The sequence below is a fragment of the Rhipicephalus microplus genome, chromosome 4, assembly GCF_043290135.1.
Source record: "Rhipicephalus microplus isolate Deutch F79 chromosome 4, USDA_Rmic, whole genome shotgun sequence".
In the NCBI taxonomy this organism is placed as follows: domain Eukaryota; kingdom Metazoa; phylum Arthropoda; class Arachnida; order Ixodida; family Ixodidae; genus Rhipicephalus; species Rhipicephalus microplus.
The window spans coordinates 37,573,312-37,645,400 of record NC_134703.1 but is presented as its reverse complement, the minus strand read 5'-3'; the positions used below and the strand labels follow the sequence as shown (position 1 = coordinate 37,645,400).

The 72,089-nt window shown below is 42.9% G+C and overlaps 1 protein-coding gene across 1 annotated transcript; it reads left to right on the top strand.

The window, feature by feature from the left end:
- The first annotated feature begins 17,552 nt into the window (after window positions 1–17,552).
- Window positions 17,553–47,926, top strand: LOC142814340 (ATP-binding cassette subfamily G member 4-like). Its single transcript, XM_075893024.1, has 13 exons — window positions 17,553–17,574; window positions 20,573–20,752; window positions 23,136–23,295; window positions 28,660–28,849; window positions 29,445–29,590; window positions 30,135–30,288; window positions 36,811–36,925; window positions 38,408–38,649; window positions 39,675–39,752; window positions 40,381–40,549; window positions 45,285–45,385; window positions 45,990–46,145; window positions 47,410–47,926. The coding sequence occupies exons 1-13, from the start codon at window positions 17,553–17,555 to the stop codon at window positions 47,761–47,763; spliced, it is 2,067 nt and encodes a 688-aa protein (XP_075749139.1). The 3' UTR covers window positions 47,764–47,926.
- The last annotated feature ends 24,163 nt before the right edge of the window (window positions 47,927–72,089 follow it).

Sequence of the window (72,089 nt, the reverse complement as noted above, 5' to 3'; positions counted from 1 at the left end):
CCATGTCGTTTTAGCAAAGTGTTGGAAACACTTGCCTTTTTGAGCATCGCGTTGCATTGTCAGCGCATCGTGATAAACGCTATGGTCCTTAGAATTACTTATGTATGCCTTTTCTAGTATAAAGCCAAACATACAGAATATTGACGTGTTGTTATGATGCCTCAGATATGCGCAATAATTACTATTTCATTGACAATCGCACAAGTATGAACGCTGAACCTTGAGCAGTATTTGTGGGTGCTGTGGATTGGGTTGGCCGTGTAGGGTATCGTTTGGGGCTGTTTGGGTTATCGTAAGAACGGACAAACAGACAATTGTACAGACAGACAGACAGACAGACAGACAGACAGACAGACAGACAGACAGACAGACAGACAGACAGACAGACAGACAGACCATCATGTTCACGTTGAAGGAGGAGGAGGAAGCAACAAAAAGGGAGAAGGCAGGGAGGTTAACCAGAAAGACATCCGGTTGGCTACCCTACACTGGGGGATAAAGGAAGGGGACAAGAAAGACGAGAAACAGGGAAAAGAAGGAAAAAAAGGGGTGGGAGAGAGACTGACAGTAATTTCACTGCAGCGTGTAGAACTCTACCGCATGTCAGAGGCGTTCACACAAGCCTGTCTTTCTCAGGAAACGCAGCAGGGCTTTCACTGCCTTGTGGGCTGTCGAGGCATGTGTGCGTTGCTGTAACTGGATGATCGGCCTCTTTCTGTGCAGCTGCTATTCACGTTGAAGTACTCCAAGAAAACCAATCGTCCTTAAAAAGAAAATGTGCAGTGTCAAAAACTTCGTCATGAACCACCGCGCGCTCTCCACGTCCTCTTCCGTAACGAACGTCGTTGTCTTCACCTTTTGCCTCGCTCCCCAAACACAATCGCCGATTTCTCTGACACAGAATGCAATAGCTCTGATAGGTGAAGTGATGAGGGCTGAGAACAAGAAAAATAAAATAGAGAAAAAGATAATTTTTGGGGCGGACGGGCTGGACGTTTTTGCCAGGCGAGAGTCGAACCCGCGTACAGAGCATCAAAGAGCGAATGGCTGGCGAAGCAAAACTTGCAAGGGGTGAGAAATGGTGGTGATCTTGATGGGGACATATGTGAAAGAGAGAAGGAGAAAAAAAAGAAAGTCGAGTAAACATATCATAGAAAAAAAGCGAAAAAGAAACAAAAAGAACGAAAGAAAGAAGATAAAAAGAGAGAATCAAGGAAAACGAGAGGAAAATATAGAGAGCGAGAGAAAGAAAAAGAAAGAGGAAGCCAAAAATACACACATGGAGGAAATAAATACTAGATAGAAAAAGAAAAATAGAAGGACAGAGAAAGAAAAAGAAAGCGAGTGAGAAAGAGACAGGAAGGTGAGGATGAGGAGGCAGGAAACACCCCTACTATATAGCTCCGCATATACCTCAGTCTCGGCCCCGATAGTGTGGAGCTGCCTTACTTCTTAACAACCTTAGTTACTAAATTTGGTATGAGTCACGGTGATTATGCAAATGATGGTTATTCGTGATCTTATTTCAATGAATGTAAATCTAATCCAGAAGTGCGTAAAAATGCCCTTTCATAAAATTCAACACGTAACGGGTTTCCTTGCGGTGTACTGCTTTAGATGTTTAAAAGCCGGAAGTTATATAAATATGTACACAGATGCCTGTGTGCTTTCACCTCTCATCTTCGTTTATACGAACAGCACTGAGAGACGAAATGCGGGACAAAACACACCTTAAAAGAAAGGAAAGAGAAGTATGGTGCGGTTCCTTTCAAAGTATTCTCTATTTTGCATCTTTTCTTTATTTTACATTTACTTATTCATTTCTCTCTTCCTAAGACTCGCTAATTAGGCTTATCTGAGCTAAAGTTTAGACAACTACTTTCTTTCCACGAGTTAGACAGTCAAACAAAATACCTGCTTCAGACTTACTGGGCACACAGTGCGAGAGCGTGCTGAGGTTGTGATTCTGGCTTGCAACCTCATCGCGACACCTGTCACGCTGTTGTCACGTCGTTTCGTCTTTCTCACACTCAGACTGACCGCAGGTGGTGGCCGTGAGAGCACGCGACGCAACCAGCCAGCCGCTAGCGTAGGCAGCATAGCGTGAACGAACCAAGCTTGCCCAGACAGCATCCAGACAAAATCCTAATGTGCTAGTTCTTTCGTGACAGGTCCTTCTAATGCTTTACCCACGCACCATGTGAATGTAAACCACCAAAAACGCAGAAACGTGAGCTGCTCCAGTGCATATCGTTATCTCTGCTGAAGTAAATTTAAATGCTCGTTTTGTTTCTCTTATACTGTTCTTTGGTCAGTGGAACGTTAATGCCGGTTGGTAAGCCGGCTCACAGAGCAGGAAGACACGTGGACAAAACAAGGTACGAGGACGCGGACTGCACTGACATCCAAGTAAGGGAAGTTGGTGCTGTCCGTACCTTTGATTTTTTTACTTCTCGTGTAGGCTCGCGCTATCACCATCGTTTTGACTCCACAAAATTTTATTATTTTGTGTAGGCCATGTGAAGACCGAGAACACCGATCTTGTATATAAGCTTTAAACGTGGACTCCAACTGAAGAGTTCCTTTGGTTAGCCTCGGACTTTCCTGACTTTTCTCTCTCTCTCTCGCAGCCTTGATTAATGCACAAGAGTAATGCGACAAGTTTGAGAATCCTCGTCACAATCAGCGCACAAAAAGGACAAAAAACACACAAAAGTGCTCGACACAAGTGCTGTGTCGTGCACTTGTGTTTTTGTCCTTTTTGTGCGCTGATCTAGATGAATATGTTCTATCTAGCCCAATTTGCTACTTCACTCAAGTGTGAAAATATGCTACGGTTCTATGCGATAGGTGACAATCTGTACACTCACGCTAGTGCTAAAGTATTGCAGTTCTGAGAAAACTCTCACGAACTGGTCAACTACTCATCGGGCTTGTCATTTTTGCTTCTCTGATCAGACAAGCTGGAGGATGCTGCGAGATTTCTGAGTAGCTCGTAGGGTCTTAAGACGTAGAAGTGACGCAAGGCGTATGATAATGGCAGCGTGTTCTGGAAATCAAATTTATAGAAATAAGGTTAAACCACACGTGCCTTGGAAAGTCACAGATCCCACCCGCTGTGCAGTCCTTACTATAAGGCCATCTGAATTCACTCTTTCTAAATCTGTCGGCTGGAATGGGTTCGAAAGTAAAAATGGTTTTGAAACAGAAAAAATCATGTAAACCACAAAGAAGCCAGACAAGAAAAGATATGTGGAGGACACGGAGAAAAGGGATCTCCGATGTGGCCAGCTCGTTGATTTCGGTGCGACGCTCTAGTCGGCCACTTTGCTCTGGAGTTCCCGACTCCTCGCGGCGTCGGGCCCCGTCGGACGCGACAACTGGCTGCTCCCACGAGACAGCTAGCGGGACAGGCTACGTCGCGCCGAATGTCTTGACAGCGGGCTCGCGCCGGGAGGCTGCCGCTGTGATTGCGCAGAGTGCTGATGGCGCCGCGCAAAGTTTTGCTCCCGCTTCTGCTTGTTGTCTGGAGCGCGTCGTCTGCAGACCCAAGGGCAGGCCCTGGGTCTCATGCCCCTTTCGCGCATGTTCGAAGTGCTAGCAGAAAGCGAGAACGCCCTGGTGGCATCGTGCTTTCAATGCAGCGCGAGCTGAAGAGAAACAAAGACTTCGGAAGATCTTTCCGTTCTCCGGGGACGTTTTTTGTTTCGTCGCGCGCCGTTTGCTTTGCATAAAAACGCGTAGGAGCTCTGAGAGTGAAAAAGCTTGAAATGGTGCAGCGTATTTTTTTTTCAGCAGAAAGTTTTTTTGTCGTTTTAATGGTTTGCTCCTTCCTTCTTCCAAACAGAATTGTTCAAGTTTTGAAGGCCCACTCTAAGAAACAAAACAACGCAAATAAATTTGAAAAAAGTTAAAACGGTGCAGTAATCAGTCACAAAGATAGTTAACGTAAGCGAATTCGCCAGATGGTTAGAAACCACCATCCCGAGGGGTCAAGCGTGACGTGAATTTTCGCTAACATCACCAATGTTTAATATACATTATGTGGCGGAAACTGCAAATCTATTTTCCGGCGTCGGCATCGTTAATTGGGAGCGAAAAATCATCTTATGTGTGACCGAAAATTCAAGAGTGATGTAAATAAAATAAATATATGATAAAAAATCCTGGAGCAGTGTGGGGACCGAACCAGGGTTGTTTGGCACCGAGTTGGGATCAACTTTAAGCCGGGTTGTTTGAGTGGCTACAGAATGTGCTGCCACACGGCCACGCCCCTGCTTGCAAAAACAGTGAAAATAACTTCATCCGCTTCAAATGCAGTGAAAGTAGCTTTTACGCATCACAAACACTAGCACCCTGTATACATGCTTCACAATGCGATATGAAATACTGCAGTGCTAATGCGTGGTACAAGCGTCTATTGCCAACGGGCGTCAGAATATGCAATTATCTTAAAGGTTTCATGGTTGAAAGCCGGTACCCCACTACAAAAGGCACACATGCAACTGCGCCTATTCTCTTAAGGCCCCGTCGTGAGTGCACAGCAAATTCGAAAAGGTTTCATGCAACAGTTGTTTGAAGTACACACTACGAACAAGTTGTCGCTATTGCGTTCAACTCCTACAGGCGAAGCATTAGGGTCCCCTATTTTTTCTGTTAACTGACAGCGCCTTGAAGATTTTTGTGTGTGTTTGAGTTAATCGCAATTATACTGTTCACAAAGTACTAGGAAGTGGCTGGGTAACTATGAAGGTGTACTGAAAATGTGCCATATTTAGGTGCCTTAATACAGCTAATGATGGTATAATATGACGGCAGTCTAATGACGATGTCTACAATTGGTGCACTTAAATACGGCGAAGACATCTAAGTTCGAAATAACAAGTCCCTGCGCACCATGTCAGCATATATAGACAGCATAGATATGACCGGTACATAGACAGCTGGCCACACCATTCAAGTAGTGTGATCAAGGTCAATGTTATGCGGTAAGCTTATAGGAACTATTCTAAACGGACAGTACCAAAACTGTCCTTTCAGATGCAAGTGCAGGCTTTAACTGCCGTTGAAAGATGCTGATCACTGCCTCTGAACTAAACCAACACCTAATGTATGCCGAAGGTAAATGTACTTTATGGTAATCCCGATGAACGAACTTTAAAGCTTACCCACACAAAGCAGCGTACTTGTGGCTTTAAATATACATGCGCACGGATAAAAGGGGTGCTCCGTCAAGCCTTATCGCAAGGTGGACGAAAGTTCAGACTGCATGTAAATCGAAGAGAAATACGCAGGAAACGAGGGAGTTTGCGATATTCTGACCGTCACCATCACAGATAAAGTGAACAGGCGAGCATTCGATATCACGCCTGAAAACAGCTCAAAGGCGTGCCACTACCGAAGCCAGAAGTTGCGCTATTTTTAGTTTTCCTGTTCCAGAAACCACATATACTCGCATACAAGGCGCCTAAGCAATGAAAAAAAGACCCTCGAGGAGAAATGCCATGAAATATAGAAGCACGGCTATTCGCGCCATTGGAGCCGCATCACGTCACAAGATGAATGCCAGAGATGCACGAAAGAGCTTTTTTCGCCAGACCCATTTCCCCTCATTCATAGTAAGTGAATGGAAACTTATCACGGGGGAATTTCAATAGTAGAGCTAGCTCATCTGCACTTGGTAGATGCGATATATTGGCACAGAAAAAGTGATCTCTGCGTCCATCATATTTCTCTATCAGAGTAGCCGCACTCTTTCGGTGCCCGAGTTTCGCACTTGTGTTTGCTGGTTTGATGGCTGAATAACGCCGGCTGTCGGGTGCTGAGCTAGTCACACGGAAAAAGTTTTATACCCGATAACATGGGGAGTGTAGTATATATAGGCTTGCTATAATTTAGTGATTATTGCGAGTAAACAACTACACTGAATGCTCCTCGTTCTCGACCTGTCCGCACTCACTGCGCCGGGCAGCAAGGTCTTTTTTTTTTCAAAGGCTATGGTAAGCTGCTTGCTTAAAGAAAGAGTGTACATACATCGATAGTTGAAGATAGAACTAGTACATAAACTGCGCGAAGCATAGGCCAGTGGAACAAGAGCAAAGTCAGTGCATTTTCGTTTGGGTATGCGTGTTATTCTTTCTCAATATTTTAGTTGTTTTTTAGAAACGTGTTTCTCTTATTGCGTTTTGTTTTTCATATAGGTGCTCATTCACTTTATAGTATTTTATGTTTGCCACTCTATGATATGAAAGGTGATTATTGTTGCTCTAGGTTACGTAAACGCAATCTTATAGCTGCTTTCAGATTGGTAACTAAATGATCAAACGAGATGTCGTCAGGTTAATTCAAAATAATTTTGTCTCGTATTGTCTTTAATTCTGGCGCGTTGTACCGAGCAACAATTCTGGCGCGTTGTACCGAGCAACAAGTTTAACACATCAGTTCTTTCTTCATTTTGCGTTTCTCCTGTAACAGACGTGTCACAGGTAATGTTTATACGTAATATTGGCTACGGCCTATCAGTTACGTGGGACATGACAAATGACAAGAAAACTGGTGTGCCTAATTGTATAGCGAGTTGAACAACACGTTTAAATAGCTTACCTTATCGCTCAAAAATCTGAGTGAAATTAGGAAGCATAAATCTATCGACTGAACTGAGTACTGTTCTATCATAGTACATTGAGTGACCGTACATACAGCAGAGCGGCAAATGCTATCTAAGAAGCCTGAAATTCGTATTAAGTGAATATGAAGCAAAACAAAACGTTCTTTGTCCTTCGTATTGGAAAACACTAAAAAACGTGACTTGAAAACACTAAAACGCACTGATTACTGCCGTGAGTTGTTCGCTTGTCTTTTGTACCTACGTTACCTAACCATAGACAGGAACGAAGCCAGAAATTTGGGGGGGGGGGGGCACCTTTTTAATTTGGGGGGAAGCAACGCCTTGAAATGAAAAATTTTCGCTATCTATGCTATATGGCGAAAAAATATTTTGGAGGAAGCACGGGGCCGCTGTGCCTTTTTTTTTTTTGGCCACACCCCTGGGCATAAGACGTCGCATTCTGACAAACAAGGAAGTCTTAAGTATTTTCCAAATAAAAAACACCTAAAAATCTCAGCAACGTTGAAAACCACAGCACCTTGCAGCGTTGTTAAGTGCATGGGGGATACGTCGTAGCGTTATCTTTCTGTTGCTTGCTTGCGCTTTTTCAGATATGTCAGCGAAATATGGACCTTCACATGATCTACAATTGACATTATATATCTCTTGCCATTATAATGTTAAATGTACATTGTCCTATTGCCATACCTTTGTGTCCGACCCGTATTCATAATCTGAGGTCTGCTGTGCAATGTTTGCAAAACACGTGCGCAGCCCCTGCTACAATAATTAAGGTCTATGCCGCAATTCCACGGAAACATACGCAATCGGTCGTTTATTGAACGTAACACTCGTGCGCCGTCGTCTCCTTTTTGCTTTCCCATAACATCGAGCTCTATTAAAGGACCACAACTTACTTGTGAGCTGTCAGGAAAGCCTTTACCCGAAGCGCCCGCTTTTTTTTCCATACAACCGTAACCGAAAAAGGCGGACGGCATAGGACAAGCCGTTTACTTGAACCCCAAAGGCCGTCGCGTTAAGTGAGCAGACACGGATTAATTTTACCGTAGGCGGGCGAAAGTTCGAAAGAGGCGACCAGGAAGCAATCGCAGCAAGCGGGCAAGAATAGAGTAACGGGCCGTATAGCGCCTGCCCAGCGTTTACTTTAGGATCTCACCGTCTTCACATGACGCTCGGTTGTAAACGGGCAGCCAGCGAGAAGAGGCAATAGCGAACGTTTCCGCCCTCGTTTCTGTCGTTTATTAAACGAGCCTGCAGCCTACCCATAACGGTGCATCTCCCTGGGGTCAAACCCTGACGGGAACCTCCGGCTGCGGGCTGCAGTACGAGCCCACAAATTTTGCCGCTCTTTTTCTTTGCCACCGTCCTTTTCTATTTACCTCTCTGTCCACCTGCTCCATCTTTTTGTTTTTGCTCTGCCAGCACCTGCTGACAATCTACAAGGCCGTCGTTGCATCCTGTAGCTCACTGAGCTTGACAGGTGCGCGCACAGAGGTCTTTGATACAGCGTGCTATATATTGAAGGGGCTCCTATCTATGTAAAAAGTGCTTATAAACGTTTTGCTAGCTTTCCTACTCTTTTCTTCGTAATTTCGGTGATTTATCCTCTTTATCGTGCATACTCACTTTTACAGGAACACTGCCCCCATAGAGTGATGGAGCAATGAGGCTGTGTTTTAGTGCAAGGACAATAAAAGACCGGATGCGGAATGACTGAGGGTATAGTAGGCAGCAAATGCCACCCACGACTAAGTCAACTGAGTGTTGAGTGACGGCGAGGGAGCAGCGGGCTACGCTACGCGATGGAAAGAGCGTGGTCGTTAACCTAAACCTTCGGTCCCCTGCTTTCGTGTAGGCCATTTTTACGACTTGTGCCCGTCGTTGCCGCGTCTGTCTATGGGATTTTCCGGCGCATTTCACGGTAATCCTATGTTCGCGGTCTGCACGTGCGGCAATGGCCAGCTGGCTGCATGGCTCGGTTTATTATGTTAGTTGTGTTACAGCTGGTTCGTTTAATGTTTTCTGGGCAACACCGCTTCGAGTAAAGTGACCAAACTGCGCTGAGTCTGCACAGGCGCACGTGCGACCTTCATGGTGGGGTGTTGCTTCTCCACGAAAGCTGGACGAGGTTATTCATCGAATAAGGACGATTCGTAGTGCTTGAAGTTGGCGCGAACATTTCTCATACAACCAATACGCTCACGGTACTGCTCGATAATCAGGCATTCTGCTTTAAGTTACATACATCGAAAAGTGTATTGCACTTGTTTTGCAATAAATTGATCAAAAGCGTTTATTGCCACTTTTCCTGGCTATAAATCGTAAGCTTATTGACGAAGAGCCTCTAGAAATTACAAATAGTTCATACAGAGCCCTTTAGACATGTGAGAAGATACGGAACAGTATTTGGGTGCTTAGCTACTTGGAAACACTCAGCATTTGTTAAACATTTGTTCATTTAAAGCACTTTGCCATCTTCCACCCTGCACACATATCTACATGGACTAACGCACGCCGGTACACAAGCTATACATTACGTTCATGTTTTCGTTTTCATCGTAAAGCTGACTTCACAGATACATTTCAGCTGTCAATAAAGATTAAAAAAAACGTTTTTTTCTGGCCCCCAATAATTGTAAGTATGGCACCACACTATCAAGCAGGACTATGATATGTATTGGCCCATTAATAATTACATACCTCATCTATGTCGTGAGGGTACCAGAAAAATTTGTCATGGTAGTTTATTTTAATTAGTTTACCCGTTTCTGTGAAGCTTGTAAGCGCCACGCTTTACATATTAAGATGCCAGGTACTGCAATGAAAGCTCATTTCTCAAGTTTAAAGGTCACCAAAATAATCATAAGAAAATTGTTATTAAAAATTGTGTTGGTGTTAAGAAACGTGTGAGAGATGCTGATGAGACGGTGCTCATTTACGAGCTGTAATTTGTAATAATGGCTTCACAAAGAGATCCACTTAGAAAATAAAGACAAAGAAAGTTATGAGATTCTGCGAGTAATTTTGAGCTTGAACCGGGAAATGCAATTATATATATATATATATATATATATATATATATATATATATATATTTATATATATATATATATAAATTGGTTGGTGGGCGCCCCAAAATAAAGGAAAGCTGTTTCATTTTCCGCACAATGAGAAATTCGTTTCCTTTATAAATTACAGTGCCACTATATTTCTCGTGCTTCGGCGACGATTACATGGTTAGAAAGTTGAATCAGAAGCTTCGAAGGACAGGCTCGTACAGAGCCAAGGGCGGGAAAAATGCGAAAAAAGAAATATTACCGCCATGTAGTTTGCCGGGGGGCTAACAAAAGACAGGATTACTTATGTGGCGTAACATCCGGAAGCACTTAAGAGTTTTTTTTCATTTACTCTGCCGCTTTTTATTTGTGGTCCTTCACGATACTCGAAGCTCGCTTGTGTTTTATCTTATTCATCCCACGTCGACCTCTTTCCTTCTCTCTTTCTCTCTGATCCCCACGTGACCAACAGAGCCATTGGCCCCCTCCCTAAATTACTGTCTTTGCGGTCCTCGCTGGGGCGCTCCATCCTTAGGCTGTAAGCACCCGAATGGTCACGCTTCGTACACGGCGCATAAATTGACGTAATATTTTATTCGCCTCCCAGAACGATAGGAAGTTCAGAACTCGTTGCTGCTTTTCTTTCTTTCCTGCGTATTCGAAAGTATAAGTCTTCTAATGCATTCCCCGCTAGTGCTGTATCTCATGTGTATGTTGGCTTGCCTTCCTTTCGTCCCACAGTGTTATTTCGTAAAGATGGGGATTATTGGGGTCAAACGGAAAGCGGTGATTAATGGGTGGCATTTTCCTACTGGAAAGCTGCCATAATCATCTTTCGTACGAATGAATCAACCGCTTTGAGTAAGGGCCGTTCGCTTTGTGCCTGCCAAATGACTCCCGAATCCCTTCACTGCAGTCTCTAAAAAGTTTTTTTTTTTCACTTTTCAAGAGGATGTTAGCAAGCAGCACTACTTACACTTGTATTTGATGAAGAAAGTAAAAAAGAATATAGGAAAGTCTTGAAAACTCGTTTTTAATAACAGACTGCCATTTATAACCTGTAAAAAAAGAGTGAAAAGGCTTCAAAGATGATCTCACAGTCAGCGTTGGTTTCTGTATATATAGATTTTGATTAGGCGCTGACAAATTTAGAGCCCAGTTATACTCGCCAATTATAGTGAAAACTATATTTGTCGAGTATAACTGATAATAATTTACGATCCTATATAGGCTGCGGCACTGAAAATAAGGCTCGTAAAATGAATGCAGCGTAGTTAATCTTATTTCCGTCTAATGCTTCGCGGGGGTACTCACAGTTTTGGAAATATGTGTGTTGTGTAGCAAGGACATACTACTCTGAAACGATCTGATTTCTGATATCGCTTATGAAGCGCTAGCCACCACCAGAAATGTACTGACTACGACTCCAGACGCCGTGTTTACTCTGTCACACGTGTAGTCGTAATTATCTTGATCTGTACTATACCACGGCTTGACTAGAAACGCGACAAAACGCTCACGTGCCTTACCAGTACGGCCATGCTGATGCTGATGCTGATGCTGATGGCCTCAGATAGATGGCGCTCACCCACAGAGAAGGATGGGCCATGAACCGGGCGGCAGGATACATAAATGAAACTAAAATCAATTTAAAGCCAATCTGAAAAATTAGTTTTGAGATAAAACTGCCAATAACCAAATATGGTTACTGAGCAAGCGGTCAAACCATCTCTTGTTCCTGACAGACATAGCTACGAATGATAAACTAAAAATCTGAAAATGTTAGGGTTCAGTAGCACGGTAATATTTTAGTTGCATTGATGTAGTCAAACACAGTGGAGCATATATCCCTGTGGCAGTAATCAAATGAAGTGTCGCCAAGGGATAAATGTACTGGTAGAATTACTTGTATTCCTAACTTCTGTGATAGGGCTTCTATCTTTTTCTCTGATAAGAGTAACGACCACAGAATAAAAAGAAATGTTCAATTGTTTCAATTTTGTTGAAAATAAAATGCACAGCGGTGACGCCTTGAGTCGAGTTTTGTTAAGGTAATAACTTAGTTGTGGAACTGCACAGCACAACCTGGTATAAGTGACTTCTAACTGGTTAGATACACACCGCTGTTTATTCCAGCAATACCTGGTATAAGTGACTTCTAACTCGTGAGATACACACCACTGTTTATTCCAGCAATACCTTAAATTATCGAAATCTTTAAATTTATCCAAATTACCTGTTTCCCATTGCAAACAAGCACTTCTGAACCTTAGCGCTGTCACGTAAGCCGTATCTGGCAAAACTGGGATGATGGGCCCACTCAGGGATACTGCTGCTAAAGAGTCCGCCATTTCGTTCAAATATAATTCGCGATGGCCTGGTACCCATAGCAAATGCAGTGTTTTTTACGTTTTTCGGTATTAAATGACGAAACGTATTCATCAACTCTGCATTTGCTGCCGCATAAAGTGCATTACATACTTATAACGAATCTGTAATGATCACTGCTGATGATTCGCTTGAGGGCAATTTGCGTAGGGCAAGAACAATAGCCAGTAATTCTGCAATGCGTACAGGGGTATAATCTGGAAGTTGAGTCAAAAACGACCAGTCAAAAGAAGGAGAGAAGATGCCAACTCCAGCCTTTTATTTTGACTCAAATGCATCAGTCGAAATGATATTGCTTATCTCCAGGTGAAACAGACAATCTGCTAACTGTTCATTTAAGCACCTATGTGCCGATTGTTTTGCGGCATAAGGAAATATATTATTAAATTGTATGCTAGGCATTGACTTTAAGTTGTCTATTAGACCAATACATTTAATTTTTACATTCAGTTGCTGTAGCATCGCTTGTGCAAATATGATTTGCTGGGTGTGTAGTCGCGACCAATGTGTTTCGAAGAATAAAGTTGGTTCTTGAATGAAAACGTAAAATGAGCGTCTTTGGTGTGAACTGTATATCATTAAAAATGTTTGCACAGTAAGAATTTAAGCGTATTTAGCAGAGGAGGTAGGTGAGCTTCCATATACGACACGTTGTTTGCAACACACTTTGGCAGACCTAGACACAAACGCAACGCTTATCTTTCTAGCACTATTAGAGGTCTCATATTATAAGCTGCACTGCCAGAAAACAATACGCATCCGAATTCTATGATAGGCCGCACGTAAAGTTTATATATCATTATTAGCACATCTCTTCTTAAACCCGCTTTACGGTTTGCGAGCTTCCGTAGCCACCTTATGGCGCCAGTTGCCTTGGAGTACACATCATCAATGTGGCTTCTCTAATTTAATGTGTCATTATATGGGATGCCCAAATATTTAAGCGAATTTGCCTGCGGAATGAGCTTATTACTATATATTAAAAAGATGTTGATAGGCTGCAGAAAAGATGATGCAAGAAGCGCACTTTTCTTGACGTTCAGCGTCATATGAATGTTTTTGAGCCATCCTTCTATCATACTGAGATAGTTTTGTACACTCTGGTATAGGGATTGAAGATCGGTATTACTTGCAAAGAAAGCAATATCGTCCGCTTACACATATAACTGAATATCCTTAGTTGATGAAATGGAGCTTAAGAAAATGCTAAATAAAACTGGTGACAAGACAGCCCCCTGTGGTACGCCACGTGTCTCCTTAAAACTATTCGATGAGTACCTATCTTCAAAGCAGTAATATTCTCTCCCTCTTAAAAACACAGAAACCCACGCAGTGATGTAGTGGGGAAAGTGGTGATATTCCATCTATTTTAATAAAATTGAATGCTCAACCCTAACGTACATTCTAGCCAAATCTAGAGTAACTAATGCACAGTATTGGCACCGACGCCTATCTAGTTGTATTCGGCTCTCTAAATCATCATGAGCACACCATATTGAGCAATCAGATCTAAAACCAATTTGACTGGGGTTTAAGATTGCGTTATTATGAATATATTTTATTACCCGGGCATTCAAAACTCTTTCAATTAGCTTTACCAGATTAGACGTGAGTGATATCAGCCTTACATTGTCTGAGGCAAGTCCTGTTTTCTGATTTTTAAGAAGTAGAATCACTTTATACAGTTTCCATTCCGCAGGTATCCAAGGTTTTGTCAAAGAAAAATTCACCAGATTAAGTACTTTAGTTGTAAAAATCTCAAATATTACTTTTATAGTTGCAGTAGTTACTCCGTCTGGTCCAGGAGCTGAAAGAGATAAGTGCCTTATTACCCCTGCCAGCTCATCTAAAGTAACCAACTCCGAATCCTCGCCTGAAATTGGGTTCACAATGTGCAGTGGTATAGTTGACGTAAATCTATCTTGGAACCCTTTCGCAATATGTTCTACTAAATCAGAGAGTTGATGGGGGGAAAGAACGGAAGAGGCAATATTTTCAGCGGGTGGTAACATCTTTTGCGATATTAGAAATCTGAAGAGAGTTTTTTTTGTTTTTAGTCCTAGAAAGATAATCATATAGTTTCATATTATAGCCATATTTTGCTGTAATAATTGTGCGTTCGAAGTCTGCTGCTGCAGCGAATTTATAATCGCAACAATTTTTCGAACATTGGTTGACCAGCAGTTGTTTCCCTGCAGCTTCACGTTTTCTATAGCTCCTCATGCATTCTTCATATCATCATGGACTAAAAGAACCTCTTGTGGCCGAGTTTAATTTAAAAGTTGCTTCTTTTACGGATTGTTTTAACACTGCACACAGACTTATAGCCCCTATGTCACGTTGCATGTCCTTGTGGCAATTAAAAGTAGCCCTCAAGTCTTTTTTCTAATTTTCTATAGTTGAGGAATAAGCCGACCTTTCCGGCGACAAGTATTCTCGGAAAGTTGAGGACGAAACTAATAGGTAAGTGGCCACTGTTAGTAGCACAATCTAAAGTCAAGTTTGCCACGAACCTATATTTAGAAACGAGCTTGAAAATGTCAAGTCTATTACAGATTTAGACAGACCTTGGACAAAAGTAGCAGAGTACGAATTTAAACAAGATAAATTCTCGTCGATAGCCCATTCCCACGAACATTTTCGGTTTAAATCTTTTTTGAAACCCCAAGCCACATGATGTGAATTGAAGTCCCCAGTAATTATTATATCATTTCTGCAGGCAGAGTACATATCGTCTAGACTTCGTGAATTTTGCACCCGGCTGGGAAATACCAATTTACAAACGAGAAGGTAGAACCGTCGGGTAATATTATGTCTACTATCAAAATTTCACAATCTGAAGTCATACACCAATAAGAGATCTTAGCTTTGTGACTAAACTTAGTTGCTATCAAGACATCAAGTCCACCACCTCTGCTAGGCTGGTCCAGTCGAAATAAATGATATTTTTTTAGGTAAAACTTGTGGCCGGTTCCAAGCCAGGTTTCTTGCAGTGTTATAATATCCAGGTAAAGTTGTGAAGAAAGGTATGATAGGTTTGTGGCTGCAGAAACAAGAGATCTGCAATTCCACTGTATTATGGTTAGTGAACCTATTTTGATGACAGAACCGTAGCAAAAACTGATTAGCCCAAAATGTCCTTTCACAAAAAGTCTTTCTTAGACATGTTATCAAAGAATTCTTTCTTGGACAGACACTTTTTTTTATTTCGCATTATGCAAAGAACTTTCTGATGAAGGAAATCGAGTTCACTTCAGAGCTTTATTGAGAGTCCGTATCCATATCTGCACACGCTTCCGAATCATCCGTTAGATCATTATCTTCTGTTGTTTTGGAAGTCCCTGCCTCAGGAAAAAAGTAATCGCTGACGTGCTATCGCACTGTCTATCTCCGTACGCTGCGATACCACTGATGTTTGAGGATTCCGATCGTTCGTATATGCTACACCAAGAATTTGGGACAGTTATTTTGGAACCAATTGTGCCAAGCTTTCAAAAAGATTGTTTGCGATGTGTTCCGTAGCCTTTTCCGTAGCCTTCTTTATGGTCTTTGCGATAGACGTTGCGAGAGATACATCCATGGCGGTGGTATTACGTGCTGCAACACCTGCATATCCTTTGGATCTCTCCTGCATTTCTGCAATGGCTTTTCTCCGAGAGCACCACTTGCGTTCTACAATAGCCAATATAGCAAGCTCCCTTTCTTTTGCTGCACAGTCTGCAGAGTCTGAAGGGTGCCCCCCATTACATAAGCAGCACCACTCTTTCTCAAAGCTGCACTTGCGGCTGTCATGGTTTTCTCCACACCGACGGCACCTAAGAGCTGATCGGAACCCTCTCACGCTATGTCCATAGCGCCAACATTTTAAACACTACAGGGGTTTGGGGGAAAGGGGCTCTACCTTATAGATCAGTGGCCATGCCTCAATTTCGGAAGGTCGGATTGTTCCTAAAAAAGTCACTTTCACCGATTCCGTTGGGGATTTTCTGTTGTCAATTGTACGGCTGCACTTGTACGCTGAAATAACACTCGCCGCCGAAAACAAATCGAGCACTTCTGCAGGTGTCAGGCTTGTGTCTACACTGTGGACTAATCCTTTTGAGCATGCGAGATGTTCTGGAATAAACGGGCTTACCGGATGCACTGCGAATTCGGAACATTGCAGGAGCTCAAGAATGCATTCCTGATCTGCAAAACAGCACAGGATGCCTCCGCGACCAAACTGGTGGACCTCGCTGATCTCCTGGAAGTGTGTAGTGGCTTTTCAAAGCTCCACTCGAATCGCCTTTGGGTTCTTCATCGGCATAGTGCCCCCACCGGTAGGTACCAGAGCCACAGGGACACTGCTCGCCCCACTGCGTAACAAATAGTCAGTGGGCCAATCCTTGGCGGGAGTGGAAGCTAACCAAGGGAAGTGCCCTTGACCGGGAGATGAAAATGACATCAAGATCTAATGACTCGCTTCATCTGAGAATGAACGATACAGTTACCGGAAATAACGAGCTCTCAAGGAGCAATAAGGATACTGCCACCCGATCCTGCACCTGGGCAGCTTCTTCACAGTCGAGCCTCTGATGCTGATGCTGCTGCTGATGATGATGCTGCTGCTGATGACGATGATGATCCTTTAGCTTTGCTGGCACTCGCCCACAAAGGAGAATCGGCCAAGAACCAGGCAGCAGGATCATCAAGTGAGTTAGTTATGAGTCAGGCATTCAGGTAGTCTCGTAGCCGGAAATAATAATAACAATAGACTAACAAGGTAATCTTTTTGTTGCCATTATCTGCTACTTGCCAACGACCGCTAGCTCCTTCCACGCGCCTGCACCTTGTTTTCCAACCGGCCGTGACCGACCGTGACCACATATTGCTGTCGACTTCAACTTTCTCCGAGTAGAATAACATGTTTTGTACCTACCGGGGAATACCGAAAGCCTCTCCTGGTGAGTACATCATACGTCAAACCTGTGATAAGTATAACTATATGGGTGTGATGAGTAAAGACCCAGAAAGACCTAAACATCTGCTTTTTTCCCCTAAATAGATGCTGAAATCACCCTACAAAGCAAAAAAAAATTTCTGGTGATTTGTATTCTTCTACGAAGTAAATTATTTAACTAGTCGTGATGGTCTTTCATATGTTACAATGAGTTTCATGTAAAGCTTCCCATTTTGCTGATGCTGATGCTGATGATCTCAGATGGATGGCTCTCACCCACAGAGGGGGATGGGCCGAGAACCGGGCGCTTACTATTATTAGTATACTAGTATTAGTAGTAGTAGTAGTAGCAGTAGTAGTTCTAGGCACTTAGTGGTAAGAAGAGGCAAATTGCGAGTTTAGACGACAGTTTCTAAAACCATTTGTTGGCCAGTTGGAAGCTCATGCCAGCGGTTCAGAAAGAAGAAAGCGAAAACAGTTGAAGATGACAGTGCGCGAGGCGCGCGTGCCGAATTGGCACCACGCCCAGCAAAAGCGCCAAGATGGCAAGCGCTAACACGTCAGGTGAGCCTTTATCACACCTGTTCTTAGTCGCCGTAGGCTTAGCTTTCTGCCAGTTACTAACAGGGGTGGTTAACTAGGCATGTGAGAACGTAGCGGTCAGTGAAAGTGTACCGTGTTATATGGTATTCCGTGATTCACGATCTCTAAGAAATTATTCAAATCGACCACCAATTGTAAAAGCCTGCTACAAGGGCTGATAGTCACAATAAGTTTGTCTTCTTAAGCACAGTGGCTTTGCACTGGTTCAGTTGCGCCAATTTTGTTGTTCTATTAATTGATGATGTAACTCTTTCTATAGCTAGTACTTCAACGTATCGCTATAACGATGTCAGTTGCGTTTATTCACGCATCTATAATGTATTATAGCCATACTTAAGCACATGCGCATGCGCACTGCGATGCAATCGTGACCCGAACATTGCACGTAAACTTTGGCTCAATGGTTTTTTACTCATGATTGATTGATTGTGGAGTTTAACGTCCTAAAACCACCATATCATTATGAAAGACGCCGTAGTAGAGGGCTCCAGAAATTTCGACCACCTGAGGTTCCTTAACGTGCACCTAAATCTGAGCACACGGGACTATACAACATTTCTACCTCCATCGGAAATGCAGCCGCCGCAGCCAGGATTCAATCCCGCAACCTGCGGGTCAGCAGCCGAGTACCTCAGCCATTAGACCACTACGGCGGGGCAGTTTTCTACTCATCAAATAATATTTAAAAATTGCTGCCGCATTCAAAGACTGCAAAACAACTCGCGATGTGCTCACTTTTCACTGTAGCGTTATCGTAACGCTACGTTAGTATGAGTTTTATTGCGTGTTTTACAAGTCAGCATATTAATTAGAATAATTTGTTTAGCTGCTACTTAGAAATATAACTACTAGCAATATCATGAAAATGTTTGTTTTATTCTTGCATTTTGCTCATAAGTGAATATATGCTCTGTGCACCAGTGCGACAAGCTTAAAAGCTTTTTGCTCACTTTCATACAAATCCGATTAATATCATTGCGATACATGTGTTGTGTGGTTTGGTACATTAATTTTATTTTTGTACTGCAGAAAAAGAAACAACGCCGTCTCCAAGAAATGACCAGCAAAGTGAGTACACATTCAAGTACCGGATTAGGTTAATTCATTTTTTTTCCAGATTCATATTCACTTCTCGTAGTTATCGAAAACTGCATATTGAGAGTCAATCGTCACTCAGATTTGCGTTTTTATGAGGAACCAAATTTCGAATACTGATCTGCTGAGCAAAAGCAGGCAACACGCACCACTGCTCTTAAAGAAATGTAAGGACGATGAATCTGGCTTTTTCAGGCACTGCAGCGGCTACACCGTTTGATGATGATCGTTTGGTGTTAACCTGCAGTTATGCATGCACAAGCTGAAGCAAGCAATATTCTAGCAAAATCAGTTTTCTAAAACTGCTGTTGATTGATCATAGACCATTAGTTATTTTATCTGAATAGGAAGTGACTTAATTGCCGATCTCTTTTTCAACTGTATAAAGCGTGACTTAAGTAAGCCTTTACTTATTTCTTGATTTTTAGAGAGAGGAAGCACCGCAAGCCAGACACCAACATCCACTGGCCATGGCAAGTCCACTCACTCTCTCCACATTTTCACGCGTCTCTAGTGTATTATAGCCATACTTTAGCACATGCGCATGCGCACTGCGATGCAATCGTGGCTTGATACCAGCCGCAGCAGTCGCATTTAGATAGAGATGAATGCCAGAGGCTCATATTAAATTGTAAACATCAGTTAATTTTGCAATAATTTAACTGGACATGGTTCGCCAATATTTCTTATAACCGACCGAAATGTATTGCCTCGTGTCATACAACGTAACGAATAAAAGTAGGAAGATATCACGGGAAAGTACGAAATGCTTAGTTATGAGCGGGATGCTCCAAATTTAAATCAAAGTTTTGTCATTCAGGAGAAAAACTTTGTAGAAGACTACCATTTCGCAGCATTATTTTTAGCAATGATTGCAAGAATTATTCTTTGCACTAAAAACTGGTGTGCTTGCAGATGGCTTTTTGAGTACTTGAGATGCGCTTAACAATTCTATTGGCAGGAATATAGACGGCATATCTGCAGCTAGCTATCCCACTTCGTGAACATACAGTCACGCATTTCCACATACCAAGGGGATGGTACAGCTTTGATTCGCTTCGTTTCATTTTATTGTTTGTTTTAATGTTCTTGCCTGTTCGATCAAGGTAGTTATTCGTACATAGAAAAACTTGATGGAACGTTTCACTCTTAAAACCTCGTACCTTGGTTGGCCCTGATCACTACGCTGTCAAGCCTAGTTCCTCTTAAAATGGTGATTCGAGCTGACAGATTACGAATCTAGAATTCTAGCAATCTAGATTACGAATCTAGTTCATTCAAAATAGTGGTTCTAGCTGACAGACATTTCACGCTGCATCTTTGGACTGGGACCGGTGAGTCACACCTTTCTTTCAATGATTTACTTCTAAATACTGAGAAAGAAGGTACCAGAAAGTTGATATAATAAAAATCAGGACAACTTCTTCGCAAGAAACACGAATAGCGTACATGAATGAAAAAAAAATGGAAAAAGAATTTAGTGAAATTGCGCGAAAAGGTGTAAGGGCTATTGAAGGTAATTCACAACCGCGTTTCAGTAGCACTAAGTTACAAAAGAATTCATATGTACTTGATAAATATTGAAGCTTCTTAGTAGAAGATAATTTCAACCGGTCAGGGCATCGAACCCGGGACCTATGCCTTTCTGATATGGTCCCCCTACCGATTGAGCTTACCAAGAAAGCTACCAACTGGCTGCTCGAGCGCGAATCAGGGAAAAAACGCGAACCACAAGGACACAAATTATTGCATAAGAGTTCTGTGTCATCTCGCAAGATGGCAAAGAGTATTAGGAATAAACATTCGTGATTGGTAGAGGTGTCTTGGTTTATAGATTTGCACGGTATTTTCTCCCTCCTCCCAGTTGACAAGGGCACGGCTACAACATTCTCGGACTCGGAGCTGCTGCGCAAGGTGCAGTTTCCGGTGCCAAAAGGCTCGCGCGAGGCCATCAAGACTGCGCCCCCTGGTAGCGGCATCGCTGAGGAACTGCGCACCACCATATGCTGGAATGACATATCTTGCACAGTACCCATCGTCAGAGGTACGCCGTCTTCTGCATTTTTCTGCCACCGTACGAATTGCAGAACACTAGGAATCAGGAGAAAAATATTTTGACCTGAAGCTGATTAAGCCGGAGGATAAGTGTTCACCGGAAAACCTGGATAAGTGATGGTGTCACCATACGTCACCAAGCAATGTGCCAAATGTAGGATAGGAAGAGTCCCAATTCGGGTACGCTGGGTTCGAAGGCGAACATAACAAGCATTTATGGGAACCACACGATTGCGTTGCTATGAATGAGAGAACCAGAAAAAGACGGAACAAGAAAGGAGAAAATAACGGGAACAGAAGAAGAAAGAAATATGTAGAGAGAAAAGTTTCAAGGAAGTGGTCGCTCCCTTCCCTTGAAGCAAGCTTCAAGGCTGTAATTTGAAGTTGCAGCCCTTAAGAAGACACGTTCGCTAGTCGAAAAGTCTCCTTCAACGCACACACCGTGTTACGACTTTTTCAACAAAAGTTTTCATCTTCCGCTAACTCATGCTTTTTCTCGTAGGCAGACAGAAGAAATAGAAAGAGGAATAAATAAAAAAATGCATGAAAGAATGTATAGCCGTGTGCAGCTCAGTATAGGGAGCGAGCGTAAAAGGAAAGTGAGGGTGAAAAGAGTAGAAAAGATGGGAAGGGCTTTGAAGATATCGTAGTCATGCATAGTATAGTATAGTATATAATGGTAGGATACGGTATAGTACAGTATGTAGAGTATAGCATGGTATGGTATGGTATAGTATGGTGTAATATATAGTTATAGAGTATAGTATGGTATGGTGTGGTATGTATAGTGCAGTTTATTATAGTGCAATAGAGTATAGCATGGCATGGTGTGGTATGGTATAGTACATATAGTTTAGTGTAATAGAGTATAGCATGGTATGGTGTGGTGTGGTGTAGTGTAATATATTACATCATAGTACAGCAAGATGTTTAAAATAGAGGAGTGTGAGGAGGAGGGATGTGAAGGTGAAGAGGAGTAAGAACAGTCAGGAAAGAGAGCAGGGAAAAGCGACTGCCCCATCTGTTTACAAAGTCACCGTTTCAGTGCGTAGCTGCCCTAATAATTTTCTTGTTTCAGGTCATTTGTTTCTACACAGTGTGTTTCATAGCCAAGTAATTACTTTTATGGTTACTTTAAATTGTTTATGCTGCTGTTGATATTTGTGCTATGTTTATTTACACTTCCGTTTAACGTCCACATAAGGGCACCTGCATTTCTGGGCTTTTGTGTGTGCATTATTACACTCTAAATTGAGCTTTATGAGCGAAAAAAGAAGAAAAAAAATAATACTCATTGATTGGTTGGCCTTCTTGTTTTTCATAACACGTACGGAGCGGGTCACATCTTTCGTGACTTCGCTTCGCTCCTTCGTATGTCATGCAACAGGTTGCATTCTGACCACTGGAAAGAGTCTGCAAAAATTCGAGAGTGTTGTCGTAGCTCGACTTTAGAAAATATCAAAATGGGTTTCATTAGCATTTTTGTGATATTTTTTTATAACGCATTATTTGAACGTAATACATGTCCACAACATGTACAACAGAACCATGTTTTTTTTTTTTTAGGTCAACTGCGAGCAGCGTGCACTATTGTTACAAGGCTGTACCAACAGCCAAGCTTATGGCCGACCTGGATTTTTAAATAGCAATGACCCAGTTAGCACGCTCTAATTAAAATGTGGTTAATTATTTTTCTGCTCATGTGGAACGAAAATATTTAACATGCTGCTGAAAATTCATGAAATATACTACAAGTTTCACGCAATATATTGCGAATCTACAACACCTCATTCTTATCTGGCAGTGACGTAACGTCATTTGTACCAGTAGTGGTCTTTTCTTAGACGGCTTTCAATTAATTCTAGAGGTGCCTTGGGCGTTAGCTTGTCATAATGATGCAACACAGTGCCATCCCTTGGTTTGTATGGGAAATTTTTTTATGCCTTTCTGACCCTGCACTTCTTACGTGTAGTTCTAGATGCAAATTTGTTTGCTTCCCTAAGTGCACCTGAACATTTATTCGATCACAGCTCCTTGTGGCGTGGCGATAGTTATAGCGCGAAAACATAACGACGACACAGAGACTAGAAGGACACGAAGAACACTTGTTCTTCTTGTCTCTGTGTCGTCGTTCCGTTCTCGCGCTATAACTATCGTCATGTCACACCAACTAGCCCAAGCTGCCACACTCTTTGTGGCGGTTTCATTCATGCAATGAAGTATTCATTTGCAAAGTTCCAATGTGCCGGCCTCGCAACATTACTCGTAGACCAGCTTCGAGTCGACAACATGTGCACAGAGGTGTCTTTAAACACGCGACAAAAAGGGATGACGTGTTTAACATTACTACTTTCATTCACTTGCCCTCACAGGCATCTTTGAGAAGACAGTGGACTCGATGACCAAGCCCATGCGGAGGAAGACGGCTGTGCGCTGCATGAGCGGCTGCGCAGGACCGGGTGACCTGGTTGCCATCCTGGGTCCACCAAACAGCGGAAAGTCCACGCTGCTGAACATACTGTCGGGATACTGGTAACGTGGCGTGCGCATAACTATATCTACGCTGTGCACTCTAAGAAGACCAGGCATGCAAACACAGGATACCTTTTAATTGTATCCTTTTAATCCCCTTCTTTACCTCCATCTCTTGTGAGATACTGTTGGGGTGTCCTCCTCATGAGAGACAGTTACGGGGCTCACTTTTTTCTTCTTTTCCCTTAAGATCACTTCCTCCCAAGGAAGTCAGGACACCACTTCTTGCGTCCATGTGGGCACGCCCTATCTTTTTGGAATGAATACGCACCAAGTAGCATCTCTGCTCTCTGGTATTTCAGGCTTCATATCTACGCTACATGTTCAATCAATGAATTTGAAGCCACTCTCCCTTCAAATATCGCCGCTCGCTGGCATCTGGTGTAACAACTCATATCTCCTCTACCTATAGCGCGTTGAAGCTGTGGAAGTTACTTGGCAAATATTATCGTTCAAATTAGTTTGGAACACCTCCTTACATTCTCCTCAGTGTCGATGACTTTGTATACAAATTGCTTTCAGAGAGGTCCAGTGCGTGGCTCTGGACACTAGAGCCATGCGCTGCTGCTACTCTTTATTCAGCTGCAAGCTTTCATTCATGTTTAAATATAGCACAAGAACCGAACATGCGGTAGGTTTATGCTTGATATTATTTCGGCGTCCCTCTCAGCCTATTTTTGCAAGAAGACGGTGGCTAAAATGGCCGAATGGCTGTTGTAAACAAATCTGGCTGAGAATGTACAAGTCATAAACACGTAATAAGTTTCTCCTACGCACGTGTTACCACGTTTTTGCGCAACGCGTTTAATATTACAGGTATTACCTCCACTGCATCGTTTAATTCTAAGAAAATCTCCGACAACCACAAAATGTTACGCCGATTCTTTTAGCCAATATCTAGGGAGCCAACTACCACCGGTACTAGTTAATCCTCGAACAATGAAAAAATAAAAGGTCGCTTGGCGTGTTTCTAGCATGTACGGATATCAAGGATATCAATTTGGCCTGACGCCATTGAAGTCGACGCAATCGCACCAGTCATGGCGACGGTCCTCCCCCCCCCGCTACTCACTTTCACAAAACGTTGGTCTCGGCTTCATTATCTGAAAGTACCGCGCAAGGCATGCTCGAAGAGTTGGGTGAATCAGTATTTCAGAAGCCGCCAGCCTCACCTTCTCTTTTTTTCCCATTCCTCATCTCATTGCTGGGTGATCATTCTTGCGTGAAGCCACTCTGGCCACCGCTAATCTTCTTCGAGTACATGTCACTCGCATTAATCACTGTCGTCCCCAGCGTGGGGTGATGGATTTCACGGAGGTCTGATTTCGCTTCTAGTTCCGTGTTGTTTGGCGCGTTATTGAATATTGCCTTATCGCTCCAACACTGCACGTTCATCTCTCTCTCTCTTTCTTTTTTTTTTTGCTTTTCGAACTTAGTGTTGTAGTGTGCCACCGGGATTCTTGACGGAGCCATTAGTCTCGGTAAGAACCCTTTACTAGCGAGAGAAAAGTACGTGCTAGCTCGAAGGTAGTGCGCCTCGTGTGTCGGAGAAAGCTTCTTGGTGCTTTCTAAAGCGTTGCAAGATTAGAGCGGCTCCCTTATCGTACTTTCTTTTCAGATAAGCAGGCTGTGCGTAGATTTCCTCACTTCAAGAGTGATCTTTGGTGCCTCTCCCTTTGTGATCTGAGCGTAATTTTTGTACGCTGCCTAAACTTATGTTCATGTTGCTGCTTATCATTAATTTCTCCGTTTGCTTCGTAAGTCTTTAATAGTTGTAACTAGGGTACGTTAAAGTACTGCTATTTGGGGTTATTTGACGATCTCCGATAACGCCTGCAGACTCCGCCTGTGCTTGCTCACTTTGATGAGGATGCTCCTACCATAGTTCACACAGATGCAAACAACGTGGCTTTAGGCGCTGTACTCGTCCAGTGGCAAGACTCAGCCGAGCGTGTGATTACATATGCTAGTAGGACACTTTCCCGCGCCGAGTCCAACTACTCCACAACGAAAAAGAGTGTCTTGCTGTCATATGGGCGGTTATAAATTTCCGTCCGTACCTCTATGGTCGTTTCTTCCACGAAGTCAGCGACCATCATTCCCTCTGCTGGCTGACCAACTTGAAAGACCCGGCTCGCACGGTAGAGCTTACGCCTTCAAGGGTTCGATATGACGGTCGTGTATAAGTCCGGACGGCAGCACGCCGACGCCGATTGCTTATCAAGGTCACCGATAAAGCACCACGATGACATAGAAGATGACAGCATGGCATTTGTAGGAGTCGTCGGCACCACTACAATTTCGTGCAAGCAGAAAGAAGACAGCGAGTTGCTTCCCCTTATTGAATTTTTGAATGGCCGGACAACAACCGTCTCTAGAAGATTTGCAAGAAGCCTGCCGTCATTCTGCTAACGTAGTGGTGTTCTCTATACGAAATTTTCTCCCAGAGGAAGCACCCACCTACTTGTCGTTCCGACGTCAATCCGTGAGGAGATACTTTGTGCTTTCCACGATGAGCCAACGTCTGGTCATCTCGAATACACACGCACATTGGCCAGAATCCAACAGAAATACTACTGGCCAAGACTTCCAGCTATTGTGAAGCATTACGTGCGCACGTGCCTCGATTGCCAACGACGAAAATCGCCACCGTTAAAACCAGCTGGACTATTACAACCAATTCAAGTGCCCACGGTACCTTTTGCCCAAATTGGAATGGATCTCCTCGGACCATATCCGACTTCCCATGCTGGCAACAAGTGGGTAATAGTCGCCACTGATTATCTTACGCGATACGCGGAAACAAAGGCTTTGTCAAGTGACACCTCCAATAAAACCGCACGATTCTTCGTAGAAAATATTGTCCTGAGGTACGGTGCTACGACAATCATAATAACGGATCGAGGTGCCGCTCTCACGGCCGCGCTCCTGAAGACAGTGCTTGAGCTCAGTGGAACAGCCCATCGGAAAAACTTTTCCTATAATCCACAAACCAACGGCTTAACAGAACGCCTCAACAAGACTATTGCCGACATGCTGAGTATGTACGTTGACGTGGATCACAACAACTGGGACGACATTCTACCGTACATAACGTTTGCCTATAATACAGCGCAGCAAGAAACTACACGAAGAACGCCGTTCAGTCTCCTTCATGGCCGTGAAGTGACGACGATGCTTGATGCCATGTTACTGCAGGACTGCAATGACATCGATTTGGACGCTGCATCTTTTCATCAACGAGCAGAAGAAGCGAGGCAGCTTGCACGTGTCCGAATCACCCAGCAGCAAATTTACAACGCCCAACGTTATAATCTGCGACACCAACATGTCGTCTATCGGCCCAGCGACAAAGTATGGATATGGAGTCCTATACGCCACCGGGGACTGTCTGAAAATTTGCTGAAGAGGTATTTTGGCCCCTACACAGTTCTACAACGCCTCAGCGACTTTAATTACGTGGTTGTTCCTGACAGCCCCTCGACAACTCGCCAGCAAAAACCAGAAATTGTGCACGTTGTGCGAATGAAGCCCTATATTTTGGACTGATTTACACCCTACATCTACTACACCGTATTTTGTAGAAGAGCATCAGGACGCTGCTCTCTAGAGGGGGCAAATGCCACATTGAATATGCAGCCCCAAGAGAACAACGAAGAACACGCGCAGCGAGAGAAAAAAGACGAGGTTCTTTTCCGATCAGTTTGCCAGTGTTCTGGTACAATTAAAGTGAATTTCCTGTATTCATCTGCTGCTGTTTATACATTGTGAGAATATATTTAGAAAATTACCCATGGTTCACGTTTGTTACCCACACAACCTTTTAAGGGCGAAAATTTTTACGCCGTGGGTCATATGTCCCGTGTCGTCGTAGTTGTCATAGTAGCCAGTTGTATGGTATTGCATGTCAATAAAAACGGTGTCACAGCATATCCACGAAGTGAATGATGAGTAGAATGAAGCACCAGTCAGTCCATCCGTGCGTACGTGCGTCCATTCATTCATCCGCTTTGCCTTACTCGTCATCACTCACCTCGTCAAAGTGCTGTGCTTTTTTTTCTGCCATAGATAATGTGTTCGCCGTTGCACTCTTTGGCAGATGGCGAGAAGAAATTGTTAGGAAGTTGCTCCATGTGCACTCATTGTGGTCTACCCTCTTTCAACGCTAATCACCATTGCCTTCGGGAAGTGCCTTGTTATGCCAAAGTTCAAATCAAGGCACTTTATCATGATTATTGGGCACTGTTTCAGTCAGGTGTACTTAGACTACGCTTAATAAAATCTTTTTTTTTCTTCAGTTATTGATTTTAACGTCAGCAGGGAACGACAACAAATGTTAACTGAAACTTCACGGCAACAAAACATCCCATCGTTTCTCTCTCTCTTTTTGTCTCTCTCTGCGAACAAGGTGAGCATTTTTTTTGTGGCCGCGGGGATGCTAATTAGTGTACCTCTAAACTTCAGGAGGTGCTCTCACCCCAAGCTCCCCGTCTCCCTCCCACTTTCTACTTGTTCAATCAGTGAGTTCAGCTCCAAAGTGCACTAGACATTACAGAAGTGCCCTAGGATAGGCGAAGCACCGCTGATGGCACTTGCACTTTCGCATTACTTGCACGTACATCTACGTCAAGCACAATGCATCCTGGTAATGTTTTCTTTTTTGAGGGGAAGGAGGGGGATCCATGAACAGCGTTTCTATTGTGCTCACTTGTTGCACCCGTTTTCCGAAACCTGTAGCGCAACTGTCGGAAGCAAACGGTAGTTATAAATGGAGAGTTGGGATAACCTTTGATGGAGGGTTTGGTTTATGAGGCGTCACAAATATAGCGTAGGAGTAAGTAAATTTATACCTACATATGACAAGCTTGCACATACTTCATCAAAGAATGGTCTTATTCTTTATTGCTTAAAATCTTAATTTCTCTTTTACAATGCAGTGATGCAGCGTTGTGCCAACACTACAATAGCAGTGGAGATTAGAAACAGCTGTTAAGGTAGTCTGAAAATTGTTTGGAGCAATTAAAAATTTATTTTACGAATTTTCGCTGCCAGCTTAAAGCAGGTACACTGCTTATCACGTGTGTTCTTTGGTGACCTCTGTATATCTTACATGGCTGTGAATCACGGAATTGTGGAATATACCTACAAGCCGGTTTCTTCTTAACCAAAGGACAGAGCATTTCAAAGTGACAGAACTTCAATGTGAAGCCCCCCGGCATCACCTAGGCATTTGGTTCAATCACGCATACGAACTAAGATTGCTCGTCTGAGTATTTACATCTCAGTATTCAAACCAAGCTATGGTGAACCATCTACTGCCCACTCGTACGTTCTCTTAGGCTCTGAATGCTTCTTGCTTTATAGCAGAGAGGGCTACAGCGGTGAAGTCCTCATCAACGGCACCCTCATGGGTGTGGATGAGCTGAGTGAGCGCAGCTGCTGCGTCCCGCAGAGGGACTTGCACCTCGACTGCTTCTCGGTCAAGGAAACGCTGTGGATCGCCGCCGAGCTCAAGTTTCCCACGTCTGCAGAGCGCAAAGACAAGTTCCGAGCTGTAAGCCTCGCCGACACTCGCTTGCGCATTTGTTAAGTTAATTAGTAATTGTGAACTTGTTAAAATTTTGTCTTGGAGTTGAATGTTCAGGCTTCTGATCTCAACGAAAGGTAAAATGTCATAATTATCTGTCACAACGTGTGGGAGATGGTGGGAATCGTTCGCATTAATCATCATATGGTTTACACATTTCTTTTGGAGCATATTATGATCACCTATTTTCGCAATTATGGCATTTATATTTGCAGTTTATTTAAAAAGTCACCATTTATTGCAAATTTTTTATCCAATATTAATCGCTATGCGTTTTGTTTTAGTATACTTCCTTGAAAACTGTGCATTTGAAATAGATTTCCCTAATGCATCGTTACTCTGGCTACGCAGATGTTGTTCGTGACATAAATAGACTGGGTGCGTAGAGTTAAAAAATACGAAAACAGACAGGACATATTACGTATATCTTTCGGGCGCGTTACCCCCTCTTTAGGGTCATAAACTTATTCGGAAGTGTATAGGAGTGATATTTGCAAGGCGAGTAAATGTATTCATCTGCGTATGTGTCGCAACCTTGACAAGCGTGCTCCCTGATCGGCAGGTCGTGAACGCCATGGAACGTTGGGGCCTCATGGATGTGCGGCGCATACCGGTGTCTATGGTTAGCAAGACGCACCGGCGCCTGCTTACCTGCGCCGAGCAGCTCATTCGACCGCAGCCGCTCATATTCGTCGACGATCCCACGAGGCACGCATTGCTTTCCAAATTGCCAAAATTTCTCGGCAGTCGAAGTACAATCGTTTGAAGGTGGCATCTCACGTAGCTAATGTCTAATCAAGGTGCCTTTTTTTTGTCAATAAAAATAAATAGGAGCTACTGCCTACATCAAAACTCAAGTCATATTGACTAACTAGGGGACAAGCAACTAAGCTGCTGGAACTAATCGGAACTTGGAAGCCCCTTGTTTCTAGGTCTTCATAAGCATGAGCAGAGAGAAGGCGAACGTTGAAAGGTAGTATTCCTAAAGGAGCATCGAAACATCCCTAAGTTAAAATGTCCAATAATTAGTTAGAATCAAGTGAAGCAAGAAAAACGTATTAATGGCATACTTGTTTTGATGACATCATCACCGATACGTTATTAGAGCTTTGCACGTGACAGCTCGAATGAGCATACTGAGCCATACTTTTGAAAAATAGTGTTTCTGTTTCAAACCAACACGATCAAAATTTTAGTAAATGAAAAGGTGGTTTAATGATATTTATCCCCGCCACTCACAGCTTTAATACAGGGCACGTAATGGATGTGCTCACGTACGCAGAAACGTGGACGCGACACAGGCACACATCTGCATACGGACGCTCAAGTATCTGGCGTACAAGGGTCACACGGTCATAGTCGTCATATCCAACCCTACATCTGTCATGCTCAAGTACATTACCAAGGTGAGTCAACTTCGTTTGTAACCCGCCACTAACCGAGTTAAAGTCTGCGTGAACTATATAGGAGTTCGTGATTGCAAGGTAGCTTCACGACAATTCACCGCCTCAATGCAAAGAACACAGCTCCACGGCATTACAACAAACTTTGTGTTTTTAGTGTTGCTTGGGTTAAATGCATAATATGTGTAATACGTATGAAAATATGGTGTGATTACGTAAATGTTTACTTAAACTATCTGGCATATTAACCAGTAAGCGCTCTGGTGTTACGTGAATTCTGACTTGTTTTTTTTTTAACTTCTAATATCCGATCCCATATTTGGCGTTTTCTAGTTTTAATGTTGTTATGAAGCACATCACTGAACATAATCTTTATTTAGTTCTATCTAATAAATTATTATTAGTTACACTGAAGTCATTGCAGCAAATCCTTCCTGCTGTCATTTTTTTCTCCCCTTCGACGTGTTTTTCGACAATGTTATAGGTCAAGATCTAGTGTAATCAGTATGCTCCACAAATTTGTAGTAACTCTTAGTAATTAATGTGGTTGATAGTTTTAGGTAATTTAGAAATATTGATAATGCAATTGTTTTTATTAACAGCCCAGCTGCCTGTAAGAGTACCGTTCGCATACATTTCTGCCCTTTCATATTGTAAATAGCTTTGTCGTAAGACGTGACTGCTCTACAGGTATAGCACGCTTTACAGGCATGAGATTTGTTGTATTGGAATTCTGCATAGTATGTGATGTGTTCGCTCGTGTATAGAAGAGTTTCGTTAGAAAAAAAGCATTTTGTTTTAATGTGAAATTACGTTTATCTTTTCAATATTATCGAAAAATCTGCAAAATTTAAGGGAGTGGTGGTGCACAGAGTACCAGCGCATTACGAAAGAAGGTTCCACGCACGTATCGACATTCCACACTAGGTTCAACTTACAACGCAAAAGCTTAACTATCCCAATAGTAATAAGCAAATTCTACCTGTTATATTTTTGCTTCCATTTGACATGTTTTTCGCCATGGTTATAGGTCAAAATCTAGTATAATCAGTATGCTCCAGATATTTGTAATAACTCTTAATGATAAATGTGGTTGATAATTTTAAGTAATTTAGAATTATTGATAGAGCGATTGTTTTAATAACATTCTATTTGCCTATAATAGTACTATATACATAAGTTTCTGCCCTTTCGTAATGTGAAAAATTGGCCACGTATCTGCATGTATCACTGCGATTGTCGTCGAAAGACGGTAGTCTTGCGTGTGGAGAGAGTGAACAAAACGTTTATTTGATATTCTGAGCGAAAAAATAGGTTACTTGTTTTCTGGAAGTGCTGCGTTAGAAAGTCTGTATCTGTGCAGCGAAGGCGAACGAGCCCATCGAGTCACGTTAGACACGAGCGCTATCTGGCAGTTATTTTCGAAAACGAAGGAAGGCATGCGCGCCCACGGAGAAAGATGCACGCCTGCCTGAGAGGTGATAAGGTGTAGAACGCAAAGCGACGGGCAGGTGCCACCAATATGTCGTTTTAGCAGAACATTGGAAACACTTGCCTTTTTGAGCATCGCAACTCACTGTCAGCGCAACGTGATAAACGCTATGGTCCTTAGAAATAATTGTGTGTGCCTTCTCTGGTATAAAGCCGCACATACAAAGTAATGACATGTTGTTATGGTTTCTCAAATATGCGCATTAATTGTTGTTATTTGACAATCGCACAAGTATGAACACTGAAACTTGAGCAATAATGATGGGCGCTGCGGATGGGGTTGGCCGTTTGGCGTATCGGTTGTTGCCGTTTGAGGCATTGTTACGGCGGACAAATAAACAAATGTACAGACAGACAGACAGACAGACAGACAGACAGACAGACAGACGGACGGACGGACGGACAGACAGACAGACAGACAGACAGACAGACGGACGGACGGACGGACGGACGGACGGACGGACGGACCGACGGACGGACGGACGGACGGACGGACGGACCAAAATTTTTGGTATCAAAATGCCCCAAGAAAGACTACAGTCTTTAAAAGCTTTGTCGCAAAGCATGACTGCTCTACAGACAAAGCACGCTTTACAGGCAGAAGATTCATAATACTGAACTTTTGCATGGTATGTGATGTGTTCGCTGGTGTCAAAAAGAGTCTTGTTAGAAAAACAGTATCTTACTTTTAATGTCAAATTACGTTTATCTTACCAATCATATTGAAAATCTGCAAAAGGTTAGAGAGTGGTGGTGCACAGAATACCAGCCCATTGCGAAAGAAGGTTCCACGCACGTTGCGATATTCCACACTAGGTTCTGCTTACAAGGTAAGACTTTGACTGTCCCAATAGCAATGAGCAAATTAATTCTGTTGTCATATTTTTTCTCCCATTTGACATGTTTTTCGCCATGGTTTAGGCCAAGATCTAGTGTCATCAATATGCTCCACTTGTTTGTAATAATTCTTAGTAATAAATGCGGTCGATAACTTTAAGTAATTTAGAATTATTGATATCGCGATTTTTGAATAACGTCCTAGTTGCCCATAATTTTACTATTCGCATACAATTGCGCTCTTTCGTAATGTAAAAATCTATGTCGTAAGACGTGGTAACATTACAGGAAAAGCACGCTTTCAGGCATGAGATTCGTTTTATTGGAATTTTGCATATTAGGTGATGTCGCTGATGTCAAAACGAGTCTTATTAAAAAAATCTTAATTTTATAGGCAATTTACGTTTTTCTCTCCATACTTAATCAAAAATCTGCAAAGTTTAAGAGAGTGGTAGTGCACAGAATACCAGCGATTTATGAAAGAAGGTTCCACACGCGTTACGATATTCCACGCTAGGCCCTACTTACAACGCAAGAACTTGACTATCCCAATTCCAATAAAACTTCTACTTGAAGCGGACACATGTGAAAGCTTTTTGCGCTGTGAAAAGTAATGTAAAACCATGCATCTCATACTTACACTGAGGGAGGGCCCTTAAGTTCCGCTTTATATAATTTTGGCCGACAAAACACGCATTATTGGAAGTTCGACTTTAATTCTTCTAGAAGGTATCGTTCATCGCCATCCTTTGTAACCGTCAGCTGTAGCTGAAACCATTTTATAAAGATTCTTCGTTAAGAGTGCGTGCTTCAGATGAACCGTCTCGTTTTAAGCATGACATCGAGGTAACCAGTGAACCTTGAGGTGCAGTATAGATATGAATTACATTTAAGACTTGACTAAAGACAAAAGCCATAGTTTAACCTTTCTGCAATGCACTACTCTGCACTAGTATCGCTTCTCAAGTATGACGCTTCGCAATTACATATATGCGATTACTTTCTCGTTCTCTGTTGTGCTGCCTACGTTATCGGTTGTAGTGCAGCATGTCAGTCTAACAGATATTAGCTACTAGGTTTACTACTAAGAAGATATCGAAATACTTGTGGGGAAAGAGTCAGCTTCGCAGAACACTCTGGTAGAGCTTCAAGGCGGCCTCTAAAACTAACATGCGTTATGGAGTTTCTGCGTGTTTCTAGAGTACTTCACAGAGACCGCTCGTTATTTGTGGCTGTTAGTTTATTCATGGTAGCTGATTGCTACTTGACATATGGTTACTTTAGAAGGCAAGTTGAGAAAATGAGATGTTCCTCAGCATACAGTTGCGCAATAGTTGCGTAATAGTTGTGCATGCACTTGTGCGTTACACGATTGCCTTATTTGCGAATGATGGCTCATGCACGCAGTTTGGTAAGAGTTTTGCGAAGTCAGAGACCGTACCTAAATAATTTTGTTAGTAAATGATGAAAACGCGGCGGACTGTTTTTGAGAGTTAGGGCAAAGAGAGTTGGATAGGCGCTGGTTGATTACGATAACTTTCTGTCTGTCGATTGCACGTGCGTTCTTCAAGGAGAAAAGTAGTTCGCTTCTGGAATTGTTGAATGTTTTGCCGGCGCAAATTTCCACTGGTGAGCGCGGAGTCGGTCCAAAAAGCCGTGTCATTCTTTTATAGCACCGCATATTGCCAGACCGTGTAGCACGTTTTGGAAAATAGAGCGCAATGTTCGCACTCATTCAACGTACATGAACTTCAAGAGCACTCTTCGGCGTAGTCTGGTGCAGTTCACTGCACGTGAGACAGCTAACCATGCGTAATATTTTATCATGACTTCCACAACCTTGTCTGCGTCTGCCCCCCAAAGTTTCGCATGGCTTTCAACAAACCCCGCCTCTTCTATAAGAGCTGTCTGCATCATTGTAAATTTGCATATACATAGACTCTGCATTCCATTTAGCCAGACAATCTGCATCGCAAATTGATGGTTAGAACAGTTCACGCGTTTTTATAATTGCTCTTGACAGAACGGTTTAGCTGGCTTATAGTTGTGTGCAAAAAGTGAAGGCAGGAAAATTTATCAGAACTTTCTTGCAACAGCGAAACGAGCTAGGTCATAAACTTCACGCACAGTTACGCTTCTCTTTCTTTTTCTTGCGTCATGTATAAAACACAACCAATCCACGTTAATGAAACAGAACTCTTATTAGTGAAAAAAGTTTATTGAGATCATAGAAGATATTTTTCAGAAAAAAAAACACGAAAGCTTCCCGCCCTAATTTTTCTATATTTGGCAGCCAGAAATTTAAATATTCATTCGCTTTGTATTCTTACGGAGAAAACATGTGGGGTGAAAACAGACAAACGCGAAGCACCCCTGCTCCCGATGCATTCATCGTCTGGAGTTTGGTGTGCTGACTACAATCACGCTCTTTACTTGCTGATAGAGAAAGTTAGAACAAGACAAGGCTGAAAAACAACTTGTGTCATTTTTGTACTTACTTCCAATATAATTTTATCGGCCTGTAAGTCGGACACGTGTCTCCTAATTAGGATAACCCGTGCCAGCTACTATACCTAGAAATGAGTATTACTTCAAGTTTGTTTAAACCTTTCTTCGAGAGTGAATCGTAGAAGTTGCGATCGCGACAAAATTCACGATAGCAATAAACAAACGTATAATAAACAAACGTATAAAAATTCTCGATATTCTCGATAACACTGCGGCGACTCACTGGTATTGACCCCTGCACGCATGGATGATGGTGCACTTTCTGATTGATATGTGGGGTTTAACGTCCCAAAACCACCATATGATTATGAGAGACGCCGTAGTGGAGGGCTGCGGAAATTTCGACCACCTGGGGTTCTTTAACGTGCACCCAAATCTGAGCACACGGGCCTACACCATTTCCACCTCCATCGGAAATGCAGCCGCCGCAGTCGAGATGGTGTTGCACTTTCTAATAATATGTCAAGACACTCAATACTACATTCTAAGAAAGCGAATTAAGTAATGTGTTGGTTTTTGTTAGTTTTAGTAATTAATTGTGATCAACAGGCAACTACTACTTCGCTGATGCGCAGCCAGTCATACTACATTTCTAGATAAATAAGCGCCAAATGGCATTTTTTATGACAGGTGCCAAATGTATGCACAATCATTTTTTTTATTTTTATTTATTTACAAATACTGCAGACTCTACTCGGACCCAAGCAGGAATGAGAATATCATTAAAAAACGATACTATTAATAAGACATACAGATATTCCTACCTTAATTCATAAATCACAATCAACAAGCAAAAAAATAAATAAAGAAAAAAATATGCTTCGCAACAACAAACACACAATATTATAAGTGATAAAATATGCACGTACAATAATTCAACACATGAGATAAACACTATGCATAAAAAGTGAACGCCGGAATCAACTGCCACAAAGCTGTTCAGCATAAACTACAACTTTATATGTCAAACGAAAGGTTGTTGAAAAACGAAACAAATAATTCAGTTGTATAGCGTTTACTACTTTTTTGGGTAACTTATTCCATTGTAATATTGCATGTGGAAAAAGTGAATACCGATATATTTGAACACTACTTAACGGCTGCTTGACTCTTTTGTCGTGGTTTGTACGACCAGACCACATAGGGGGCTCAGTTAAGTAGCTTTCACGGGGAATTTATAGTGACCATGGTACAGCTGATATAAAAACTTCAAGCCAGATACAGTCGTGCAATGAGCTCGTTTTTTTTCAATTTGGCCCTGTCGCGAAGAACGGACATTGAAGAAAAAGCGAGTTTGTGGTGTATATAAACCTCAAGGCCGAGGTGTGCACACTCTCTAATTTTCTGATGAACTACTTGGTTGCATTCATGTCGTACTTGGTTGCATTTATGTCGAGGAAAGAAAAGTAATACTTTAACGTTGCTTCTGGAAAGTGGCACGTCGAGCGACCCATCCAACATTGTTATAGTAGCAGCACCAATGTTATCGCTTGCGGTTTTACGCGGCAAAGCTCAGGTTAAGTAGGGACATATTTACTACGCAGAAGCTCAATTAATCTAACAAGGAATCTGATTAGGCTCTTTTTTGGTCCCAGTTTGACAGAACTAGCATAAACAAAAGGCATTCGCAATTGTAGTCACCACCGCTAGAGCAGTTAAGGCTTTGCCTTTTCCAATGTTTCACTCTAGGTGTACGTTCTGGCCGAAGGCAGGCTCATCTACAGCGGCGTGCCGGCTGACATGCGGAATCATCTGGGTGCGCACGGGTTCATCTGCCCGCTGGAGGTGTCCATCACTGAATACCGTGAGTACAAAGTACAGGTGCCAATTGACAACACTAATTTCTCCCGCACATGTTTAGGTTTGTAGAAGTCATGAAATTACATGGGCACCAATGCAAAGCCAGTGTGACGTTGCTATTTAGAAAATGCCACAGAGACACGCATCATAGCTTACCATTAATAATTTGAAACTGCCAGAAAACAAGGTCTTTAAGTAGCAGCGAATATCCGTTTGAATGCCGAGTATTCCTTAGCACTGCATAAACTTAGGGCATGTCAATGAGAAGGTAGTGTCGTTTGTGAATAGTTACCACGGTTAGTTTCATTTTCTGTTTCGTCATACATCGGACGCCTTCAAAATATTTCACGCATTATTTCATAGCGGTGCTCCGCCATCTGTTTCACGCCACCTGATGCCCCTCGCAACATAACCAAGGTTTTGTTTACGAGTACATAAAACTTCGTACTAGACAGTCGTATTCTTCTAATTCAGCTTAAAGCAATCTTGCGCAACTCCTCTAGCCTTCCAATAGTGCCATATAACGACCAGGAGAATGTTGTAGTATATACTACTTGGGCCAGCGAAGACTTCAAAGCTACAGCTTTCAGGTGCCACCTACTGAACGGCAACAAGCACTAGAACCCTTCGTCATCGCAGGCACTATTCCGATGGGGTTTACGCGTGCTCACGTCTGCGCAAATGTTTGGTGGAAATGCATTATACAAAAAACAGAAAAATAAAGCAATGGAAGATTTAAACATAGACGATGCATGCTTTTCTATAATATTAGTGTCTAGGTCCTTCTGCGGACATGTTATTTCAGCCGTATTGTCAGATTTCGCAACAGCTACATACTAAACGAATAATAGACGGCAATGAATCAATTTTGACCAACCGGAACTTTTGACTGGTTGACTCGGAGAGCTTGTCAATGCGATCAAATAAAATAGGAAACTTGAACTTGTAGAGAATAATGAACTTGTCACCACGGTGACAGATCATAGGTCGTAGCACGAACAGGCCATGCATGCGAACAATGTTCCCGCTTTGTTACATGGCGATTCAGCTATTTGCAGCATTAATTGCATGTGATAGAGATCTCGTCTGGTTATCGTTAATTCCTTTCATTTGTATTCCCTGTTCCTTTTAGGGGATTGCGCACGCCTACTATTTCCAAATCGGTACGAGTGAGGTGAATGTTTAGGTATTAGCACACCCAAGTCCTAAAGTGTCAAGCCAGAAACCGTCTTGCATGGTCATGTGTGTTAGAAAAGCGACTGTTTTCGGCTTGCTGCGAAAATTTTTAATCGCGCAACTGCGAAATGAAGCAGTGACCACTCAGCGCTAGATTTTGGAAAAAAAAGACCTTATAAGTCTACTTCCAACCGGTCGCTTCACGACATCAATGCGCTAGAATATTTCCGACCACTTCGGTAAAACATAACTTCGAAAGTCGCTGATATGAACGAGCGCCATAAAGCGTGCTCTTCTCCTTTGAAATTAGTGCTTCAGGTGGCCGCCAAGATGTACGGGGGACTGCGCGCACTTGCCGAGACGGAGACGATGAAGGCAAAGGAGATGAAGCAGTCCGGGCCTTGTTCAGCGAATGGTGTCCCAGAGAGTGGCCAGCTACAGAGTGTGACGGTGGAACGAAAAGGTTCCAAGGCGGGAGAGAGCGTAGATGCCAACGACGAAGACGGCAAGGCGCCCGACCGGCGACGCAACAGCCTCGGCAACATATTCGAGGTCCGGCTTCTTTTCGCGTATTTTTAGGCGAAGCTCTTTCAGGTGGATGTGATGGCGTTTGTGTTTCAGTAAGTTGAGAAGGCGTCGCAAGGGCCCGCAAGAGTTTCAAAAGGTGTCTTAACGTCTCGCAAGGTCTGACAAAAAAAAGAAACGTGACCTTGACTACTAAGTGATGACGTCACATTGAGACAACACATATTCTCAAAATTTCTGGCGGAAAAATGACGTCATGATGACGTTATAACTTGACATGGCCAGAGGTAGGTGGACCACGGTGGCAGCGCGAAACCACGTGGTATACAGGAAGCTTACAATACTCTCTATCCCAGAGGGAAAAAAATCAAGTTAGGTGCAGAGACGTTTAGTGGTGGTGGGAGAAATGTCAATGCAAGTTAATGAGAAAAAAATGAGGATGATTTTAGTTTTCACCTCGTCAGATATAGAAAAAGGACAACGTGTGATTTAGTGTCAACAATAAACTTCAAAGTTTTCAAACGTAGCCGATCGAAAGGCTCAAGCTGCAACACCAGAATTTCTGTGAATTGCTCTCGCAAGGACGCAACAACGCTGGCTAAAACCGGGAGTTTCTTAAGTTGTTTATTTTTTTTTTGAAGAAAACATCATTTTTAACTTGTGGAAAAAACATAACACTCATTTTTGTAACCCAATTATTTGATCACAAGAAACAGTGGTTAAATTATCTTATATATTTGTCACTTGTAATATTTTAAGGCGATAACGCAAGAATTTTGTTCCTAAGAACACTGTCGCATCGAAGGGCTTCAGAGTTTGTGTGCAATAACGAGCCTAAGGAATATAAAACGACGGAGTTTTCTTAGCTTGTTAATTATATTCAGTGTTTCCCGTAGTGCTATTTGTTTCGCAAAGGTAGCCCACTTAAGCATTGTAAAAAGATCACACCAGCCTAAAAAAGAAAATGTTTTTCCTGAATAATTAGTATCTGTTAGGCGGCAATTTGGAATGCTGCGCATAATATTTCCTTATGCTTTTATTTTTCTTTTCAGAGTCGAGAAACCGTTGACAACAAGGACCTCTTCTCTCTTCTTTTCAACAGGTTTATCTTCTACACTTTCCGCAGTTCAGTAAGTGCCCCATCATCTTTTCTTTTCCTCATAATGAGCTTCCTGCTTGTCTTTATTCCCATAATTTCTCCTAAATCATTAAACACATGTGCTTTATCTGCTTAGGTAATGCCTGGCTAGATGAGAAGAAATGTTCATTCAACAAAAAAACAAAATCTTCGGCTTATAAAACAGCGATAAAAAACAGTATTAGTTATTATATGTGGGGTTTCGCGTCTCGGAAGTATGGTACTTAGTGACGCCATAGTGAAGTGCTCATGATATTTCTGCCATCTCGTGTTCTTTTACGTGCACTCACATCACACAGTGCATGTTCCTCTAGCATTTAGAGCAAACATTATTAACTTAGGACTATCGTATAATCATCGCAGGGATGCAGCCATAATCTAGGGACAAGTTTTCGTCTAGACCAGTTGTGTTCGTCAAAAAAAAACATCTTTTCTGGGAACGTTTATGGTTTTCTTCAAATATTCACATTCGCCGAAGTCGGATTCATTTGCTTCCAGTTGGCACAATGAGCTTGACATCAGTTGTGGTAACCGAAGAAGCGTGGACCCCACTTGCACTCTTCCCATCCCTCCGAATTTACACGGCGAATTTTCACACTTTTTTTCTTTTTCGTGCGCAGGTCTACATGTCATACAGACAGTTCATTAATATCTCGTTCATCGTCATCTTCGCGAACGTGTTCAACTCAGTGGGTGTCGAGCACAACTTCACCAACATGAACGTCGCTTTCGTCTTCCTCTACATGTCAGGCATGTCTGCATTCTCGCTCTTGAGCTCCACACTAAAAAGTAAGTACGCCCAACTAACGCTTTTAAGTGCGGAGCATCTCTTTGCATACTGCACTTTCGGAGTTGAGTCTGTCTGTCTGTCTGTCTGTCTGTCTGTCTGTCTGTCTGTCTGTCTGTCTGTCTGTCTGTCTGTCTGTCTGTCTGTCTGTCTGTCTGTCTGTCTGTCTGTCTATCTATCTATCTATCTATCTATCTATCTATCTATCTATCTATCTATCTATCTATCTATCTATCTATCTATCTATCTATCTATCTATCTATCTATCTATCTATCTATCTATCTATCTATCTATCTATCTATCTATCTATCTATCTATCTATCTATCTATCTATCTATCTATTTATCTATCTATCTATCTATCTATCTATCTATCTATCTATCTATCTATCTATCTATCTGTCTCTCTGTCTGTCTGTCTGTCTCTCTGTCTGTCTGTCTGTCTGTCTGTCTGTCTGTCTCTCTGTCTGTCTATCTATCTATCTATCTATCTATCTATCTATCTATCTATCTATCTATCTATCTATCTATCTATCTATCTATCTATCTATCTATCTATCTATCTATCTATCTATCTATCTATCTATCAAGCCGCCTACGTTTGTATGCTATCATGATCACCCCCTTGACTTGGGGTGCACCAAAATTAGTATGGGAGGGTAAGATGGTTTGACGGATATGACGCGTTGATCATGACACGAATAATGTCACCATCTCGTCGCGTGCGTCGTCAAACACTTTCCAAAAAACAGTGGCACATATCCGGAGGTGGGTATGTGCCACTGGCTATGTGCCACAGGCAATAAACATTTTATATCTGCCCAGGAACGGCGGAAACACACACAGGTAACTCTAACACTTGAGCTTTAAAAAAATTGCCATAGCAGCGTTGACTGAATGAATGCAAACAATAAATGTCAGTGTCCCAGCAGGAATTGAACCCTAACATTCTGATTGGCAATGAAATATTCTACTACAGAGCCACGCCAGGTGTTAGGTATAGTTTTAAATTATATCCTGATGTTCGTGTAATGTTAAGTGTGGTCGCAGTACTTGCTATTCGATTTGAAAAACATTACATTCATCCCGCTGACACGAGTCGGCGGGATGAAGACCTCGCAACCACTTCATCGCCCGGCCATCATCATCGAAGACCTCAGCGAGACGCAGTGACCGAACGTGGACCACAGAAGAACGCGGACCACCAAGACCACCAAGCATCATGACAGCCGCATCAGACGACCTTGACATCCCTACGTACACCGGATCAGCGGACGACGGACCCCTACAAGACTGGTTCAACCTGTTCGAGCTCTATGCCGCCGCTGCATCATGGTCGGAACGGGAAATGATCACCAACTTCACTGACTACATCTCCGGTGAGGCATTTAAGTTTTACCTGATACACATATTCAAAAACGACGAATCATGGCAAAAGAACAGAGAAGATATGATTGCCCGTTTTAACGACTACGACAAGGACTTCCTCATTACCGGCCATCTGCATACAACCACACGCGGCCGTCACAGTCCACGCTTATTTCTCAAGGAACGTAGCTTTCCACCAGGTTTCCCTTCACGAAAGCCGGTATTTTCAAAGTCGTTGCTCCAGCACACGACACGAGAAGTTGCTTACCCACCTCATGCACTCCATTTTTCGTCTCACGTGCGCGGTCCACCACCCGGTTTTCCATCACGCGGCTCTTCAAGCGTTCCTGACGCTCACCGTTTGCCTCATAAAGAGACCATGTTCGCGATACACGAGTCGACAGGATGGAGACCTGCCTGCCCCTTCATCAGTCGCTCATCATCTACGCAGTTCTCCGTATGACACCCTGAATATACATGGACCACCGTGCAATCGCCTCGCATTACGCATCGACCAGCATTATGTCAGAAGCATCTACTGAGTTTTTCATCTCCAAGTACACCAGAGCAGCGGACGATGGACGCGTACAGGACTGGTTCGACCTGCTCGAGCTCCACGCTACCGCTGCAACTTGGTCGGAACGGGAGATGACCATCAACTTCACTGACTACATCTCAGGTGAGGCATTCAAATTTTACCTCACCCACATCTTCGAGAACGATGAGTCTTGGAAAAAGATCAAAGAAGAAATGATCACCCGTTTCAAAGAATACAATGAAGACTTGTTCATACTTCGTCAGTGGAAAGCTTTTCAACTCGCCCATCACAGTTACGCGAAGTCTTAACGCAGTAAGCCTATTTCCCAAGCGAGACCTCAGAAAATATATACCACCATTGTACCATCATATGACTCTTCCGTAAAAACGTAACGCATCCGAACACCGACTGGTAACTTGCACGTCGCAACAGACAAGGTAAAGCCTCCGTATACTGAAGAAATCTAGACCATTTCGCCAAAAGACTAAACCTAAAGCCGGTTTTCCCAAGAGCAATGAAATCGGCATTTTCAACGTGCTCACTGCACCACAACACTTCATATTTTACTGAACCACCCGAATCTCTTGATGCTTCATGTCACACACAAGACCCAGACGGTTTCGAACGTGCGACGAAATTTACGCGTGATGAGCTGGTGAATCCTCACAATACCAGCCCATACCCTGACGTTCCGGACCAGGGTCGTTCGACAGACATTCTCAGACTAATCACGCTGGAAAAAGAAAAACATACGCCATCAGCACCATCCCAAGCCATGTCTGTTCTCTCATCGTCAAGTGATAACACACATGTGAGTCAAAGCACTGCAGGAATTTCGAATCCACCAATGCCGGCGCATTGTCAACTGACAGAAGCATTTACCATCAATGATGACTCACAACCATCTTGGGAGTTTTCTCATCAGTCTGTCACGATGCTTTCATCGCAAGACAAGCCCAGCAGTACAGTATCGACTACCAGCTATCTACTGATCACATCACCATGCAAAGAAAAGCAGACTCATGTTCCCGAAAGATGCTCATCTGACCAACTTTCGCAACAAAACGAGCAATTTCAACAAAGGCAACTCTACGAACTCCAGGAACTACAACGTGCACATCAGCAAGGACGACGACGCAAAGCAAGCCTCTTAAAACAAATTCAAGAAGCGAGGCATCTTCTCATAAGGGATCGGTGCCAGAAACGCATTTGGCACAAAAGATCAAGACTGCGCCTAAGATTACAGCTCCGAAACGTCAGGAAACACCGAACAAGAGAAGAAGTCACCAGTTCTGCCACGCAAGGATTCAGACACCATCCCATTAGTTTACGACAACGAGCACGCACGCAGAAAGGACCGCGACGCCGAAGACCGATCTACTGCGAAGCCTTCAAACGGCGTCCACTCCTCGCAATAATGGCAGCTATTTCATCAGTTTCTACGCTCAAGGTGTACTTGTGTTTTCCAGAACGTAACAGTCAGCCTCGCCCACCAGAGCTGTACTAACCCCGGATCGCTGCCCTGTCACGTGAAATCTTTGTGTGACTTTACGGAACTTCAATCTGATGTGGAACTACAGCCCATTCGGACATTTTTTTGTGTGTGCGTGTTCTAAGACTTTTTGTTCATCATGCATTGTAATATGCAACGCGCGCATTCTTTCGGGAGGAGGGGGAATCCTGTAACGTAAGAAGGTAGCGATGGTTAGGAGTTAGAAGTAGAAGCCGAGAAGGAAGAAGTGCTTTTAGAATAAACATGGCATATGAGCCAGGCCAATCCATCATAGCGTCACATATACACCTATGTTACAGTTGTCATGTTGGGTTAACCTAAATTGTGTCATTTGCTGACGTTGATTTGTGAAGCAGTGTTGAGGAATAATACCACCCTCGAGCGCCCCACCGTAAACACCAGCGGTTCATATCAGCTTACCACTTCTGGTGTTTCTAATATCCACGATGCTGTTGGTATCGTTGTGCAACTGTAAACAACTGCTGATATAAAACACACGCGCCCATTTAACGTACGTGTGTTCGTTTATTTGTACATATATTTAGCACCACTTCTTAAAGTCTCGCTCACTAAGAAAAATTAACACATTCACCTTCAAAATGCATGCTTCGCATAACATCGATTCCAAAGGTACGTTGGATCTGCGAATTTTTTCTCCTTTCAATAGACAGTCAAGGCGGGAAGGGGAGGGACAAGCCATTGAGTGAGTGAGTGAGTGAGTGAGTGCTCGATTGACAATATGTAGTGATAAGTGAAAATAGAACAATTTTCTAGTTGTCGTGCGAACATGTGTTTTTCACTTCTATTATATATTCGTTTTTTCCTATGAAAGTTTAGTTGTTATTGAAGTGCTTGTACCATATCTTTCTTTGCCTTGTTCCACGCTTTTTACGTGCTAATTTTATCCACCATGAATTACCAACTCACCGAACAGCCTGATATATAATTATGTAAGGGAAAAAAAGAGGGCAAGCGCTGCCTCTTCTCTTCCTCTCCATAATATCAATAACACTCGGCTATGAAGTAGGACGATAGTTATAGCGCGAGAACAGAACGACAACGAAAACTCTGTCGTCGTTCTGTTCTCGCCCTATAACAATTGTCATGGCATACCAACTAGCCCAAACTGCCACGCTTCTCTGAAGTAGGAGTTCAATTGCAGGTGTCCGTAGAATAAAATCGTGTGATACACAGGGATATCATAAGTATCAGTGAATTAGGTGGGTACAGCATGATCATGGTGTAGTTGCACTGCACGCAGAAGGTGCGTGTAGCGATGGATGGCTCGAGTGACACCGCGCTTTTTTTCGTCATTCAGCGCCTCTGCTCATCCAGCATGCGGTCCACGAGCAGCGTTACTCTCTCTACGGAAAGCAGGTCTACTTCCTGGCACGAATCACGTGTGACTTCTTGTACGAGGTACGTTCCTGAATGTTACCTATGTTTATTACTACTATTATTTTTTTGCGATTCGTCGATACGCTTTGGCACGCAGTCAGAAATCAGCTTCAAAGCTCACTCCTCTTTCTTTGTTAATTTTTGTGCTAGGAATTCAACCGAAGCGCTAAAAGACGCACCCTGCAATCTCATATACTTTGATAACAAAAGTGGATTCAAACATTTTGAGTTTTTCTTTATTGCGTAGCACTTGAATCGGCACACTTCAATTAACAAGTTATGTGCTTGTAGTAAAAAAAATGCTTCATTTCTGTTTTCGTGGGACTACTTACTGCAAAAAAAAAAAGGTCTTAACGTATGAAAGTTCACGTTAAAAAGCGCCAGATAGTAAAATTTCTGGAGTCTTTCCCTGTAACTTGCCTCGTAATAATATCCTAGTTTGGCACATGAAACCGCAGATATGACAATCTCCGAAAATGACAATCACCTGGAAATTTTTAGCGTCGACATAAATCTAGACCCAGGGTGATTTTACCTCTTCGTCATGCTGAATGCTCTACAATAGCGTACGTTAAAAAGCATCCCCATCTTCCTGTGCTGATCGCCCGCCTTCATTTGAACGCAGCTCATGTTTTCGGTGTCATCAGGAATCTTTGACTACTACCTGACACATCAACCAAAAGAAGAGAGCCGCATCTTCTACTTCCTCTGTTTTGGTCTCCAAGTGTCTGTGCTGGGAGAAGCCATAGGCACACTTATCGGAACCATCTTTGACTACGAGGCAAGATCATCTATGCTTCATAGAGACAGAGTCTGTTAGGGTGGCTTCCTGATCTAATTATTTAGGGTGTAGGAGTACGAACACCAACGTCAACTAAATGAAGTGAAACTTTAGCAGACCAGCCCCACGTACAATTTCTACACGTGAATCTGTCTATGTCAAGCTAACTATAAAGTTCCAATCATTGAGACCATGGAATCTTTTTTTTCTTCAGATAGTTGCAGCTTTGAAGATATAATCTATTTGACTGTCATTAGGCATATACGGCTCCTTAAGACAGTGAGTCTGTGGCTTAAGCGCACTACACATACATCATCTTTGTTAGAAACGTATAACATTCAGATAGCGCTGCGCACAACTATGACGACAATTCAGCAAAAAAAAAAACACTTGTAGATTTATAACAACTCCATTTGTGACCGTTAGCTGTGTATTAAATTATTGCTAAAGCTCACAGTGTCGTTCGAGCTTTTCTAGGAACTGAATTAACAAAACTGCGCGGAAGCAGTTTTTGTAACCAGCAAATGGCTGGTCGGAAGTAATATGTAGGATATTTTTTCTAATATTCTAAAATTTTTAATTTAGTCAAACGGCTACTCCCCAATGAAAAATATAACTTCATGTATGCCATACAAACTGAATAAAAGTTCATCTAGAGTACCGTTTTCAAGTGCTAGCGTTTCGCTAGCCATAGGGGGGTTCGCTATATGCTTACTAGTGGGTCTGATGTAGTTTCCTTTTTCACAACTGTAAAAAAATGAACCCACAGAAAAGCACATGAGACAGATACGCTTACCCTGTTTCACAAGACAAGTTGTCAAAGCAGCCATTCCCTCATTAATTGAAGCAGTAGGAGTATTTTAGTGAAGTACACAACGGTTAAAAATACGGATATGGCTCAGGCTCTTACATGCATCAAGGCTAACTTTTCTTCCACGTATAGTTTAGCACCTAAACCTACATTTTAATTAGAATGCGACAATTCATTTTAGTCTACATTATGTTGCTACATTTATGGTGTAAAATGCAGCCCATAAAGAAAACACACAAAAGAGGGAGGACTGGGGCAAGCGCTGTAGCGTTCGTCGAAGCACGTTTTTCTATGTCCTCCCTCTTTTGTGTGTCGTCTTTATGCACTGCATTTCATACCATAAAGCTAAACAAACTCGCCCAGTTTTGTACGCTGCTTGCTACATTGTACCCTTTGGTTACGGTTAATACACGTGTCATTCGCTCGTTGGGGCTTTTTTATTATCTTCTTTAGTTGGGCTGCATGGTGGCCGTCACAGTGTTCGTCTACTCGGTCACATTCGGCGGCTACTTCTTCACCAGCAAGCAGCTGGCCACCCACGTGGCGTGGCTGCCGTTCACGTCGTACCTTCGCTACGCGTTCAGCGGTACCATGACTGCCCTTTACGGCTGGAAGCGTGGCAACCTCACCTGTCCAACAGAGGCCAACAACACCTGCCCGTACGCCACGGCAACCGACGTTCTTGCCGCGTACTCCGTTAACGAAAGCGAGTTCTACATCGACCTGGTAACGTTGTTCATCGCTATACTAGCCATCTGGATGGTTGCCTGCCAGTTACTCATCTTCAGAATCAAGTGGCGTCTGTGAAGCGGAACGAGTCGGTGCTGAATTTATAGAAACGCCCAACGTGGCGACCGGTGAGCTCGTCGTTGTGGTCATGTTTGTTGACCGTGTGCTCACAATCTACCTATCTGTCATTTACGATATGTAAAAGAAGTGGTAGAATAAAGGCCTGTCTCTTTTTTTCTTACTGTTCGTTGCCCTGTATACTAGACGTGCAAGTTCTCTGTGCTATAAACATTTCAGATTATTTAAAATATGTAAACACGCAGATTCGAGATATATATCCGGAGGTTTTAAAGTGGTGTTTGTTCAGCACCTTTTCACGTTTCCCTCTCAAGTGGCAAAAAAAAAAAGGTTGCAAAAGTACACTCACAGTTCCCTCTGAGAGCTTTCTGACGTGTCGATTTGCGTTTTGATGACTTACACATCATCCGGCGGTGCGTATGTAACAAGCTATTACGTGCGAATGAAGTCTGCTATAGAAACTAAATCTAGGCTATTGCGACACTTCATTACTACAATGCTTGCACGGCCACTCAATAAATTTTAACGAACAGCCACAGTTCTTCCATGCTTAGCCTACAAACTTAGTAGCGGAAGTAAGTGCATATCTATTAGGGTGTAGTAAGCAGATTCTGTGTATATTTTTATAATCGGCCTCAACAAATATTGTCTGTGACGTCAGCCATTACCCATCAAGAAACTTTGAAACTATATAGCCGGGTCACCTGTCAAGCAGTAGGACGCATCTGACGTTGTATTCTTCACATACAGAATAGTACAAGAAATACATTCATGACGCATGTTGAGCAAAGGTGACCTCCGAGGCGAATTGTTGCTGCTGCCATTACGCGAGGTCGGAGGCCGGCAGCTGCCGCGGCTGCGGTCACTGCTGCGGAACGGTTGAGTCAGCTTCACTGCCACGGGCGACGACGCCCTCCAGCGACGAGCTGACCGACCAGCTTTGGGCCACCCGGGCAAGCCTAAGGTGCCGCCCGGGTCCAAAGACTCCGAGCCGTCCTTTGAGGCACCGCCATCATCATCGATGGAGGGTGGAATGGGACAGAGGTCAACTTCCTCTTCCCCCACCTCGCCCGATGGAAGCTGCTGGACATTTAGGGGCGAAGATCCTAAAGGCGTAAGCAAGCCCCGCATTGTAGCCACTGCTACTACTCAGAGCGCTGGCTAGATGGCAATGTGGCGTTCGCACTGCTAGTACTCGGATTGCTCACTAGATTATGCTACGTTGCTCGCTTCAGTCTGATGCGTAATATCGTGTGGTAGTAGACTGCGTTTGCCTTTTCGTTAAAATGCGTTCACTCTTGGCGCGCTTCCTCTTTCGCCGGCAGTCTGTGTACTTCGAGTATGTGCGACGAAGAGAAGGCGGTAGAGTAGAGGGCTCGGAAAACGGCTCCAGCGCATGCTCGCAGTGTTTACATGATGATTTACTGAGCAAGATTTATGGAGAACTCGTTGTGTATCGATGTACCTCCGAAGCTTCGCCCACTCATGATCATCCACGCCATGGATATGCTGTGATTTCTTGCGCAAAATTCATTATTATTTAAGTATTTAATAATAATTCGTTTCTTCATTCATTCATTCATTCGTTCGTTCGTTCATTCATTCATTCATTCATTCATTCATTCATGCATTCATTCGTGCCTTGATTCGTTCATTTATTCATCCAAGCAAAGAAAATTACGCGCCAATTTTTCGTGATCGTTGTTATGAGAAATGGGACTTCACAATGTTCCCTGCAGCTGAAAACTGATGGATGCACGCCAAAAGACAGGCATTTCCGCCACGTTTACAAGACGTCACTGATGTTAAGCTTTAGTATTTTTGTATAGTCAGTCATATAGATCACTGAAACCTAATTTGACTTCTGGATCAGACCTAAGCTGAAAGTGAAATTAATGTCAGTCGTTGATGCATAGCCGTTTTTTAGGCACCATTCTCATGTGAGCCGTTGAATTTATTTTCTGCCAAAGGTAATCTTACACCACAAAGGTAGTTCAAGCTCACACTTGCGTAATATCAGAGCTCGTTAAAGAACACCAGCTAGTCAAAATCACCGAGTCCTGCATGACGGCGTTCTTCAAGCATATCATGGTTTTGGCACGTAAATCATATTATATTAGGTAACCTCTCACGAGCGCATCATTACTGTGGCAACTCTGATATTTCTATTCTTCAGACATAACGCATTCGTTGGGACGCGTATTGTATGAACAAGAAAGCCCTATTGTTTCCGGGCGCAGAGCTTTTGCTCCTATACAGCAGTTCGTGCAAAGAGAGATGGGTTTGTTGGATATTTAAGGACGCTGATTGAGTATGCAATTTATAGGGAGATTCACTAACGATGCATACTAAGTAAACAGTGTCCTGTAATGCAAATAACGAGCACAGACCTAAATAGGCGTGTTTGTTGCGTGAAACGAACGCTGGGCAAGCCACGCGCGAACTTTTGGAAGCTGCACGTGTAAATCAGCTCTCGCTGCAAAAGTTCGTCTGGTGTGTAAAACGTCACGGTAGGCTACCTTCACGCTCACTACTATTTTTTTTTTCTTTCCGATTGTCCTGCCAACGCAGCTGTCTTGACTAATGGCTTTTATGCACATCTCGTTATCTGCAATATTTAAAGAGGTTGCGTAGGTAGAGTGAGTCATGGATTCCTTATTTCCAGGTTTATGTTTTCGTGCTTTGTTGTACATAAGGATATGTAAGCGCAAAACTTTCTGTTATAGAGCTCACTGCTCAAAACGATGAATACAAAATCTTCAAGGAAAGTATAGATGCAATTGCTCGTAATTATGATATAAAGAAAGTAAAGCGAACGAACAGATAAGTTGCCGCTGGCAGCGACCGAACTTGGAACCTTCGTATAGCGTGTCCAATTCTGTGCCAAATGAGATACAGTGCTGGTCATCCCCCAGTCCGCCTCATTGTCTTCAGAATGAAGTGGCACCTGTGAGGTGGAACGTGTCAGTTCCCGATATACCGAAACATCCAACGCGGGGGATTGTTGAGCTCGTCGCAGTGCACATAAATTCGGGTGTACTGGTCAGCCCCGTTGCCAAGCAGCCATGGTGGAGAGTGTGGAACGCTCTTTTTCTGATGTAGAACCGAACCTACAGTGGCACTATTCATGTATTTTGGCGGATAAGTGACGTACCCACTAACATTTGTAAGGCATTGTGTGAACTTCGTTGATTCTGCATGTGGCTGAAGAAGATGGAGAAATATAGCTGAAAACTTTGAAGCAGAAGGAAGCATTCAACCACTCACTCGTGGCGCAATCAGCGCTGTGTGATGACTGGCCATTATTTTAATCTTCTGCCATGCTATATCACGTGAGTTATTGCGATTCCTTGCCCGACATGATGATGATGATGATGATGATGATGATGATGATGATGATTGATGTGTGGGGGTTCATTGTCCCAAAACCACGATATGATTATGAGAGACGCTGTAGTGAAGGGCTCCGGAAATTTTAACCATCTGGGTTTTTTAACGTGCACAAAATCTGAGCACACGGACCTACAGTATTTTCACCTCTATCGGAAATACAGCTGCTTCAGTGGGGATTCAATCCCGTGACCTGCGGGTCAGCAGACGAGTACCTTAGTCACTAGACCACCATGGCGGGGTGCCCAATATGACGCCATTATAGTGCCTTTTTTGAAAATGAACTGCAAAAACCATCGTTTCTGAGTGGTAGAATCCTTCACTGCCAGGTAGAGGGTCCAGGTTAAAGTTTCAGCCCTGGGTGTTCCTTGCTGATGTTATTCAATTTTTCATATTTATCGGTTATGCCACCCACGGTGACGGCAACAGCCACGCCGTTGCAGTCATCGTCGCATCTCGTCGTCATCATGCTCGCATTTGTCTTTTCCACACGTTGTCTTAAGCTCACTCAACGAGCCGCCATTCATTCTCCCGCCGAAACGCACCTACTGTCGCACCGGTCTCCTGCAACGTGTTGCGAGCCCACTTGCCCACACCATAACTTCCTCGTCTTCATTCTTTTTTGTGCAGCAACAGACTAGAACGGCCTTTCCAACGACATCACAGCCATAACCTGCTCGTCCACATTTTTCACCACCATAGCACATAACTTGGTACTGTATCAAAATATGGCTTTTATCTTTTCATGTATGGTTCACCCATATGCATTATCCTTTCGGGGGATTTTCAAGGAATAAAAATGAAATAAAACGAGACTTCTCAACGCACTAATGGCTTCCTAATAGCTTCTCTCTGAAATTTTTCTTCTTTTCTTCAGTTTAAATATATTAAATATCTGATATTATTCTAACTACTCTTGACAGAGCCTTGTGACATGTTATATATATGGTTGTTGACTGAGAAGGAGCTGACGGCTAAATTGAAACCATACGGCACTGCAACTGTACTGCAGCCGCTGATGGGCCCTTTAGGGCAGGCTGCGTTGCACGTATTTTTCATTGCACTGCCATAAGGATCATTCAAACTTTCTCCGTGTGAACTGGTCTCTTTATTATGCCATATATTTCTATGGAATTAGAATAGCCGCAAGTTGGTACTCAAATGAACAAAACAAAGCCGGTTTGCTTCGAGGTTTGACCCTAGCGAAATGGAATACTCAAACGTGCAGACCGCATTGGCAATAATGGAGCCCGGAGTGCAAGAAAATATGATTTCTCTATCGGTGGTCATTCAGAGCTCTGTATGGATGAGAAGTGTAGAAGTAGAAATAGCAGCCAGCTCGAGCATGCGATCACATAACAAATTCGTAGGAAAACAAAGGTATCTCTGTAAAATAATGAGGCCTGATGAGAAGAGTGCAATAGCCGCGAACAGCAGGAATTCGTTTCTTGTTCGACCTGTATGAATTAGTGTTCGTACGGAGCTAGTACTGCAGTCATATGCGTTTGTTCACTAGTGCGCGTGACAACATGCATTCTTTTGAGCACTAATATCCACGTGTATCATTGAGTGCGCTGATGGGTTTGTAAGCGTGCGCGCGTATACGCGAGAAATTGTGCGTTATTGAAACTAGCTAACAGTGTTTTTTTCTAATGAATATAGAGAAATAACCTGACTCATGGTTGTGGTGTTTCCTTTTTCTTTTTGCTCCGAAGAATTGTGGGAGGCTATAGCCCACTTTTCTTTGAGGTAAAAAATGAAACTTTACTTTCAAATTAGAAACACGACATGGAGCTGGTAGCTTGTGTTTCCTAGTCTGAAAATTTTATCGCGTAATCTGCATACAGAATGACAGCCATTACCTGCTGTCATGTTGGCAACGTTGCCTCAATTCAGATGGCGCCCATGCGATTGCGTTTGCATTGCCTACATCATGCGTGCTAGGATTGCTAGAGATATACGGTAAGAAGAATGCATAAATAATATTAGAGCGTATACCAGTGGAGAACTCGATTTGTTTTTATTCATCCGTTTCCTTCACGTGCTTTATCGTGCCTTTCTTGTTTTTTCTGTCTCTCTCTACGAGGGAATGGCAAGGCCACATGTGCACAGGTGCAGTCGGACGACGATTTCGAAATTGGAACTGAAATGGCGATACCCTTGTTAGAAATTTAGGCACGGCTGCCAGTTCTCATTTTCCGTCTTTTTTTTTTTTTTGCCAATATTTTGTTCTAAACAAGGGTAGGTTGAAGAAGCGGTTGTGCCGTACTTAAATCTTCGTTCTCCCATTGTACGAAACGAGTGCAACTTCGCATAAAATAAATAGGAGCGCAGGGTCCGGATCCGGTAAAACTTGCCGAAGAAAGAAGGGACGTTCTTGCTTATTTTTTTATTTTAAGTAAATTGAAGGAAAGGGCAAACAAGCGCATATAAATGCAAGTTGGCAAAAATTGGGGCTCTGAACAGAGGCAAGCACTTGAGGTCAATGTAAGCGATTTTCATGTCTGATTCACAGCTGCCACGCTTTTTCTACTCAAAAATAGACCGTAATAAAGAGAAGATCCTAATTCTGGTGTGTGTAAAAGAAAGTAACAACTTCGATGCAGAATTCTGAAGCCTGACTTGTACTGAATGCGCGGACGATTATAGGCCTAGCGTAAAATTACTATGGGGTATAGGCATGCACACCCCTTCGTGTTATGTCAAATATATGATGCTTACTTTGCCCTCCCTTCAAAAACACAGCTTCGAAAATTGGAGGCAGAAGGAGACACAGATCGCAAAAAAAGCGCTAAAGCACTGGTCATGATTAATTAAAAACTCTCGTTGTTGGCGTAACCCCATCTCGAGACAAAGAAATCAGATTTTGTCTTTCGGTTTGAGACACTTTCGACCAACACGAAACGACTTTGGCTTTGTTTCATGAAAGCACATTACCGCTGCATCTAATGCCACTGCTTCCTCAGCTCTGTATGATGAGATCACATACTGTAAAATTTCATTGTGGATAGCTGAAATAAAAAATCAAATCCATACTCTCAATTCAATGCGACAACGCCACATGGATGACAAAAATCCTCACTGACATCAGAATTGTGACTTCCTGGGTCAACTAAAAAAATAACCACGGTACGCATTTGAACCTCTGTCAGCTTTTTGTAAAATCACTCTGCTGGTGACCCCTGTCTTATTTTCCCGTTTCTTTAAGGTACCGAAGTAAAATTACGCATCTTATCATGAATAACTTCGAATATTCAAAAACCAGCCCAAGTTTAACCTGTGAGGGCCTGCGATTGAACTGAACCATGACTTTCTTTGTTCTTTTTCGCTCTTTTTATTTTCGTCTCACGAATTTTAAACAGAAAACCCACTGACAAATGGTGAGCCACAAAGACCTTGACATGACGCTTGAAACTAAGACAAAATACATATTCGTACTAGAGTAAAACGAAATAAAAGACAATGTATAAAAAACTATTTTGAGAAGCTGCTGGGAATATAAAGTGCACTTTATTGTAATTACAGCGGCCAGGCTCACTTGAACTGAGCGTACTATTTCGGGTTCTACTTGAACCCCAATCTTTGCTTTTCCAAGGTTGCTCTTTTTTTCCCTGCTTCTTAGCAGAGTAAACACTCAGCCTCCGGGCAGAGGTGGCTGATTAAGTCAGCGTCGCACAAATCCGACGCGCACCCCCCTCTAGCGCAAGCAATGTCGTTCCTAATGAAAAGAATAAGCAGCATCATTGAGAGGGGTGAAGTGCACCGTAGTAAGACCAGTCTTTCACTTTCTTTCTTATCCACCCTTTCCTAATTGCCACTGCACTTTCAGCTGTACAAAGTTCCGCACTTTAATCACCACTTTAACCAACTCAATGCATTTGGATGTATTGGTAAAATTCACGTTTCTTTAACGCGATGTTTAAATTTGTCCTTTCTCGGCATGTTCATAAACGTGTAAGCTGGGCGTGCAACCACGAAAACCGTACTCGTATGGCATACAGTTGTATGCGCGCAAAACCCAGTGCTGTAATGAAACAAATATCTCAGCACAATAGTGACGGTAACTTCGGAGAATTCCAATATGTTTATAATCTTCTGCGTGCGCAGTTAAATTCTCATGGCTCTCAATTTCTTACCTCTTATCATTCAGTTCAGACGTTTTCTGTTGATCATATCAACTACATTTTTTTAAACACAAAGTCAAGAATTATAATTTTATAGCGCCCCTGCAAAACGTTGAACTTGAGTGAATATTACGTTTTGTTTAAACCTTATGGTTAATTCGAGCCATTGTATACCCATTTGGAACTATCTGTGTCGATCGTATGTGTACATAGCAGCTCTTCGGTTCAAACAACCGACGACAGTGGACAGCGGTGTGCTACCAAGAATAAGAAAAACCGAAAGGTTGTTCACGCTGAGCACACAATAATGGGGCGCGAACTAACGATGCTTGGAAAGAACAGTGCATATTTACGAAAACGACAGCTTACGCATGGGTAGTTCTGGGTAGTTCACGCATACCTTTCTTTCCTGTGATCTGGTATAGCCATTGCGTTTTCTGGTATAGCCATTGCGCATTGGCGTTCTCAGTAAAGAATTGCCACTGCAGATATTGTCTGATTAGCCACGTCTCTTCTCCCTCCTTTTCCCTTTTCTTTCTCTTTTGGAGACAATCGGTAATTCTCCACGCACTGCTTACCGACTCCCGTTCATTCCTTGTGCACCCAATTATGACGCTTCCTTTCTGCCTTTTTTGTTATCCTCCAAGGTTTGTCTCGATGAGGTAAAATGACGACACGCACTGATCAAATCAATCGAAGCTTAAACGAGAATAAAAGTGTTTTTCATTGAATGTACCTTAATACGTCGTGATAGTGGTGAAGTTAAGACAGAACGTGCCGAACGCACTTACGCATCGACCCATGGGTGAACAGTGATATCTAGGTCAGTCGTTGGGCACTCATCGTGCCAATTAATCCCTGGTGCTGGGTAGCAGTCGCGACACCTGGACGCCGATGTCAAATACAAGGTCGTAGGAAAAAAATGACATAATCGTCTCGGCAGGTACCCTATGCACTGTCGCTGATGGCATCAATCATATATTACTTTTTTTTGAGAACGATATTATAAAGCTGAGCTTCTAAGTCACTATGCTTGCCAAACGTAAAGAAAGCAAGAAAAAATCCTGGTGGAGCAGGTCAGTTTCCTGTTTCTCACTACGCATGGCATGCATTCTATTGTTCAATGTTTAGAGAGTTGATGTTCCAAAGCTATCTCATGCTGCTGAATCATTGTAGACCACTCTGTAACGGATCTAGTCATCTGTTACAGAGGGATCTACAAGCAAGCTATCTCGCGAATGCTATGAGGTCATCCTTCTCGGCCGTTTTGAAGTGCCCGAATCGTTTATTTTAATGAAAGAAACTACTTCCAGAATAAGCGCAATTGACTTATTGGAAAAAAAAGAATTGATATAAAGGTTAGAACAGTATATTCCCAGCTGCGGCGTTTCACGGTTTCTATCGCCAGTTCTGACTGAATTCAAGTGCGTAGCCCTCACCCTACCACAGAATTGCATATTTATTTGCATATTTGCATATTTATTTACTTATTTATTAATAACAATTCCTCAGTCAATCAACTCCATAACTGTGTGTTTAAATTAAGTCAATTCAGCACTATTCTATACATTGCCCTGCATGTGAGTGCATCTTGTGTAAAAGTGTTTTCACGCGTGTACAGATGTATACGGCCTGCGAAGCTAACCGAAACCGACATCGTGCTTTCGGCATGAATATTATCGACCTCAATGTCAAAACTTGGCCCCGCTGTTTCTTTCGTGCGTATGGCAACGGGGAGGGGGGAGCGTTCCTGGGAGTGATGGCAACAATCGCGACCATCTCGAGCAGTCATTAACCGCGTTGGCCCTTGCGCCGTTTCATTCGCATTTTATGTTTATCGCAGAGTGTTCTATACAGGCAACAGAACCCTCTAAATTTTATAAAGGGCAGTTTTGATGTCTCATTAAACAGAGAGACTTAATGTGGCAATCTTACTGTATAGAAAATTGTGCTTCAAAACTAACGGGCCATACTGTTCCTACAAATACCAGAATTGAACGCCACTACTTGGAAACTCTAAGTAATTTTGTATATACGTCAACGCATAGTTTACAAAAAAAAATACAATAAGCTCAGCCTCTTTACAGCAGATTAATAATACCAGAATGCTTCGGGTGAACTTGCAGGACCGTTTGTTGCGGAGAAGAATTGCCTGAATGTTTAATCAATCGATGTTGTATTATTTCCGTTTCAAGATCCACTAGCGAAACTTGTTATCTTGTATACTCTCTTGTTTTGTTTATCCATTTGTTTTATGTTTTTGCAGTTGCATAATATATCGAAGCAAGAATGTTTAATTGTGTGCCCCTGCATACACTGCCCTTTATTTTACAGTGTAAAAACGAACTTGCCTTCGCATGGTAGGGAACAGTTGTTGATGATTTACGCACGGCGAATCGTCGAACGCTGGGCTTTGTTTTCCTGCCAGAAACATGCTACCTCCGTAATCTAGAAGAAAAAAACTAATCCATTCTTTAAGCAGCACCCTCAGCAAAGCAAAAGGCGGCCCACGAAGTGCGACGCAAGCGTGCCGCCAGATGCTAGCTTCGCTACTTCGGCCGTGCACACACTGCACACAATTCCAATTTAGTCGATGCGCACGCAAACACGGGCGAACTAAAAACATTGTATTTGTGTTGGTACATTCATTCGCTGCTTGTGTATTTTCCAAGCGGGCGCTTTAAGTGATTTAAAATTCCACGATTCCACCGGTAGCATGCGAGCTGCTTTTACTCCTGAAGTGCTCCGAAGTCAGTAGCCGTGAAACACAAATCCAGGTTCATAAAAAACACGAAAATTCGGAGCATGCACACCGCTAGCACACCCGGAGAACACGCCCTTCGCCGAGCGGCCCGCTGCCATGTTCCCGCAACTCTGCCCGCCAGTGCCGCCGTTCCAATCTACCTACCCCAAGGTATGGTTCATGCAGCTCGACGCCGTTCTTGCGTTGAATGGCGTCACGGACCAGCCGCTGATGCACGCCATTCTTCAAGACGCCCTTCCGGTAGAGTTGCGTCATCTCTCTGGCACTTCAACCTCCAGCCAGCAGCCTTACGATGACCTCTGCTCTGCGGTGCTTGCCAGCTACGGCCTCACCTACCACCCGCTGCCGTTCACCCGTGACTTACAGGTTTCGTCTGCGTCGCAGCGTGCGGTACCCTCCGGCCCGAAAGTCTTCACTGACCGGGACCTAACTTCCCCGACTACGTCTCCTACAACATCACGTCCGGGTCACCAATGTAGCGGCGAGAGAAGAGAGACGTGAGACGGCGTCGAAGTCGGCAGACGGGGCCGTGCTGATCTCTCCACTTTATTGCACGCCCGAAGCGGAGTCGCGGTGGCTGTCCACGTCCGACACGCCAGGTGCGTGAGCGCGTTCTAATCCTCGCGCAGCTCGAGCTAGCATCAGCTGCGCGAGAGGCGCGGCGCGGTGATCCAGAAATGATGATGGTGATGATGGCACTACAGAAATATCACTTTTACCCGCACTGCTCTTACTATACGTAACAGACATATAAATGTAATCAAATCTAGTTTCCGGTTTATTTTCACGAGTAAGTAAATTTAAAACATGTGCAAACACTCTGTGACGCCTTAACCCAGGGGTATAGTAGGGAGCCATTTACGGCTGCATAATAAGCTGTAACACGTTAAGGGTACACAATGGAGAGGATGTAAATCAGAAAAAAACAATGTTCTAAATGTGCCAATTATGCGCCTCTCCAAAAAGTACAAGGACTATCTAAATAAAACTGCCTTGATTTATTTCTCATAAGGCTACTAAATGTAATAAGTAAGGAAAAATGACTGATGACAGTGTTACCTAAATACTTACTGCAAAGGAATGTGAAAGCGGGGATCGTCGAAGAAGTTTCAGCATAAGCGAGGCCGATCTTTGTGACAGAAAAAGAAAAAGCTGGAAACAGACAGTCATACATACAACATGGTGTAGGAAGGAACTTTTTTTTTTTTTTGATACGCATATCAACTCGCATGTAGATTGGAAACAACGCCACTCACATGAAGGAAACTTCCGCGATTGAGATATGCGCAGGGAGGTCACGTGTGTACGCGAAATCGATACCAAAATCACGGACGTCAACTGCATCAAGCCTGCATAAACTAGCAGCCTTGGAAATGGAAATTGAAGCTGACGCCACTTCCAGCTTGCATTTTGACGCCAAGAAGCAGGAACGAAATGAAGTGAAGCAAAATATTGCTATTCAACTCAAACACTTTGAAAAGTTACGTGCTATATCCTATACAGCAGCCGGTCCTTGTGCGCGCTTCCAAATGGTATTGGTTTCCAAATGGCATTGAAATTGTTGCGCACGCTGGAGTGCAGAAAAAAAATGCATTCAGTTTGAGTGTTTCTTGCGATCAACTGTACTTCCGCAGTAAGAAGAAAAAAAACGTATTTCAACTGACATAATACAAGAAAACAGGGAATATACAATTGCGTAAGAACGAAATAGGAGAAGGGAGTAAGGCTTTCTGGGCTCAAGATTGTTTTTAAAACTCTTTTTTTTCTTTTGTGGGCTTCGTTTTTACTTCAGTATTGCCGTGTTGTTTTGTTAGTGTGTGTTATAGCAGTTTCAACGTCGTAATCTGCAGTAGTTGAAAAACTTTTTAACTATAGCTTTCTGCGATAATCGCAAGTCACTTATATCAACCCAACGGGAAGAAAACCACACTGTCAATAATAAAACTGTAAGTAGAAATTGAAAACTGCGTTGAATAACAAAAAAACTCATGGGGTCCCTTATGAATTCGCTTAAGATGACTCGAAGACGAAAGCCGTCTTTTTTTTAGTCGATGCACTCTTTTTGTTTTTTTCTTTCTTTGTTCAAGGACAATCTCGCCATGCCCGTGGATGTTAAAACAAGGGGATGGGGGGAGTACAATATAGATACAAATATTTATTCATTAGCATAACGTACTTGTTTTTCAGACAGCTTGTTTCATTCTGCTACACACGACGGAAAAATGGAATTCATGAACATGCATGTCATGGGCTGGTATTCACAAACTTTGAGTTTGTGATTGTTCTTTTAAGGAAGGTAAAAAGATAGCTGTCCTTGCACTAGGGCCTCTCATAGTTTTAGGCAAATAATGAAATTTTGCACTGCCTTTGCACTTCCCCTGTTTTGTCTGTTGACGAATGTGACATCATCATCTGAATATGACGTCACGACGCAAGTCATGAACTTGTCATATTGCATCGTGATGACGCAATGACAAGGTGACAAACTTTGAAGATTTTCAGCCTCAGGATGATGCCGCATCGTGACTCAATATTCGCGTTTGATGAAACATCTGAGACTTTCACCTTAAAAATAATGAATTTTAGTCTCTATTCACTTGGTGCGCGCCTACTGTGACGAAGATCAGCGACCCGGTGGCATTAGGTCTTGAAAAAATTAAGGATGCGTAAAAATTTAAACCGTACGAGTAATCATTTTCAAGTAACCGAGAAGAGCGCGTGTTCAACTGGTCGCCCTGTATGGGCTCTGAAGTAGAAAGGCACCGGTATCAGCCAAAATAGTGATATTACTCTCTAAGTTCTGTTCTTTTCTCATATGGTAATATCGCGCATGACATCGCAGACGGAGAATTACGGAAAACCACGTTACGCTACGTAACCGGAAACGCTGTTTAGTGTTCGATAAAAACTAACATTCGCAATGGCCATAAAAGCTATATCGTAGCATTTCACGCCTAAGCGCAAGACACTAACGTAGCAGAACCCAAATGGCAGTGCGCAAAGGGTGCCAGCGGAGCGGTTATTGGTTTATCCGCGATAGCGCCTTTTGACCGGGCAATTAGCCGAATCGTACACTGCGAACCCAGGCAGGCTCACGGCATCGATTCGCTCCAGATATCCACGCTGGATAGAGAGAGCCCCTGATGGATGGCAGAATTTACTACGCCTAATTGGCCTGCATTATTCGATGCGCCGTTCGAGTAAGCTTCGCAGCCTATAGTGTCAAGCAGATAAGGCTATGGAGCATTACCAACGCCTATTAAGCCACGTAGTGTGCTGGAAAGTTAAAGCACGCATGTTTAGATTCAAGGTGACGTGGATTGCGAAATTGAACAAAAATGTGCGTAGAACAGTTATTGGTACTCTGACTATGAGTACTGGCGTGTTGATCACAAGCGGCAGTGCGTTGTTTATACATAGCGCAACTCACTGATGCAAGCATTCAGAGAATGCACTTCGAGCCATGGTCACACGAGTCTCATGTTTCTATGTAATATCGGAAATGAATCATAGTTTTTTGTATATTGTGTAGCTATCGCCAATTCTAAGAGTTATTTAGCGCAGTGATACGCGCATGAATAATTATGAGAATAATTACAGACTGTTGTTGAACATGCTGCTTCTTGGACTAAACAAGATTAGACTTATTTCTCTGGCCTGTTCCTCGATACAATACCTTTTTATGCGTCAAAGTGGGCTCCACAAGTGCCAGCACACCATTTACGAAGTAACCATTTGCCCACTACTGTAAGGGTAAAAAAAGAGAGGGGACGTTCAAAAAAGAGAAGTCGGGTACGTTAGCCAAGATTTGATATTGTGGTTTGTAACCGTATACAATAAGAAAGAGGAAAGGTAAAGGCAGTAGGGAAAACAGCAGAGACCTAAAAATAGCCGTACAAAAAAAATGAACTCAGTAATGGAAGAATTATCGTCCGTCGAATAGAACATGGCCTCGAAAACAATTAAACGGTGTTTTTCATTTAGTCTTCGAAAATATTTCGTCCGTAAAACACTTAAACCGTGTTTTCAATTCAGTCTTTAAAAATGATTCATCCGGTGATGTAAGATTGCGCAACTTCTCAAATGCGTCAAAACTATGTGGCTCTTTGTTTTCCTTAAGATGGAATAATTCTGAAAAAAAAAGCAGTTCGCAAACACAATCAGGCGAGGCTTCTTCACCGAACGGGCAAGTCCTATATTGATAGATGTGGGGATGAGATGGTTCTATATCACCCCGAAACCTTTATTGTCATTCCATTGACAATTGTCTTCTCGCGAAAGCGGCAAACATCCTATTGCTAGTAGACATGCTTGCGTGTTTTCTGACACCACAGATTTTTTTCTTTCTATTTAACCATTTCGATGAAGTAGTCCTGCTTTCGGACCTATTTGTGTTTGCGTTGAAACACATTTTTTTCATCTACGTTGCACATATTTCGGTTGATGTCTGGGGAAAAAAGTAATGTCAAAGAATGTTCCCACCAAGCTAAAGTCGTGTTAAAGTGCAACGTGTTCTTCAGCGTTCAAGTCATGACACTGCCATCGATGTGAGAAAGAAATAGATGGGCATGACTGCGGGATCTCGACAATGATAACGTAAAAGGCACTCGCTTCATTTTAGCCCAGAAAAATCTGTGTCGGAACACCTCTATACATAATATAGAAGTTAATTACATAAGCAACAATTACATTGATAAGAACAACAACGACAATAACACCACCAACAACAAAAGAAAGAATACGCGACCTAAAATAGAAGTGCCAGAAGCAAGGCTTCACGAATACGTGTCACGGTTGGTGCTGTGAGTAGACTGCCAGATATACGATGGTTCGAATGCTTTACAGAATGAAATGAAAAGCGTTGCAAATGCAAGATTACAAAGAATAAGCGAAAATATTTCGCTATAGTAGCATAGCTAAATAATGCTAAACAAAAAGAACAACTCTATTCGCAACTGCGCCATGAAAACCTCTTTTATATAAGAAAGCAGTGCATTCACCGCGTAAAAGGGAACGTTTCAGCCGTAACGCATTAGTTACCCTATAATCTAATGAAGACTAAAACTGACTAAGTCACTGTATGCACCACTAAATGCTCTTGTCTCAATGTATCTATTGTTTTTGATATTCAGACAGTGACATGACAAGGTGTTCCTTTATCAATAATCTGGGTGCGAACAAAACATTGAAGGGGAGTTGCTACAGAGCATGAATTGTATAGCGACAGGCCACACGTTAGCAAACAAATATTTTTTAGAACGGTTGCATAATATTCCTTTGAAGAATACTCGCATTTAAAGATGCCTGCGACTGCATTAAAAGGAAAAACAACCAAGAAAAGGGGACGGCTTTCAGCAAACGCATTATCAGAAATAAAAGTCTATCTGTTTTTTTTTTTTCAGACACAATCCGGTTTAGTTAAAGCTTATGCAATGATTGTATTCAATTCCATTTCATCATGCATTCCAGTTAGATCTTAATGAGCAAAACTTTTTATCCGTTGACTGCTATCTGCCTTGATCAGCTTTTCGTTTCTGGCACTTTACTGACATGAATCTTCGCCTTGTTTCAATTCAACGCGACCTAATTATCTTAATATATTGAATACATAATTCACCGTATAAGGTCATTCTGTGAATACCAGAATGTACCTGTTTTAATGCAAATTTTCTTTCTTGCTTAACGATTTGTGCAGAACTTCCTGATCTTCCTCTGCGTGGATACGTAAAGTATGTCTCAACAGTTTCCATATAGCAAGCCGTTTGCTTTATCGCGACAATAACTGTCCGCATGCGATTGATGTAACCATCACCTATACTTCGATTATCTTGCCATTTGGCACAATAACCGCTGCCCTTTCTTTTTCTATCATATTAAGCGGTGCTTTTTCCATAGTTTCAATCACTTTGCTCTTTTTTTCTGTCGTACACGTACATGTAGCATGCTAAGCAGAGCGAGCAAACTACCGAAGAACGTCATCGAATTGGAGAACACAGTACACAGCGTTGCGAAAAATTACTCAAAAAAGCAAAACTAATAGCTTGTGACGGCTCTACCTCGACGTGATTTCATGTTGCAATGTTGATTAGAACAACAAAAAAAAAAGGCAACAAAACGTGTACCCTTGCTTCTTTGATTGGTAAATGTGTTATTGCTTAAACGTGGGCAGTTCGTTTGGCAACAGTCTTAGCATTCGCTTCTGTGGTCTAACCTTCTCACTTTGAAAACGTGCACTTTATAAAAATATAATAAATATTCATAGTTGTGGAGGTTTTGGGTCCACAAAACACGATATGAATATAACAAACACCGTAGCAGATGGCTCCTGATTGTATGACCGTCTGTGTTCTTTACCGAGCACCTAAATCTGAGTACACGGGTCTCTAGCACACTTAATAAAAAAAAGTAACGGAGCCGGTTTCACGCCTGTGCAAGCTGAACTTGTCAACTATTGAATTGACCTTTCTTTATCTTCCGCTTCTTCCCTCTTCATTTCTAGCTGCTTTCTTTTGATTTCATTCATGTAATATTTTCTTTATTCTTTCTTTCATCTGTTTTAATCTATTTTTATAACGTCTTCTTTCCTCTCTTCCCTCCTCCATTCCCTTATATCACTCCTCAACCTCACTTCTCCTTCCCACACCTTGATATGCTACATTGCTGCACATATCCATGCATAGTAGCACCAAATGTTGGTTCAATGTTGCGGCAACATTGAGAAAGTTTCTCCAAAGCTGTGGCAACATTGTGTGCTACAAAGTTGGTATACTGTTCCCTCTCACCGCCTTTTTCTCCTGTCTAAGCAAACATCAGTCCTCCTTAATTGCTACTCTAAACTCTATGCTACATTAAAATATGCAATACCATACCATAATTTACCCTCTCCCCTCCTCATTTTTATCCTCCTCACCTTCCATTACTCCTCCTCATCCTTACTTCCCCCCCCCCACCCTCTTAGATACCATGCATGGCTATGCTATACATTACCATGTAAGGCCAGGAGCTGTTCGGAGCCTATCCGCTTTCTGTGGCACATTCTTGCTTGGGAAGTGTCGGCCAATGCCTCGACGACCCACTTGGAGCCAGAAAAGCTCCGCCGTCAAAAGTTGTTTTCGTTGGCGTGCTGAAATGCCTATTATTCGTTGTCAGCCTTCGGGTCATAGTCGTTTCGTTGAACGAGCACATTTCGCAAATAATGTGTCTCCACACCAGCCTGCATCTCTTACCAGCGTAAGGGCATTAGGTCGTTCTGTCCAAGCGTTTTTTTTTTATGCTTTACAGCAATTGAGAAAACAGGGATGCCAATGTGCCCCGTTACAACGGCACAAGCACAGGGCGAGTGAGGCACTACTTCAGCGAGGTTTCATTAAGCGAGCTTTATGGGCCCGGTTGGGACACATGAAAGTCGATGATAGCTCGAAAAAGGCGCAAATTCAGATCAATTCCTCGATCGCTCGGCTCATGTGGACACTGGCGGCACTCTTATGTGCGCCATGCGTGTCATGTTTACATACGGGTTTCACGTGACCCACGCTTTCTCGGGCACAACACGTCTTTGCATTTGGCGATGTACGCAAAGCTCCTTTTGGTGGGCCTTTTATTAGGGGCGAAGCTCCTTAAAGCGACACTCGTTCGTCCCTCGTTGTATTCGTAGTAGTTGTAGTCTGTAACCATGTCTTACGTTTTGACCTGCAAGGGGGTGCAGGTGGGAGATTTCTCCTGTGTGTTGTTGAACAATAAAAAATTCGCAGCGTGCGCGTTCACTAAAAGCCGGATTCTCTTGTTTCTCACTCCCCATTAGCAGCCATTGGTATGTACATTGAGCACTATCTGACAAGAAAGGGTTGCTACGTTATACTCACTAAGCGTAACCTCCTTGGTTTTTGAAGGGCTTCGCGAGCGTTGAGCCACAGTGCCATAAATTCAGTGAACTAGTATATACCATGAACTCTAGGTGGTTACAGGTAGAAAGTAAATATGAAGCGCAAGGCGTAAGAAAGTGAAAGCCGAATTCTCCTGTCTCTCATTCCTCATTAGCAGCCGTTGGCATGTACATGGAGCACTATCTGACAAGAAAGGGTTGTTACGTTATACTCGTTGGGCGGAACATCTTTGGTTCTAAAAAATTTTAGCGAGCGTTGGGCCGCTGTGCCTTGAACACAGTGAACTAGTATATATCATGAACTCAAGGTGCTTAAAGGTGGAAAATAGATACGAAGCGCAAGACGTAAGAAAGTGAAAGCCAAATTCTCCTGTCTCTCATTCTCCAATAGCAGCCATTGGCATGTACATGGAGCGCTATCTGACAAGAAAGGGTTGCTACGTTATACTCGTTGGGCGTAACCTCCTTGGTTTTAGAAAGGTTTAGCGAGCGTTGGGCCGCAGTTCCATGAATAGTGAGCTAGTATATACCAGAAACTCGAGGTGGTTAAATGTGGGAAGTACACGCGAAACCCAAGCCGTAAGAAAGTGTGCGTGTGCCACCTCTCGTCAAGTCCTTAGAATGGTCGCTGTATGGTGGTTCTTCTATATGGTAAATATATGATGAAAAGATGCGAGATGGTGGTACTTGGAGTGTTGAATAGATGGACGAACGGACACACAGACAAATGTATGGATGGACGCACGGATGGCTGCACGGACGGATGAATGCATGGACGAGCACAGGAGCATATACATGGACGAACACCAGGACGGACGCACAGATGGACGTGCGAGCGCACGAATAGACGCACGCACGGACGGTCACACAGATGGACGCATGGATGGACGGAAGCAAGGACGAATGAACGGACGGATGCTTTGCCCCACTCTCCATCATTCACTCCGTGGATATGCTGTTTTCCTTTGGCGACGTCTATGAAAGTTGTTTCGGCATTTAGCTATAGTGCCTGAACTTGCAAAGATCTTCGCAACTACATTTGTTTTCTCTTTTATCTCGTTCACTTCGAGCTAAGTCTTGATCAGTGCTCTTTTTAATGAGACAATAATTCTCTATGTGAGAGGATCTAAGACTACATGCAGAACTTGAAACATTTACCATAGAAGTAGTTTGTCGGTAGGTTTCAACGAGAGAATAAAGACAAACGGTGAATACGTTTCGGGAAGCCTGTTACGGTGGCATAGTACTAGCCTGTGCGTGATGTCATTGCGTTGTTGCACGAATTCGTGTGCCACTCACGAGATTTATGGAGGGACCTCTCAGCTGCTATAATTCATTTCACCGCAGCGTCTACCCGCTGTCTCCACTACGAATACGACCATGTTTACACATTCACGTACAGCACTCATATCGTGGAAGCACGCAATCGTGCTGCATGGTGTATATAGGACGCACTTTGATGAACAGGCAATTAGCGCGTATATGAGGTCGTCCTCACGCGAGCACGTTTCTCCCCTGAATTGTTTCGGGGGCCACAGTGCGTAGACTCCGCATGCTTTTCGCGATGAGCACTTACGGTGCGGCAATAATTACTGTCCACAGAGCTAGGCTTTAGATGACGCCAGAATGTGCGCTCTTGGACATACGGGCTCGTGACGATTGCAACATTCCATGAAGGGCTTCTCTTATGTGAGTTTGTGTATTAGCCCAAGCTACCAGCCTTATACCTTATCTATTAAAGCTGCGTTTCTTTCCAAGTAAACTTGCTCACATTCTCGAGTACTGTCTTGGGCATTGTCAGGGAGTTTCTGTATTTACTGAGCCGGTCACCATTGTCTCTGGCCTCCATATCGCTGCGTTCTTGCTGATGACCAGACTAGAGATATCATGCACACCGTTGCGTCCTGAAGAAGCGCGTTGACATAAAGTTTGTTGCGAAGTCATACTCAAGCAGCAATGAGCTTAGACCCTTACTCTTTGGGTATCTATGGCCCAATTTATTGCAATTTGGTAAGGGTATATATGCTTTTTCCCAACATTCATCCTTTCATTTACTAACTCAAAAACACACACCACACACACACACACACACACACACACACACACACACACACACACACACACACACACACACATACACACTAAAAGCTTTTTCTTGTAGACTAATATCTCAAACTGAAGCGAGTTCAAGCTAAGCTAAATGATTAAGTAACAAACAGACGACGAAACTGACTTCCACGCAGTGCGCGTTAAATTCACAACATACTTGATCAACTTCACAAATGTAGAAGTGTTTCGAAACTTCACCTTTAGTGACAGGCAGCTACCACAGCCTTTTTGTCTGGTGCTAAAGATGATTTTGCTTTGTGATTGTAACGTGAAAACGGTACGGAGAACTCACCAAGGGAGTTCAATAAATGTCAACTTTTTCTATGTGAAGCTTCAAAGGTGGTTCCCTGTGCACAACACAAGCTATTTCTTTTACAGATTTTAACGACGCCAATAACACTCAAGGGAAAAAAAGTCTCAGAAACGCAGAGAGATCGCATGGTAAATAAAGTAAGAGCGAAATGAAAAGAGCAAGTAGAAATGAAGTATAGACAGAAGATACTTTCAAAATATGATTCTTGCTAACGTTTCACAACAAAAAGGATTCGCCCTTGCCTTACACTGCCAATCAAACAATTAAAATGTAAGTACATCCTGTATACAATGTCCATGTTTGTAAACAGCGTTAGGCACCATCTATATACAGATACGCTTGTAGCGAGATCACGGTGCGTGGGCTCCGCCCACGCACCGTGATCTCGCTACAAGCGTATACAAGCTCCCCGTGATCTCGCTACAAGCGCTACAAGCTCCCCACTCTATATAGTCGCGCGACAACTGCCACAGTAGTTAAAAAGCCTCTCACATGAAAACGAAGCCGACGTGCTGTGCTCGGAGGCATATTTGCAGTGGCTGTGCCAGTTGTCACGTGGTCATATAGAGTGGTGGCGAGCTTTGGGCTGGGCGGAGACCACGCGCCGTGGCGTAGCTACAAGCGCATCAATATGTGGATGGTGCCTACCACTGTTCACAAACATGAAATAGGTATATAGCGCCAGCAGTATCCAAGTGATTTGTGCCTGAACGTGAAACCCAACGAGCAAGCCTCCCCAACAAACGCGAGCATCTGAGCTGTATCGGTGGCTATGATAGGCGTGCCCGCTTAAAGTTCGAATGAAAGCTGCAGAGACAAAACCAGAGCTTCCAGTCACGAAGGTCAACAACTGCTAAACAAATAAAAAAATTTCTTTGATATATGTGTGTGTATCAGGTAGGTTCTACACACACACACACACACACACATAAATATATATATATATATATATATGAGATATGGCACAACGGGAGCGTTGTCAACAAGGATAAATATATTTATTTCCAACAGTTTGTTTCGGGAGGGGTCCTCCCTTCATCAGGGGATGAGTTACACTGACATGAGCTTCCAAACTTCGTTGCTGCCGCATCCCTCTCACCTTGAAAAATGTTTGCGAGAGTGAGAGGGAACTAGAAAAAGGAAAAAAAAAAACAAAAAAGGGTCCTCCCCTGATGAAGGAAGGACGCCTCCCGAAACTGTTGGGAAATAAATATATTTATCCTTGTTGACAACGCTCCCGTTGTGCCATATCTCATACCTTCACGAAGACTAACTGGCCCATTGAATTATTACTCCCACTATATATATATATATTGCCGTTTACAAAAGAGCGAATTCATGCATTATTCTACTCAATTTCAGTCAAGTTTATTTTCATGAAACGTCCTGACTATGTAAATATTTTCAGTGATAGGAACCAGAACCATCAATACAGCACTCGGATGAGATAGGCGGGTATGCCGACGAGCCGTGTAGATATCTGCGTGAGCTACGACTACAAATATTCAGCTCGTCATCTATTTTTTGCAACACGGCAGCTGCAAAAGCGATACCGCGAATTTCTGATTTCTGCCACCCATATCTGTAATCAATAAAAGGCAATATTGAGTCTGCGTTGTCATTTTTGTTTTTACTCAAGTTACTTCAATCATAAAAATGAAGGCAAGATACTGCTAATGTAGTCACAGCAAGTTAAATTGACCAGCGTTTATAAATCCCTTAATTAGCATACGCATAGCACGTTCCATATTTCATGGCAACCACTTGGCTGATGATTCCTAAAACAAACACCAGAGTTGGCGCTGCAATTTCGCATTGTGGGCTGCTTTTTGTATCGATTTTGGTAGAAAACAGCTCTCCCGTTGCAGTGCCTGCTAATCGAACTCCGTCATCTGAAAAAACTTCTCGCCGGATATAGCTCCAATTCATCACACTGAAGGCTGGCACGCGGGTTATGGAGGTCGTCTTCGGAGGTAACCTAAACTATCGAAAAACTCATTTCATAGCGTTTATTATTTGTTCATCTTCGTGGTATGCTCGCGAGCGTTCAATGCTTCTTCGTATACCCCGTCTGAATGACCGCCAGCCTAATTATCTCAATAGCGCTGCATATTTGGGCGCCTGATATACATCACCGCCTCATCGCTTTGAATCACGCGAACGGTACAGGCCAGATATACTGCTTAAAAAAAAGGTCAATTTCGTTAGCCCAACTTTGTTGGTCACCTCTGGTAGGATATCGGTATTGGTTCGTTATTAACAAGAAGCTCAGCTATACGTTTTTATGGTTTGTTACCATAAATACACCAGAGCATCATGGTTAGGCTGTTTCGCGTTAGGGTAGTATAGAAAGTCTGATATGAAAGTGCAGGTAACTTTATGCTTTTATTCTTGGGAAGCCAGTAACTGTACAAACTTTTCGAACTCCTGGCACTATGTGCGTGATCACTATGTGCGTGATTCTTGGGAAGCCAGTAACTGTACAAACATTTCATACTCCTGGCACTCTGTGCGTGATCACTGGCGTAAATTCAACGCCACAAATCATCGATACTTGTGACGTCAAACGAGGACCTAGTCACGTGACATTATCGCTTGGTCAAGTATGAGCAAATTGTGGAGCTGGTGCCACGCCACGTGAGGTTTTTTCTGCCTCCGTGGGCTTCACTGCTGAAGTGAGGGGGGTGAACGAGGATAGAATCGACTGGAATCGTCCTGCAATTTAATGCGTGTTTTTCGATTGATTTGATTGACATGTGGGGTTTAACGTCCCAAAACCACCATATATCGTTTTGTATGAAAGTATTACACTTTGTATCGTGATCATGGATATCGATAATGAATAAATATATAGTTCTTTAGTTTGCTCTATGTCTGTTTGTACCACTGCTCTATTTGTATAATACTGTCTTAATATTTTTTTTCATTTTTTTGCCTACAAATAGACTATATTTGTTAACAGCTAGTACTCCTAAACTGATGCCATGTTTGTAGGCCCTCAAGCATTCTCAAGTGGTTTTTTTTTTGCCTGAGCGACTCCCAACTTTCTAAAAAAAAAACATGTTGGAAACGTTGGAAATAAATTAAATAATTAAATAAAATATGATTATGAGAGACACCGTAGTGAACGGCTCCGGAAATTTCGAACACCTGGGGTTCTTTAACGTGCACCCAATCCTGAGCCCACGGGCCTAGATAATTTTCGCATCCATTGAAAATGCAGCAGCCACAGCTGGATTCGATCCCACGATCTCCGGTTCAGCAGCGCAACCAAGTACCTTAGCCGCTAGACCACCGCGGTGGGACAATACATGTTTTTCCACTGAGTGTCGTGATACCTTGCAAGCAGCGTGGTCTCCGATTGTACAAAACTTAACACATCCCCAAGTGACATCGTGTGTCACTGACACCAGTTAACGGAAGAACTAGGTTCAGTGTGGGAACCCTCATGATGGTGAAGCCTAAAATCGCTATTAGTTAAACACACAGAGAGCACGCGCAGACATATGTTATACAACTACTGCCGCCATGAAACAACTGCAAATCAACTGATGGGCGGCTTCAGGCTTTAGCCATCAAGCGTTACAGAGAATGTAAGATACGGTCAATATTCCATCGCTTAACCTTTAAAATCATTGTTCACATTTTTATTGAAGGTCAAATATTATGCGCATAACAATCATATGTGGGGTTTAACGTCCCGAAATGACCACATGAGTATGAATACGCCGTAGTAGAGGGCTT

What these genes read in the sequence shown, in the direction of transcription:
- LOC142814340 (XM_075893024.1), top strand. Translation starts at nt 17,553, where the DNA reads ATGGCAAGCGCTAACACGTCAG. An exon ending in AACATACTGTCGGGATACTG is followed by an intron (nt 23,296 to 28,659) that starts GTAACGTGGCGT and finishes CTTGCTTTATAG; the next exon opens with CAGAGAGGGCTACAGCGGTG. An exon ending in TTCGTCGACGATCCCACGAG is followed by an intron (nt 29,591 to 30,134) that starts GCACGCATTGCT and finishes GCTTTAATACAG; the next exon opens with GGCACGTAATGGATGTGCTC.